General features: G+C 44.4%; 2 protein-coding genes across 2 annotated transcripts; both read left to right on the plus strand.

Annotated features, from left to right (window-relative positions):
* The first annotated feature begins 15,439 nt into the window (after window positions 1-15,439).
* On the plus strand, window positions 15,440-22,842 carry LOC136158925 (cationic amino acid transporter 3-like). The gene is made up of 11 exons (XM_065920772.1): window positions 15,440-15,812; window positions 16,427-16,585; window positions 19,578-19,764; window positions 19,966-20,078; window positions 20,245-20,467; window positions 20,639-20,778; window positions 20,886-20,988; window positions 21,188-21,384; window positions 21,586-21,752; window positions 22,025-22,133; window positions 22,297-22,842. Exons 1-11 carry the CDS (start codon window positions 15,440-15,442, stop codon window positions 22,380-22,382), a joined length of 1,857 nt encoding a protein of 618 aa, XP_065776844.1. The 3' UTR covers window positions 22,383-22,842.
* A 10,058-nt stretch (window positions 22,843-32,900) lies between these two features.
* LOC136157648 (cationic amino acid transporter 3-like) lies at window positions 32,901-38,860 on the plus strand. The gene is made up of 11 exons (XM_065919466.1): window positions 32,901-33,270; window positions 33,828-33,986; window positions 35,863-36,040; window positions 36,246-36,358; window positions 36,726-36,944; window positions 37,114-37,245; window positions 37,340-37,442; window positions 37,630-37,826; window positions 38,025-38,191; window positions 38,465-38,573; window positions 38,739-38,860. The coding sequence occupies exons 1-11, from the start codon at window positions 32,901-32,903 to the stop codon at window positions 38,858-38,860; spliced, it is 1,869 nt and encodes a 622-aa protein (XP_065775538.1).
* Window positions 38,861-65,864: the final 27,004 nt, after the last annotated feature.

The following is a 65,864-nucleotide window of genomic DNA, read 5'->3' on the forward strand; positions in this document are numbered from 1 at the left end:
TGCGATATTTGTATTTTTGTGACTGGCTTAGGTCACTCAGCATAATGTCTTCAAATTACCTCCACATGGTATCATGGGTCAGAAGTTCCTGCCTTTTTAAGGCTTAGTAATATTCCACTGTGGGTATAGACCACCTTGTGTTTATGCAGTCCTTCCTGGATGAATGTTTATGTTGCTTCCAGCGTTCAACTTTCCAACTTGCCAGAAGAATCCTGTGGTTAGAGGAGTCTGGCAGGCAACAGTCATTGTGGTCGCAAAGAGTCGGATACAATATGAGCGACTCTAATTTTCAACTTTCAGCTCCTATGAATAATGCTTCTGTGACCCTGGGTATACAAATATCTCTTTTGAGAATCTATTTTCATTTCTTTTGGGTGTACTTGCTGAAGTGGAATTGCTGGATTGTTGCAAATTATTTTTAATATTGGAGCAACCACCATATGTTATTCAGAGCAGGTGCACCATTTGACATGCACAAGGGCTCATCAGAAGAATTTAAACAAGAAGAAAACACGGGTCCAGAGAACTAAATGACTTCCTCAAGGGCACAAGTTGTTGGCAGAACCAAGACTCTAATCAGAGCTTCCTGGATCTTTGAATGCTTGCTCTGAACCAAAGTGCTAACCTTGGACTTTGGAGTAACACTGGTGGAAACCACCTGGCAGGTGACTTCTGTTCATTGGGTCAGTCGAGCCTTGCGGAGCCCTGTGGTGAGGTGTATTTCATGCCTCAAAGAGCAGGAAACAGGGTCCTGCCATTGCTGATTCAGAAGGAGACTAGACCTCTCTCCCTCCAGGCAGGTTTTTATGGAGGGGAATATAATTGCTTTACAAGGTTGTGTTGGTTTCTGCTGCACAACCACGTGAATTAGCCGTGTGTACACACACATCCCCTCCCTCCTGGACCGCCCCCTCCCTCCCACCCCCTCCCACCCTCTCGGTCCGCACAGAGCCCCCAGCCGAGCCCCCTTTGCTAACAGCAGCTTCCCACCAGCTGTCTGTGTTGCACGTGGTCGTGTGTATGTTGTTGCTATGATTGCAGTTTGTTCCCTGCCCTACCCGCCCTGTGTCCACAAGTCCATTTTCTATATTTGCTCCTCCATTCCTAACCTGTAAAAGGATTCATCAATACCGTTTTTTCTAAGATTCAATATACTTGCATTAATATACACTCGGTCCTGTCACACAGAGTGAAGTAAATCAGAGACAGGCTGCTCTGGTTTGTGTGTGTGGGCATTGGGGGAGAATGGATACATGAATTATGTATGGCTCAGTCCCTTCCCTTTTCACCTGAAACTGTCACAACATTCTTAATCGGCTCTACCCCAATACAAAATAAAAAGAGAAAAGAAAAAAAAGAGGTCACTCTGGTTTGATGATTTGACTGAGCCGGGCTAGAGTCTGTCGCTCCCTACAAATTCCATTTCATTCTGCCCCAAAGCAGAGTTCCCATTTCATGTCAGTCTGCAAACAATGCAACAGAAAGCTACCAGGTTTCGGGATCCTTGGTGAAGATTGTGTGGAGTGTGAGTTCTCTGATCATCAAGCCCCTTAAAGACACTTCGTCCCTATCCAAGAAGGCAGGGAATAATGACAATAATAAACTCCCCTGAATTACACAGGACAGCAGGACAGAGACGGTAGGCATTTTGTGCAAAATCAGACCAGCTGAGAGGTGTGGGAGTTTGGATGGGAACCAGCAGAGCAGGTTGATTTCAACGAAAAAAATCATCATTCTTATCTACCCAGCTTTTACCGATTAAGCAGCTGCTGCGTGGGGACTGGGACTGTGCTGGAATCTTTTGCTTCTGAAGAAGCAGAAAGCTTTGCCTTCTAGGTTCTTTTGCTGATCTAATAATTAATTTCACATGGCACAAATTAACAAATTTGATTAGTTAAGTGTGAGAGTCCCATAGAACGCTTTCTGCTTAGTTTATTTTTTAATTGGAGGATAGTTTCTTTACACTGTTGTGCTACTTCTGCCACACAACAACTCAATTTAGCCATAATTATACATATATCGGAGAAGGCTATGGCACCCCACTGCAGTACTCTTGCCTGGAAAGTCCCATGGACGGAGGAGCCTGGAAGGCTGCAGTCCATGGGGTCGCTGAGTCGGACACGACTGAGAGACTTCACTTTCACTTTTTACTTACATGCATTGGAGAAGGAAATGGCAGCCCACTCCAGTATTCTTGCCTGGAGAATCCCAGGGACAGGGGAGGCTGGTGGGCTGCTGTCTATGGGGTGGCACAGAGTCAGACACTGAAGCGACTGAGCAGCATACATATATCCTCCCTCTTGAGCCTCCCTCCCCTCCCCCAACCCACCCTTTAGGTCTCCACAGAGACGGGGCTGAGCCCCTGTTACACACCAATTTCCCGTTAGCTCTGAATTACACGTGGAGGTGTATGAATGTCAGGGCGACTCTCAGTTCACCCCACCCTCGCCTTCCCCACGCGTCTGTTCTCTGCGTCTGCCCCGGGGGGCTCCCAGGCACAGAGGCCCTTCTGTCCCCCATTTCTTGCAGGCAAGACTCCAGCTGTGATGACCTTCCATGCGTTCCAAAGGGCAGATTCACACAGTTGCTGATCAAGGGAGGAGCAGCCCCAGAACCAGCTGAGATTAAAGGGACCAGAGAAGGTCATCAAGACTGGGAGAGCCGACCACCACAGACCCTGGGTCCCCTGAGATGAGATGAAGGGAGTGCAAGCCTGCTCAACCTGCAGTCTTGTCAGGGACCCCGCCTTGGACCCACAGTTGTAAAAGCCCTGATTAAATTCCCTGGGGTTGAGACGCATCACTCTTTTCAGGCAGAAGCCTGGTGTGTCTCCCTTTGCCCAGTAAATAAGGAAGCTGTCCTCTTCTACTTCCCCCAGAATTGGCTTGGGGGTTGATTCAGCATCTGTGTAGAGAATCTGAGTCTTTGGTAACCCTGGAACAGTCAAGTGTGGAGACAGAAACCAGAAAACCGGCCAAAGGCTAACAGAGACCCGGAAGGACGGCCCCGTATGAATGATTTACCTGCGTGTTCATGGAACTCGTCCTCATGGGGTGGGGGACCCCACACCCTTTCCCTCTGGGTGTGTAACGGCCTTGCTTCTGTCTTAGCTGAACAAACTGTGCTCGTCTGCTTGTTGGGCTGAGTCTCTATAATACACATTCTACCTGCTCTTGTTTTTGATTTTTACAATTTCTGCCTCCTTGAGAAATGCATTTTTCAATGAAAGCAAAAGCTGGGGGAACCCGGTTTTGAGCCTCTAGCCCCTGGTGGACGAGCAGCTAGGATTCCTGGTTTTCATCCAGGCCCCCCAACATCACCCCAGGTCCAACTCCTGGGCAGAGAACGAGGCTCTGGCTTCAAACCACTGCTCACGGCTGACTCTCTCCGAGATCATTGGTGCTGAAACCCGGGATTTCAAGGTAAAGCCGGTCTCCCCAGACTGTTGGCTGGACACTTCTGAGTCTCTCTCTCTCTCCATGAGAACTTGCTCTCACTCTCTGCTTTGTTCTCTTTCCAAGACCCACAGGTTTTGATTGAGATCCGCTCAGCGAAGGAGCCCAAGTTTCGGTTTTTCTCTCTCCCCTCTCCCTCTCTCTTACTCTGCTAAACTACACCCCCAGCATGTCCCCGCCTTCATCAATGTCGCGAGCAAGGTGCTGGGAGCCGTAGCTCACCTCCCATCACCTCCAACAAATCGTTCCCTGCTACACCCACACTTTATCCCATGGGCCCACTGTCTTCTAATGCATTTCTCCCCGAGCAGCCCGCCACCACATACACTGCCTTTCTCTAATTTTTTTTTCCTGTGATTTCCTTTCCTACTTTACTCGAGAAGCAAGATTTCTTTCTCACCTAAACTTTGTGTCCCCTTCAGTTTTACCCCAGACGCCAGACAAACAGGTGACAGACTTGGGGTGTGCCTGTTGTTTAATCTCCCACCGTGGCTGATGCCCACAAATCCTCTGGGAATCCTCCTGCCTCCAGGCCCTCAGGCCCTCCAGCAAGTCCCCCCACACTCCGGGCAAGGGACAGCCTGCTGGGCGGGCCACGTTCCAGCAGACCTCATTGCTGCAAAAGACGCCTCTCAGGAAAGCCTTGGCAATGCCTCCCAGGAGGGACTGGCCCACCAGAGATGTCTGGTCAGGGATCAAAGGTAGAGCAGAGGACGCTCAAAATCCCGCCAAGCACAGGATTCGAGGGAAATCCAGAAAACACTCTGAGCCACCATCAGGTGCCCCCTAGGAATGCTTCTGGCTTCCCTGGTAGCTGGGACAGTAAAGAATCTCCCTGCAATGCAGAAGACCCGCGTTTGATCCCTGGATTGGGAAGATCCCCTGGAGAAGGGAATTGCAACCCCTGCATTATTCTTGCCTGGGAAGTCCTATGGACAGAGCGGCCTGGGGGCTACAGTCCATGGGGCTGCAGAGAGTCAGACACGACTGAGCGACTAACACCAACACTCCTTCTACTACCAGGAATGCTTCTGGGATGCAGGACTTTACTTCCAAGAGTGCAGTTCTTGGTTGCAGTCTGCTCACCATGGAGAATCCCTTTCTAATCCAGAGAGGCTGAGAAAAGGAAAACTAGGCTTTGCTGTAATGTTGCCTGGCCTTTATTTAAGTTGGGCATGAAAAAATTTGGTCTCTCACTTATAATGCTGCTGCTAAGTCACTTCAGTCGTGGCTGACTCTGTGAGACCCCATAGACGGCAGCCCACCAGGCTCCCCTGTCCCTGGGATTCTCCAGGCAAGAACACTGGAGTGGGTTGCCATTTCCTTCTCCAGTGCATGAAAGTGAAAAGTGAAAGTGAAAGTGAAGCCATGTCCGATTCTTTGTGACCTCATGGACTGCAGCCTACCAGGCTCCTCTGTCCATGGGATTTTCCAGGCAAGAGTACTAGAGTGGGTTGCCTTTGCCTTCTCCGCTCACTTATAATACTATCCTACAATTAGATATGCATTGCCAAAGTATGGGAACATGGATGGAGGTTAACCACCCTACATTCCAAATGATCCCCTTCAATCTTCCTCCAAATCTCAGGGGGGAAATCAAGCTTTCCCCACTCTTGCAAGTTCTCTTACTTCTTCAGACTGTTCTGATCAGCCAAATGAAAACAATGGAATACACACACACAGACATATACACCCATAAACAAAACCAAAACAGTCAAAAAGTAAATAAAGCACAAGAGATAGACCCGGCAAGCAAAGGGAACCAAAACTGATAGCCAACAGTTACAAAGAAAATTAACTAAAGCACAAGCTAGAAAACGAAACCATATCAAGGTGCCAACTGGCGAATAAAGCAACGGAAACAAACATGGTGAGAAAAAGAAAGAAAAGGAAGAAAGAATAGAAGAAACAAAGTTAAATAGAGGTAGGTAAAGATTTATGTATATTAAAGAATAACTATGACAGGAAAATAGCAGTAAGAAAAGCCAAAGAATAAATGTAGAAAAATAATAATAATAAAATTTAAAACTTTAAGAATTAAAAAGGAAAACCCCATAGAACCACAGAAGGCCAACATAGAGGCAGAAGTATAAATAGGAAATAAAAAGTGTGATTAAAAATACTCTCCCTGGAGGGTAAAAAAATTCTCAAAAGCTTAAGTAGATTTAATAGTACTAATAAAATCAACTACTACAGCAACAGAGTGGGGGGGAAAAAAAAAGGAAAAAATCCAGAAGTAACTAGAGAACAAAGTCAAAGTATAAGAATAATAAATGTTTTCCTTGGATCTCAGCTATCAGCATCCTTTCTGTTGCTGGGAGTCTCCGCGCACCTCGCCTCCCTGGGATGCCCTCCAACACTGCGCTGGTCTCTGGCCCTGCTGCGTGGGCAGCTCAAACTCTAATCTGGTCCTACTCCTGCCTGTTCTTACGTCCAAGGTCCACAGCTGCCAGAGCTGTGTGTTTTCTTCTCCGGGAGTGCTCGGTGTCATTTCATATGTTCAGAGACACAGAGTCTGCTCCTTGATCGAGTGGATTCAATCTGCAACTTGTGCAGCAGGTGGGAAGGTTCTGAGTTCTCCTCCTCAGCCGCACTGCCCCTGGGTTTCAGCTGTGGCTTGGTCTCCACCTCTGCCTGTGAGTCGTCCACAGGGCTTTGCTGCTGAGGCTGCCCTGGAGGGTGTGGGTCTGCCCCAGGGAGGACGGGGTGCGGGGGGTGCAGCTGCTGGGGTGGCAGGGCCTGGGGCACCAGATGCTCAGGGGAACTGGTGGCTAGGGCCACAGGAAAGGGCTTTTTCTAGCCTCTGGCAGCTCAGCCCAGTGGGGATCCAGCGTGGGGGTGGCACAGCTGTTTGCATCGTGGGAACTCTGGGGCCGCCGAGTGTGCAGGGACCGCAGCTGTCTCAGCCGAGGGAGCTCTGGTTCTCCCAGGGCCTCGTCCTGGCCTCTGGCAGCTGCAGTCAGAGTGCCTCTGGGGCTGGTCCTTCCCTATGCACCTGGCTCCCTCCCCAGTGAAGGCAGGGAACGGCCAACCTCTCTCTGGGGCCTTCCACTGTCCAGGGCTGACGTGTGGGGGCAGAGAGGCTACAGCGATGGTTCCACCCTTGTGAGTGATTCAGCAGGATCGCCCTGCCTCCATCAGTTCAGTTCAGTTCAGTCACTCAGTCTTATCTGACTCTTTGTGGCCCAATGAACTGCAGCACACCAGGTCTCCCTGTCCATCACCAACTCCTGGAGTCGACCCAAACCCCTGTCCATTGAGTCGGTGATGCCATCCAACCATCTCATCCTCTGTCATCCCCTTCTCCTCCCACCCTCAATCTTTCCCAGCATCAGGGTCTTTTCCAATGAGTCAGCTCTTCAAATCAGGTGGCCAAAGTATTGGAGTTTCAGCTTCAACATCAGTCCTTCCAATGAATATCCAGAACTGATTTCCTTTTGGGTGGACTGGTTGGATCTCGTTGCAGTCCAAGGAACTCTCAAGAGCTTTCTCCAACACCACAGTTCAAGAGCATCAATGCTTTGGCACTCAGCTTTCTTTATAGTCCAACTCTCACAATCATACATGGCTACTGGAAAAACCATAGCCTTGACTAGACATACCTTTGTTGGCAATGTAATGTCTCTGCTTTTTAATATGGTGTCGAGGTTGTTTGTAACAGGCATTTCCCACTGCCATCTCCTCCCCCACGTCACCTCAGGCCCTCTCCCCACAGTCAACAGCAGACCTCGTCATGCGGTCACTCCGCAATCCCTCCACTCCAACTCCCAGCCCTGCACCTTCTAGGGGACTTGCGTCCCTGTCTCCGGTAGTATGGCTGTGGCTAGGATTGCCTGCATGATTCTCATTCCATTCAGACTCTCACAGATCAGCTTCCCTTGTAGCTCAGTCAGCAAAGAATCTGCCTGCAATACAGGAGACTTGGGTTTGATTCCTGGGTCATCAGGAAGATTCCCGTGGAGAAGGAAATGGCAGCCCCCTCTAGTATTCTTGCCTGGAGAATCCCATGGAGAGAGGAGCCTGGCGGGCTACAGCAAGAGTCATGCCTTAGTGACTGTACCCCCACCACCACCATCTCAGATCAGCTGCTTCACCCTCAGCCTCGAGTGCTTCTCCTCTGTCCCCTGAACAGTTTCCTTACCCTCCAAGGGCACACACGTGGGGATCAGACCCCTGCTTCAGTCCCCCCACCCTCCGAGGGCAGGTCCAGTCCTACTAACTCTTCTCTTTTCCTCCCACTTCCTTCACCCTACCGAGTTTTGTGTGGTTCTATATATTCTTCTCTGGTGGCCAGGAGCTCCTGCCTGCTCTCAGCTGCCGTTCTGCAAGATCTCCTGTGTCTGAAGGTGTCTTCCTGATGTACCTCTGAAGAGAGAGGAACTCCACGTCCACCTGCTCCTCCGCCATCTCGTTCACCCTCATCTGATCAAACTAAGACCCCACCTCCCCAAAGGGATGATCCCTGCTGAGACAGCATTTTATCAGCCAGTCTGCCATTCTTATCTGGGCCAATTTGAACACTATCTGGTCTAAGTTTTAGCTATAAAAGTTTCACTAGAGAAGAGAAAGATGACATTTTATTATGACATGGTGTGGCCACAAAATTCTCTGGACTCCACAGAAAACTAGTTAAGATAAAACTTTTTGAAATTGGGGGGAAAAAAATCCCCAAACAACAAAAACAACCTCCCCAAACAAAAACAGATAAACAAAAACTGGTTCTTTTTGCCTGTGCAATTAGAGAAAGCTAGCTTTTAAAATACCTTTTTTTTCTCCCAGAATTCTGACACTGAGAGAACAAGTCCTGCTAGAAGAACATGACTTTGCCTGTGCCTTAAGATCAGCATTCTCAGGTACATTTCTCTTATCTAGTTTAATAATCTCCACTTCTTGAGACTGAGGGGGAAATGGAAAGGAAGTCTTTTAAACTTATCCTTATTAAAACTGTTGTCTATAAACTAGTGAGTTTTATAATACCTGATTCATGACTAAATTTAGAAAATGAACCCATAAGATCCCTATCTGGATGTATGTATGTCTCAGTATTTGTCTTTGTTATGGATTTTTGAGATTAATTTGTAAAGGAGCTCTTTAAATTGGCTTAAAGAAAAGTAAGCACTTACAAATCAAACAATTCTAAAAATAAGAGCTATCAAACTTAATGAATTTCAGGTTCACATGATCTGGGAAATATTTATTTATTTATTTATTTTTAAGCAATGTAGATCTATTTTTATTTTAAAATATTTTCCAAACATAAAGAAATACAATAGCTAATATAATGAGTGCTCACCTATTCATTACCCACAAAGAACTCTTAAAATTTTGTTTATGTAGTTCTCTGTATTTTTATTTCTATTTCTTTATCTTTCTTTAATGAGGTGTTGATATAAAATGTGCAGAAGACTTCTCCTAGGAGCCATGTGTAGATGGTTCTGAGCAGCCCTTGCAGATGGGTCCCTAGACCCACAGCATGGTCCTGGCACTGCTCCCCACCATCCCACTCACCCCTTCCCCACTCCATCCCTTGCAAAGACCTTAGCAATCATTACCCTTGCTCCTGCTTCAGGTTGAACCCAGGTTCCCATTGGCCACCCTGCTCCTTAGCTCTAGATTCCACTCACCTCTTTCAGCCTATTCTCCGTGCATCTCCCTGAGTTAGTCTCAAAAAAGTCAAAGCTGCCCTACAGCAATGCAAATCAGCCGTAATTACACATATATCATCTCACTCTTGAGCCTCCCTTCCCCCGCTCCCATCCCACCCCTCTAGGTCATCACAGAGCACCAGACTGGGCTCCCTGGGTTACAGAGCAACTCCTCACCAGCTATCTATTTTACGCCACGGCCAAAACAAACACAACATTGTAAAGCAATTTTCCTCCAATCAAAAAAAAATAAATAAATAATAAAAAATAAATTTAAAAAAAAGCAAAGCTGATGGTTTTCAATTCTCTTTCAAATTTCCATTGCCTAAAAAAGTTGCTTCTAAAATGGAGTGCAGACAAAGGGGAATCTACAGGGTTGGGAGGAGACTATCAGAGGACCTCTATCTGATTTTATTTTTTACACAATATTTTTGGGATTTGTACCTTATGTGTGCTTTAGAATGTATGTAAGTTCTACACATAGATAAATATACATATATGTAGATTATATATGAATACCAGGGGATTCGTACTAATAGAGATGCACAGTAAATGATTTAGAGACCACTTTGTTGGAGAACAAAATTCAAGCTCCTTCACAGTCTGGCCCTGATATTGTCCTCTCCACTGGGTCACCTGCTGTCTGCTTACCTTCTGGGCACTTTGAACTTTTCACCTTTGCCTGGCCCTGCCTCGGCACAGATTCCCTTGTACAGAAAATCCCTGTTACAACCTTAACTCAGTCAGTGCTGCCAGGGCGTGAATCCTCAGTAGTTCTGCAGTCACTCTCCCCTGACTGCCCATAGCCATTTTTCCAGAGATGTGGAAAATACCTAGCACAATAATTTAAATCTAGATGGCTAACAAATGCATGAAAAGATGCTCAACATCACTCATTATCAGAGAAACGCAAATCAAAACCACAATGAGGTACCATCTCATGTTGGTCAGAATGGCTACTATCAAGAAGTCTACAAGTAATGAATGCTGGAGAGGGTGTGGAGAAAAGGGAACCCTCTCACACTGTTGGTGGTAATGCAAACTAGTACAGCCACTATGGAAAACAGTGTGGAGATTCCTTAAAAAACTGGAAATAGAACTGCCATATGACCCAGCAATCCCACTCCTGGGCATACACACTGAGGAAACCAGATCTGAAAGAGACACGTGCACCCCAATCTTCATCGCAGCACTATTTATAATAACCAGGACATGGAAGCAACCTAGATGTCCATCAGCAGACGAATGGATAAGGAAGCTGTGGTACATATACACAAAAGAATATTACTCAGCCATTAAAAAGAATACATTTGATTCAGTTCTAATGATGTAGATGAAACTGGAGCCCATTATACAGAGTGAAGTAAGCCAGAAAGAAAAGTACCAATACAGTATACTGACACATAAATGGAATTTAGAAAGATGGTAATGATAACCCCACATGTAAGACAGCAAAAGAGACACAGATGTAAAGAACAGACTTTTGGACTCTGTGGGAAAAGGCGAGGGTGGGATGATCGGAGAGAATAGCACTGAAACATGTATATTATCATATGTGAAACAGATCGCCAGTCCAGGTTCGATGCATGAGACAAGTGCTAAGGGCTGGTGCACTGGGATGACCTTGAGGGATGGGATGGGGAGGGAGGTGGGAGATGGGTTTAGGATGGGGGACACATGTGCACCCATGGTGGATTCATGTTGATGTATGGCAAAAACCACTACAGTATTGTAAAGTAGTTAGCCTCCAATTAAAACAAATAAATTGAAAAAAAAAAAAATCTACGTGTATCTGCCTCCCAAATTCTACTTTGAACTCCATCAGATGGGAGTCATTTCTTATTCATCTTTGCATCTATAGTGCCTTGCAGGCCGTCTGGTACATCACAGGTGCTCAATAAATACTTTTGAATGAGCGGGTAGAACTGTGGGCATGCATTACAGATAGGTTACTGCTTATAATCAACACTAAGGCAAGTCAATATATGGCTGTAAATTTAGTCAGTGTTTGCTGACTCCAAAATGTAAATGTAAGAGGCTTCTTTGGGAAGCCTCTAGGTATCCACAGCTGTATTTTCAAGGGTCAAAAAATAAACACATGATAATTGATGACTAGCCCTGTTATTTTTAAGTCTTGAGGAATTTCTTCGATTTAGGGTGACCTGTGCTTACATTTTCTTTCTTGCCATGGATCCCGACAGACTAGACTATCATATGCACTGTGGTCACCATTATTCTTTTCTCATTCTATTCTTTAGGTCTGGTTGCAGAGTGAGAGGCTAAAGAAAAAACAAACAACCAATATAGGGACTGCCCTGGGGTATGAGTTGGACACCAGGTCTGGGAGCTAAGACCGCATTTGCCTCCGGGCCAAAAAACCAAAACGTAGAACAATACTGTAACAAATTCAATGAAGACTTTTAAAAAATGGTCCACTTCAAAAAAAAAGATCTTTTAAAAAAAGAAAGTTATTCTTGTTTAGTAGCTCAGTTGTCCAACTCTTTGCAACCCCATGGAAAATAGCCCACAAAATTCCTCTGTTCATAGGATTTCCCAGGCAAGAATATTGGAGTGGATCGCCATTTCCTCCTCCAGGGGATCTTCCCAACCCAGGGATCAAATCCATGTCTCCTGCATTGCAGGCAGATTCTTTACCACTGATCACCTGGGAAGCTATCTAACTAAATTTTATATGTGAGATATATATGAAGATATATACAGTATAAGGTTATCTATAAAATAAGACTGTATAGTTTAATTATATTTATAATAATAAAAATATATAGTGTAGTAGAGACCTTGGTTTCTTGAGTAAAACAGTAGATCAACTGGGACTCGGTCTTGCCTTTATCAATTATGTATGTTGGGAAAAATTCTTTACTTTCCTCAGCACCAGTTTTTATATCCATAAAAAAAAAGTCTGCAAAGAGTACTATGTGGATTGAGTAATGTAAGGTGTTTAAGTAACATAGATTCATTGTTGTTGCTCTTGCTAAGTTGTGTCAGACTCTTTGCAACCCCATGAACTGCAGCAGACCAGGCTTCCCTGTCCTTTACTACTGAAGGACTTCACTTCTTGAAATTTGCTCAAACTCATGTCCATTGAGTCAGTGATGCCATCTAACCATCTTATCCTCTATTGCCCTCTTCTTCTCTTGTCCTCAATCTTTCCCAGCATCAGGGTTTTTTTTTTCCCAATAAGTCAGATCTTTGCATCAGGTGGCCAAAATTTTGGAGCTTCAGCTTCTGCATCAGTCCTTCCAATGAATATTCTGGGTTGATTTTCTATCAGATTTATTGATTGGATCTCTTTGCTGTCCAGGGGACTCTCAAGAGTCTTCTCTAGAACTGCAGTTCGAAAGCATCAATTCTTCATGGTGCCAGGCTCCTCTGTCCATGAGATTCCGCAGGCAAGAATACTGGAGTGGGTTGCTGTGCCCTCCTCTAGAGCATCTTCCTGACCCCTTAACCGGAGGTCTTCTGGAATCTGAGGCTGGGCCGCATGGGCTTTCTGCTGAGTTCATTTTTCACTGCCCCGGTTTCTAGCATGACGGGCCTTCCCTTGCTCTGGGTTTTCTTCGCGTTCCGCTTCTACCACAGGAGCTTCGCCGAGTTGGGCTCCTGCTGCGCTTGGCCTCTTCCGCGTGGAGGTTGTTTCAGCCAGGTTATATCTGAGTCACGGCACCATAGATGTCACGCGAGTGTATGCTCCTTGGTTCTTTGCCTCATCACAACAAAAATTTGGAGTGACGGACATTGAAGCCCCCTCAGCGGGTCACAGCTCTCGGAGGACAGACCGTGTTGTAGCTCTCAAATAAACCAGTGTTACAGTTCAGTGTTACAGCTCTATTTATTTAAATAATAGCAGGAAAATTCGTCTTCGAAGCATAAAGGCACGAAGAGGCACGCGAAGAGAAGATCGCCCCATCGCGTGGGAGAGAGAGAGGGGATCTGGGAAATATTTAGTGTTAAATATCAGATATGAAAATTAAAGTCTCAATATGGACTTTAGAGTCCTATTAATCCCTCTTAGTATGTCTTTAGAGGCATTTATATTAAATATAATACTTTTATTGTACCTGGATGGACTGAATGTCATTAAATTAATGCCATGTATGTTACATTTGTCAGCAAAATCTAACTTGGTGTAGGATAAAAGTTTTGGAGTGAACACTTTGGATATAATTATGTCTTAGGTTTTCCAGATTTTTGGTAACTTGGAACTACAGAGTTTTACTAAATCAAGTCAAATAATAACTTATTAAATGTCTAAATTATTTTTAAGATAAAATACTGGAACATGGATCACTGAACAAATCTACATTTACCTACTTTTGTCTTCTTGGGAGAGCAAAACTAAAAATCTTGGGTTTATTGGACATGCTTTGTATTTTGTTGGGAAAAGAAATTGTGATTTGGGAAAATGCAACCTATGGAATATGCTCTTAAATTTCCCAATCAAAAATTGCTAATGTGACCAGTGGTTCACAATTGCTTTCTTCTCTGTGTTCAATATAGGTTAAGGTTTTAAGAGCTGAGGATTCTACTTGAAAGGTCCTTAAAGCTACTAGAAGCAATAAAGGGAATATTTTGGAACACAGTAGGAAAGTTGTGGTAAGGGAGATACTGCACATGTGCAGAAAGGCTCCATGGGCATCAAAAAGAGAGGGGCACCACTGCATAATATGTGATGCCAAGGACCCCCAGAGGCTGCTGGGCTGGTATCTGTCTTGGAAAAAAAGTTACACACACATGTTGGTGAGAGTCCTAGAGCAGGTCAGGACCTAATTGGGTAACGGCAAACAAAACTGGAAGAAATGCCCTGTATGAATGATTCAGCTGTCTCTTTTCAAAAACTTGTTTTATTTATCTGTTTATTTTGGCTCTGATGGATCTCGCTGCTCTGCAGACTGTCCTCTAGTTGCAGAGAGCAGCGGCGAGTCTCCAGTTGTCGCGCTCTGACTTCTCACTGCAGCGACTTCTCTTGCTGTGGACCCCGGGCTCTAGGGCTCTCTGGCCTCCCTAGGTGCTGCGGCTCCTGGGTCCGAGATCACAGGTTCGATTGTCATGACACATGAGCTTAGCTGCCACATGGCATGTGGGATCTTCCAGGACCAGGGATGGAACCTGTGTCTCCGCTATCGGCAGGTGGATATTTATCACCGAGCCACAAGGGAAGCTTTGATTTAACTGCCTCTTTAAGGGGCTCCACCACTTTAGGGAGAATGTCCACACCCTTTCTCTCCAGGTGTGTATCTCTGTCTTTCTTCTGTCTTAACAAAACAGCTTCTGTCTGTGCTTTCCTGTTTGTTGCGCTGTGTCTCTGATAATACACTTTTTTTTTTTTTTTAAACCATTTTGCCTCCTTGAGAAATGCATTTTTCAATGCAGGCAAGAGCCAGGGAAACCCTGTTTCTAGCCTCTAACCCCTGGTGAATGGGCGGCTAGGATTCCTGGTTTTCGTCCAGGCTACCCAGGTCCAGTTACTGAGCAGAGAACTAAGACTTTGCTTCCAGGCCCCACTCATGGCTCTCTCTCTCTCTCTGTCTCTCTCTCTCTGCCTCTCTCTCTGAGATCAGCCCCATTCGGTTTCAGAAGATGGGAACTGCAAATGATTGGCAAACAAATCTTTGCCATTCCATGCTGACAAGTATTTCAAAGGCAAGAAATTATGTCATAACAGCTCTTTTTTTCTGACATAGGCCCCGTAATCTAAACTATTATGAGCCATGAAGGGAGAGGCAAAAGGCTTTTCTTCAGGAGGTAGCCTCTTAATTGCATTCAGTTCAAAACAATCTACAAGACAAAGTGGCACATTTTAGAGTGGAAATTCTGCTCCCCACCACCACTTCTCTTTAAGCAATGCTTCCAGTATATAATAATAATATATTATTTGAAATATATTTAAAGATGCTGAAGCTCCAACACTTTGGGTACCTGATGTGAAGAGCTAACTCATTTGAAAAGACCCTGATGCTGGAAAGATTGAAGGCAGGAGGAGAAGAGGACAACAGAGGGTTGGATGGCATCAGCGACTCGATGGATATGAGTGTGAGCAAACTCTGGGAGATAGTGATGAACAGGAAAGCCTGGCATCCATGCAGTTCATGGAGTTGCAAAGAGTTGGACAAAAGTTAGTGACTGAACTGAATTGAACAGATGTTTAAGAAACCAAATCTCAGAGACAGGGAACTTGTCAATGTGTCTTTTTTTCACCTGTTCCCCATCACTCCCCTGCTCCCTAGAACTGGACTCCCAGTGCCAAGGGCACATGGGCTTTCTTGATGGCTTGCCGTGTCATTTTCTCAGCAGATCTGACCTTCCTCAAGTTTATCTAGGATGTTGTGTCAGGATGTTCACCAATTTGGTCAAAAGCTGGTCCGCAGGCGGCTACTGGAGCCCAGGGAGGGGTTTGAGAGGCCCGAGGCTGATCATCTGAACACTCTGGACCTGGTGGCCTTGGGTGTGGGCAGCACCCTGGGAGCTGGTGTGTACATCTTGGTTGGAGAAGTGGCTGTGTATGAGGCTGGACCAGCAACTGTCATCTGCTTCTTTGCGGCTGGAGTGTCGACTCTTTTGTCCGGGCTCTGCTACGCGGAGTTGGCGGCCTGGGTACCACGCCCCGGTTCTGCGTATCTCTACAGCTACATCACCATGGGTCAGCTGTGCGCCTTCATCATTGGCTGGAACCTCATCCTGTCCTTTGTCACGGGTGAGATGATGGGGTGGGGGAAGGTGGGGCTTAAGGTCAGAAAATTCAGAGGGGAATTGGAGTGCTGCTGGTTCATGAGGTCTTTATTATCCACCTTGTGGAGTGAAGTGGGTAATTGGAGAGACACTTCATAGCTAGACACTTTATTCTACTTGGGTCTACACTCCTTTCCTGAAATGATGGGAGCTAGAACCGAGAAGAAAAGGGACCTGTAGGGAGTGGGTGAGAGGAAGGCGTGTCCCACAGGCTCCTCCCCTCAACGGAGTGACGTCTTTGCTCAGCTGTTTCCTTTCATCTCTTCCTAACATATTAAACTGGAGAAGGAAATGGCAGCCCACTCCAGTATTCTTGCCTGGGGAATCCCATGGACAGAGGAGCCTGCCAGGCTGCAGTCCATGGGGTCACAAAGAGTCGGACACGACTGACTAACAACAACAACATATTAAATAGTTGACCTGTTCTGTGAATCATCTGGGTCTACTCTTTCCACTCCATAAAAGGAAACATTCTGAGGTTAGGGATTTTCTCTGTGTTTTCCCCCAAATACATCGCACGGTACAAGGTCGGGGTGCAATTTGTATTTGTCAATGGGTCTTCATCTTTTGCTGCTGTAGCGACTGCCTGTGAGGCCAGAGCCTGGAGCTACGCCTTTGACAGCCTGATTGGGAACCACATCTCTCAGGCGTTCCAGGAGATGTTCTCTCTGCATGTGCCCCACTTCCTGGCCACCTATGTAGACTTTTTTGCCTTCATCCTGGTGCTGCTGCTCACAGGTGAGACAGAGGTCAGCTAAAATGGGGTGTGGAAGGGGAGCTGGGTACAAAAGGCTTGGGGTTCCAGATTGTGGGAGGTTTAGGGCTGGAATGAAGTGTCTGAGATAAGAGAGACAGGAAGGCAAGGCACAGACCATTGTTTTCGACCTTTGGCAGTATTGACATTCTGGGTTGAATTATTCTTTAGTGTAGGGGCTATCCTGTTCATTGTAGGTTTTGCTTTCAGTTGTTGTCAGATTCTGAGTGGCAGCCCTGGTCTTCATTGTTTAGTTGGTAAGTCACTATCTGACTCTTTGCCACCCCATGCAGTGTAGCCCGCCAGGTCCCTCTGTCCACAGGATTTTCCAGGCAAGAATACTGGAGTGGTTGCCGTTTCCTTCTCCAGGGGACCTTCCCGACCCCAGGATCAAACCTGCATCTCCTGCATTGGCAGGTGGATTCTTTGCCACTGAGCCACCAGGGAAGCCACCGCTTGCCTTTACTCACTAGAGAAATTGATGCCCTCCACCCAAAGTATGACAACCAGAATGCCTCAAGATATTGCCAGAAGTTTCTTCAGAGACAAAGTCACCCCCACCTGATAATCATTACTTAGACTTACAAGTTTCTTCCTCGTACTGAGACTGAACATGTTTGTTTAATTCAGAGGAAGTTCACACAAAATGAAATTAACCATTTTATTGTACTCCCCCAGTTTACTGAGATATAATTGATATACAAGAGTATATAATTTTAAGATGAGGAAAGTGATGATTTGATAGACCTGTCTATGAGATGACTGCCACAATAAGAAATTAGCCATTTACAAGTGTTCAGTTCTGTGGGACTTTTATTATATTCACAGTGCTGTGTAACCATCACCTCCATCTAGTTCCAAACATTTCATCACAACAAAAGTAAATCCTTAAAGATCTAAACATAAGACCAGAAATTATAAAACTCTTAGAGGAAAACATAGGCAAAACACTCTCCGACATAAATCACAGCAGGATTCTCTATGACCCACCTCCCAGAGTAATGGAAATAAAAACAAAATAAATAAATGGGACCTGATTAAATTTAAAAGCTTTTCCAGAATGAAGGAAATGATAAACAAAGTGAAAAGACAGCCTTCAGATTGGGAGAAAATAATAACAAAGCAACTGACAAAGAATTAATTTCAAAAATATATAAACAACACCTACAGCTCAATTTCAGAAAAATAAATGACCCAATCCAAACATGGGCCAAAGAACGAAACAGACAGTTCTCCAAAGAAGACATACAGATGGCTAACAAATACATGAAAAGATGCTCAACATCACTCATTATCAGAGAAATGCAAATCAAAACCACAATGAGGTACCATCTCACACCAGTCAGAATGGGTGCTATCAAAAAGTCTACAAACAGTAAATGCTGGAGAGGGTGCAGAGAAAAGGGAACCCTCATACACTGTTGGTGGGAATGCAAGCTAGTACAGCTGCTATGGAGAACAGTGTGGAGATTCCTTAAAAAACTGGAAATAGAACTGCCATATGACCCAGAATCCCACTCCTGGGCATACACACTGAGGAAACCAGATCTGAAAGAGACACGTGCACCCCAATGTTCATTGCAGCACTGTTTATAATAGCCAGGACATGGAAGCAGCCTAGATGTCCATTGGCAGACAAATGGATAAGAAAGCTGTGGTATATATACACAATGGAATATTACTCAGCCACTAAAAAGAATGTATCTGAATCAGTTCTAATGAGGTGGATGAAACTGGAACCTATTATACAGAGTGAAGTAAGCCAGAAAGAAAAACACCAAGAGTATCAATTCAGTTCAGTTCAGTCGCTCAGTTGTGTCTGACCCTTTGCAACCCAATGAATCGCAGCACACCAGGCCTCCCTGTCCATCACCAACTCCTGGAGTTTACTCAATCTCATGTCCATCGAGTTGGCGATGCCATCCAGCTGTCTCATCCTCTCTCGTCCCCTTCTCCTCCTGCCCCCAATTCCTCCCAGCATCAGGGTCTTTTCCAATGAGTCAACTCTTCACAAGAGGTGGCCAAAGTATTGGAATTTCAACTTCAGCATTAGTCCTTCCAATCAACACCCAGGACTGATCTCCTTTAGGATAGACTGTTTGGATCTCCTTGCAGTCCAAGGGGCTCTTGAGTCTTCTCCAACACCACAGTTAAAAAGCATCAATTCTTCAGCACTCAGCTTTCTTCACAGTCCAACTCTCACATCTATACATGACCACTGGAAAAACCATAGCCTTGACTAGATGGACCTTTGTTGGCAAAGTAATGTCTCTGCTTTTTAATATGCTATCTAGGTTGGTCATAACTTTCCTTCCAAGGAGTAAGCGTCTGTTAATTTCATGGCTGCAATCACCATCTGCAGTGATTTTGTAGCCCAAAAGAATAAAGTCTAACACCATTTCCACTGTTTCCCCATCTATTTCCCATGAAGTGATGGGACCAGATGCCATGATCTTAGTTTTCTGAATGTCGAGCTTTAAGTGCATTTATATGGAATTTAGAAAGATGGTAACAATGACCCTCTATGCAAAACAGCAAAAGAGTCACAGATGTATAGAACAGTCTTTCAGACTCTGTGGGAGAAGGCTAGGGTGGGATGATTTGAGGGAATAGCATTGAAACAGGGATATTACCATATGTGAAACAGATCGCATGAGACAGAATGCTCAGGGCTGGTACACTGGGATGACCCTGGGGGATGGGATGGGGAGGGGGGTTCAGGATGGGGAACACATGTACACCCATGGCTGATTCATGTCAATGTATGGCAAAAACCACTACAATATTGTAAAGTAATTAGCCTCCAACTAAAATAAATAAATTAAAGAAACAAACAAAAGGAAATCCTGTACCTGCTGAACAGTCACTGTCCTCCTGTTACTAATGCCCAAACCCCAGCTCCTGTAACCACTAGTTTCCTTTCTCTGTCTATGGATTTGGTTATCTTGGATGTCTCATATTCTGTCTTTCCCGCAGGACTACTGGTTCTGGGAATTCATGAGTCAGTCCTAGTTAGCAAAGTGTTCACAAGCTTGAACCTTTTGGTACTCAGCTTCATCATCCTCTCTGGCTTCATTAAGGGAGACCTGCACAACTGGAAGCTCACGAATCAGGACTACTCATTGAACACATTGAACGTGTCTGGATACAGTGACATTTCTAGGTTAGGAGGGTCCTCTTGGCCAACTCTTGCATGTGGATGGTGCAGAGCTGGGAATATGGTGGAGACTAAAGGGACCTGGGCTGATGGATCCAGGGGATGGGAGTCCTGGAGCCCAGCACTTGTGGTATTGAAGGAGGAGCTCAGAAAATGTGACTGAGCTCACCTCACCCACCTTCTTCCTTGTTCCTACTCTCACCATAGCTTGGGCCCTCTGGGTTCTGGAGGGTTTGTGCCCTTTGGCTTTGAAGGGATTCTTCATGGAGCAGCGACATGTTTCTACGCCTTTGTTGGCTTTGATGTCATTGCTACTACAGGTAACGTGGTCACTGTGTGTCCTATCGAGGGTCTGGGCAGGGAGGACTGTCCTTGGGTGTAGGGGTTGGAAGAAGGTTAGACTGCTTTTGGAGGTGCAAGAAGGAAGGGCATTTTTTGCTTTCATTCCAGTGTCTTTCTGAACTTAATACTGCACCCATCTTGCAGGGGGTGAAGTCCCAAATCCTCATCGTTCCATCCCCTTGGGCATCGTGATTTCACTCTCCATCTGCTTTTTGGCATGTTTTGGTGTCTCAGCGGCACTCACCCTCATGGTGCCCTACTACCAGATTCAGCTTGAGAGCCCCTTGCCGCAAGCTTTACTCCATGTTGGGTGGGGCCCTGCCAGATACGCTGTGGCTGTTGGCTCCCTCTGTGCTCTTACATCCAGGTCAGTGTCTTTTTTTTTCTCCCCATCCACTGTCAGATGCTCGGGTATCCCAGCCCTTGGGATTGACAGACAAGAGGGAAGGGTATCTTACCCCTTGTAGACTAAGGAGCAGAAGCCATTCTCTGCCCTGTTTCTCCACGTGCTCATGTGTGATTCCATTTTCTTTTCCAGTCTCCTGGGTACCATGTTCCCCATGCCTCGGTTGATCTATGCAATGGCAGAGGATGGGCTTCTTTTCCACGGACTTGCTCGGATCTATTCACGCACAGGCACCCCCATCCTGGCCATCATATTTGCTGGAAGTCTTACAGGTTAAGGAAAAAAAAAATCCACTCTGTCCTTGATCAATTTTCTAGACTTGTATATTTCCTCTGGTTTCTCACTCTCTCCATTCATCTTGTTTGTTCCCTCATTCCAGGGGTCATGACTTTACTCTTTGAGCTCAGTGATCTTGTAGACCTCGTGTCAACTGCGATGTTGCTCGCTTACTCCCTGGTAGCATTTTCTGTCCTTGTCCTCAGGTGAGACTCCAGTATAGTTTGACTGGGATGAGGGGAGAGAGGTCTTTGATTTGTCCAAGATTGACAGGGAGATAATCCCTTTCTGCCTTCCATGCTGCCTTCCAAATGCCCTGTTATTATTAAGTTGGGAAAGATTAGACTGTCTGTTGTTGGATGAGTAGGGGCTGCTATGAATATTGACTTAATATTTCTACTTCAGGTATCAGCCAGACCAAAACTTAAGCACCAGTGAGGCAACAGAGGAGGAAATTGATATTTCTCTGCTAGAAGCTAGTCGTTTTGAACCTGGTCCTGAAGCAAGATCCTCAAACATTCTAAAGACTCTCTGGTGCCCCAGTAACACCATCCCCACTCTGAAATCTGGGCAGATTGTCTATTGGTGTGCCTTCTTCCTTGGTTAGTGGTGGGATTTCTCATTGGTTGTATTCTGAAATTAACAGAATGGGGAGGGCAGATTGTGTGGGGAAGTTGAGGAAGAATCTTCCAGATAAGATGGCCCTTCATGAGGTGGGCAGTTACAGAGATGGGTGTGACCCAAGGTCCTGACGTCTTTGTCTTCTGGATCCAGCCTGTTCTCCTCCACCTTGACCCTTGCAGTTCTCCTGCTGACCATCCTGAGCCTGATCCTGGCCCAGTGGCCCATCCAGGTGTTCTCTGGAGACCCCATGCTCACAACAGTGGCTGTGTTGCTGCTGTTGCTCATCATTGGGGTCATGGTCATCATCTGGAGGCAGCCCCAGAGCCCCTCTTCTGTTTATTTCAAGGTAAGTGACCTTATGGACTCAGAGTGTCCACCTTGAGTAAATGAAGTCAACCTCCTTTGAGGTCTAAACATCTTTTTTGGCCCAAGGAATAAGGGGAGTTGCTAAAAACCATCGACCCTTCTCTGATCCACACTCAGTGCTTCGCATACAAAATCTCAGGAGGCACTGAACTCACAGTCTTAATAGGATTGTGGTCACCCTATCCATACAGGGCAGCGTCTCCCTCTCAGACGTCTGGGCTGTGTTCAGGGTTGAACTGACTCTGCCCACAGGTCCCTGCTCTGCCTGTCCTCCCACTGGTGAGCATCTTTGTGAACGTTTACCTGATGGTGCAGATGGACACTGGGACCTGGGTCCTATTTGGCATCTGGATGGGGATTGGTAAGTGGCTTCCTTGGAAAATAAGACCTATTGAGAGACTGAATCAAATCATCTCCCTACTACTTCTCCCCTCCTGTCAGACATCATAAAAGGAGGCCTATTGGGCATTTGTAAGTGAGAAGAGTGCCAACTTTTCTTTCTCACTGTCTCATTTGCCTACTAGGATTTGCCATCTACTTTGGATATGGGATCAGACACAGCCTGGAGAACAGTGAGCCACAGCCACCAGACTCCACCTTGCAGACTTGACAAAAACATTCCTAGTGATGAATGAATGATGAATCTGTTTCCACAGGAACAGATGTTGTGTGGAATCCTTCTATGCACTGGAGGTATCTTGTGGTTCAAGGGGCATTTTGAGCCTCTATGGAGCTTGAGGTTGGAATGCATTTAGAGCCCTGTGTTCATTGGTAGTGGACAAAACGGCCTCAGAGTTGTATAATTTTAAGTTTTCAAGGCTTAGTATGCATGCAGAAAAGTGCATGCTTCATAAGTGAGTAGCATGATCAGTTTTCACAAAGAAAGTACAACAATGGAAACATCAACCTGAGAAACTAATAAAATATTAATGGGCACATGAGAAATAGCTTCTTGTGCCTCATTTCCAGTGCAAACACAGATTGTAATCTGGGAAGGAAATGCAGGTAACTATATATTGTGTCAAATGTTACACCTCAAATATTAGGACAGAAATAAGTTGAAAGTAAGAAGAAGGGAACATATACACTATGCCAATAGTAACACAAGAAAGCTAAGATAGCTATATTAATATAGGAAAAAGTAGAATTTAAGAAAAAGATAATAACAGATAAAGTAGATCATTCAGTAATGATACAGGGAAAAATTTCTCATTTTTATTTTTCTCCCAGCTTTATTGAGATATAGTGTAACATTGTGTAAATGATCATTTTTCTTTACTCTTGTTGCAAAACCTTAGAATTACACAGTAAAGTTGATGAGGAAAAGTTCTTAATTGACCAAAAAAACCAACCCACAACAGTAACACTTGCATTGCTAGAGGAAGGGAAATGGAATGAGAGATAACAGTTGGTTAATACATGCTTACAGTTGGGTGGAACTAAGAGATAGAAAGTGAACCTGGAAAGTCAAGATAAAAAGTGATCACTGCAGACAGAATGCTTGAAATTGAGATTACACACTTTGACAGTGTTGGTAATAATGAAGCATAGGATTTTTTGTGGGAATGAAAAACTGGAGAAGAGTGAAGGGGAGATAAAGGTCAAGAAACTGAACAGCAAAACTGTTAGCTGAATTAAAATATAAATGGAGGAGGATTAACAGAAATAGAAATATCACTGTCTTGCAAGTTCTAATGAAATTACAGTCTTAGGACACAGTTAAACTGGAGACTGACTTTGCTAGGTGAAACTTTGATGGAACAGGTTGGCATCACCTGATTATCATTCTACCCTTCCTGATCTGGGACAATCAGACACCAAAAAGAACACTTTCTGGAACATAGCCCTGATGAAAAGTTGAATCAGAATATAATTACAGATGTATAGAACAGACTTTAGGACTCTGTGGGAGAAGGAGAGGGTGGGATGATCTGAGAGAATAGCACTGAAACGTGTATATTATCAATTTTGAAACAGATCGCCAGTACAGGTTTGATGCATGAGACAAGTGCTCAGGGCTGGGGCGCTAGGATGAGCCAGAGGGATGGGGTGGGGAGGGAGGTGGGAGGGGGGGTTCAGGATGGGGAACACATGTACATCCATGGCTGATTCATGTCAATGTATGGCAAAAACCACTACAGTATTGTAAAGTAATTAGCCTCCAACTAATATAAATAAATGAAACATAAATAAATAAATTAATAATGTTTTTTAAAAAAGAATATAATCAAATTTTGGATGAACTACCACCTCATAGCAGACATAAGGGACAGATTCACATTTCAGCTGAAAACACAGTCAGCCAAAACTGGAATGTGGGCAGCTCTCCAGGAAATAAAATGGTGCACTCTCTGTAATATTAGTAGAGGGGGTTTCTTGGTGTTCTAGTGATGAGGACTCTATGTTCCCACTGCCGGATACTTAGGTTCTATCCCTGGTCAGGGAACTAAGATCCAGTGAACTTCAAAGTACAGCCAATAAAATAAAATAAATGGTATGACCCAAACAGGAGATTCGTTAATTAATTCAAAAAGATCACTCATACAGGCATATCTTGGAAATATTGCTGGTTGAGTCCAGACCACCTGAATAAAAAGAATTGCAATGAAAAGAGACATAATTGTTTAAGTTTCCCTGTGCATGTGTAAGTTATGTTATATTACACTCTAAGTGAGAAATCGGTTCAGTTCAGTTGCTAGGTCATGTTCAACTCTTTGTCACTCCATGAACTGCAGCACACCAGGCCTCCCTGTACATCACCAACTCCCAGAGTTTACTCAAACTCATGTCAATTGAGTGAGTGATGCTATCCAGCCATCTCATCCTTTGTTGTCCCCTTCTCCTCCACCCTCAATCTTTCCCAGTATCAGGGTCTTTCCAAATGAATCAGCTCTTCACATCAGGTGGCCAAAGGATTGGAGTTTCAACTTCAACATCAGCCCTTCCAATGAACACCCAGGACTGATCTCCTCTAGGATGGATTGATTGAATCTTCTTGCAGTCCAAGGGACTCTCAAGAGTCTTCTCCAACACCACAGTTCAAAAACATCTATTCTTTGGCGCTCAGCTTTCTTTATAGTCCAACTCTCACATCTATACATGACTACTGGAAAAACCATAGCCTTGACTAGATGGACCTTTGTTGGCAAAGTAATGCCTCTGCTTTTTAATATGCTGTCTAGTTTGGTCATAATTTTCCTTCTAAGGAGTAAGCGTCTTTTAAATTTATGGCTGCAACCATCATCTGCAGTGATTTTGGAACCCAAAACAATAAAGTCAACCACTGTTTCCACTGTTTCCCCATCTATTTGCCATGAAGTGATGGGACCGGATGCCATAATCTTAGTTTTCAGAATGTTGAGCTTTAAGCCAACTTTTCCCTCTCCTCCTTCACTTTCATCAAGAGGCTTTTTAGTTCCTCTTCACTCTCTGCCATAAGTGTGGTGCCATCTGCATATCTGAGGTTATTGATATTTCTCCCAGCAATCTTGATTCCAGCTTGTGCTTCTTCCAGTCCAGCGTTTCTCATGATGTACTCTGCTTATAAGTTAAATAAGCAGGGTGATGATATACAGCCTTGATGTACTCCTTTTCCTATTTGGATCCAGTCTGTTGTTCCATGTCCAGTTCTAACGGTTGCTTCTTGACCTGCATACAGATTTCTCAAGAGGCAGGTCGGGTGGTCTGGTATGACCATCTCTTTCAGAATTTTCCACAGTTCATTGTGATCCATACAGTCAAAGGCTTTGGCATAGTCAGTAAAGCAGAAATAGATGTTTTTCTGGAACTCTCTTGCTTTTTCAGTGATCCAGCAGATGTTGGCAATTTGATCTCTGGTTCCTCTGCCTTTTCTAAAACCAGCTTGAATATCTGGAAGTTCACAGTTCACGTATTGCTGAAGCTTGGCTTGCAGAATTTTGAGCATTACTTTGCTAGCGTGTGAGATGAGTGCAATTGTGCGATAGTTTGAGCATTCTTTGACATTGCGTTTCTTTGGGATTGGAATGAAAACTGATCTTTTCCAGTCCCATGCCCACTGCTGAGTTTTCCAAATTTGCTGGCATATTGAGTGCAGCACTTTCATAGCATCATCTTTTAGGATTTGAAATAGCTCAACTGGAATTCTCTCACCTCCACTAGCTTTGCTCATAGTGATGCTTCCTAAGGCCCACTTGACCTCACATTCCAGGATTTCTGGTTCTAGGTCACACCACCGTGATTATCTGTGTCATGAAGATCTATTTTATACAGTTCTTCTGTGTGTTCTTGCCACTTCTTCTTAATATCTTCTGATTCTGTTAGGTCTATTTCTAACACTTCTGTCCTTTATTCTACCCATCTTTGCACGAAATGTTCCCTTGGTATCTCTAATTTTTTAAAGAGATCTCTAGTCTTTCCCATTCTGTTGTTTTCTTCTATTTCTTTGCATTGATCACTGAGGAAGGCTTTCTTATTTCTCCTTGCTATTCTTTGGAACTCTGCATTCAAATGGGTATATCTTTCTTTTTCTCCTTTGCTTTTCGCTTCTCTTTTTTTCATAGCTATTTGTAAGGCCTTCTCAGACAGCCATTTTGCCTTTCTTTTTCTTGGGGATGGTCTTCATCCTTGTCTCCTGTACAATGTCATGAACCTCCATCCATAGTTCATCAGGCACTCTGTCGATCAGATCTAGTCCCTTAAATCTATTTGTCACTTCCACTGTCTAATAATAAGGGATTTGATTTAGGTCATACCTGAATGGTCTAGTGGTTTTCCCTACTTTCTTCAACTTCAGTCTGAATTTGGCAATAAAGAGTTCATTATCTGAGCCACAGTCAGCTCCCGGTCTTGTTTTTGCTGACTGTATAGAGCTTCTCCATCTTTGGCTGCAAAGAATGTAATCAATCTGATTTCAGTGTGAGAAATAACAATCTGTAAAAAAAAAAAAAAAAATACTGTGCATACCTTGATTTAAAAATATTCCTTTCTAAGATATGGTGAACATTAACTGACAACACAGTGGCCACAAATCCTCAATTTGTAAAAAATGCAACATTGGTAAATAGTGAAGTATGTCTATACATGTATAATCAATATGCATAAAATATGTACCCGTATAAGATACATGGATTAAATGTACACTTTACTTGTTTCACTACAAAAAAAGTTAAGACCTACTTAGTTAAAGGAGACAACTGGAGTCTCTCCAAATCACCAGGTCCAGACCAGGTGTCAGGCAAATTCTCCTGAGAAGAAATGAGGTCTAGGGGACTTCCCCGGTGGTTCAGTGGATAAGAATCCACCTGCCCATCCAGAAGACACAGGTTCAGTCCCTGGTTCAGGAAGATTCCACATGCCTCAGAGCAGCTGAGACTGCGTCCACAACTACTGAGCCTGCACTCGAGAGCCCAGAAGCCACTGCCATCAGCAGCCCCTGCACCCCAACTGGAGAGTAGCCCCCGCTGCCCGCAAATAGAGAGAACTCGCACGCAGCAGTGAAGACCCAGCACAGCAAAAAGAAATTAATAAATAAAGGAATGATAGAAATGAGGTCTCCTGTGTCTACTAATGATCAGGTTGTCACCCCTCCAACTCCTTCTATCTGGGTCGGTTACACCTGCATTAACAGGAAGTGATGCTGAAAGCTCAGCCTCTCTGAAGACCAGTGTGGAGTCCAACCTCAGAGGCAGAGTTTTGGGTGGAGGAGGAAAGAACAGCTTTATTACTTTGTCAGGCCCAGGGGACAGAGCAGGCTCCTGCCATTGAAACTGAGCCCCAGCCCAGGTGAGTTCAGTGAGGAGTTTTATGGCAACCGTCAAGGGAGGAGTTGCTGACAGATCAGGGTGTGTGCAGGATCCCAGGCAGTCGGTCTCCTAATCCTCAGGAACATTAAACTTTAAAGGGTCTCTGGTCCCTTTAATTTTGCCTCAGGTAGTTTCTAAGCTGCTCCTTCCATGATTCAGTTCAGTTCAGTGCAGTCACTCAGTCATGTCTGACTCTTTGCAACCCCATGGCCTGCAGCACGCCACGCCTCCCTGTCCATCACCAAATCCCAGAGATTACCCAAACTCATGTCCTTTGAGTTGGTGATGCCATCCAACCATCTCATCCTCTGTTGTCCCCTTCTCCTCCCGCCTTCAATATTTCCCAGCATCAGGGTCTTTTCAAATGAGTCAGCTCTTCACATCAGGTGGCCAAAGTATTGGAGTTTCAGATTCTGTGAGTAGCAACTGCTTGAAGCTGGCCTTTGCAACTCAGGGCAGGTCATGGAGGCTGAGTCTGGATACAAGAAACAAGGGACAGAGATGAACTTACTTACAAATCAGAAAGAAACTCAGACTTAGGAAATGAATGTATGGTTGCCAGGGTAGGGGATAGTTAGGGACTTTGGGAGGTCATGTACACACTGCTGTATTTAAAATGGAGAAGCAACCAGGACCTACTGTAGACACAGGGATCCTCAGTGTTGGGTGCAGCCTGGATGGGAGGGCAGTTTGCGGGAAATGGGCACTTATATGTGTATGACTGAGTCCCTTCACTGTTGACCTGAAACTACCACAACATTATTTCTTGGCTACACCCCAATACAAAATGTTTTTGGTATTAAAAAAAAAATACTTTTAAAAAAGGAACAGGGAACAGAAAAAAAGCCTTCATTCCCAGGAGCCCCATATGGTCCTGAAGTAGGAGCTAGTGGGCTCCAGGCTGGGCATTTACAATTAGACTTCTTTTTACATTTCCTGAGGAAGGAGGCAGGTGGGCTCTAGGCTAGACATTTACAACCAGCCTCCTGTTGGCACTTCAAGATGGAAATGGCAAGAACAGAGTGAGTAGCTGGACTTTGTCTCCTGGACACTTTGAGGCAACAATTATGGCAGGGCTAAACCCTCTTTGATTTAAAGGTCAAGAGTGACAGATTTCCCAGCCCTGTGGCCAGGGAGACAGGGGCACATGTTGAGGGTCAGAGAGGAGGAGGGCATCCCCCCCATAATAGGAGCTGCTGGGATCCCACCCCATCACATGGCCTCCCAGCTGGAACCCATCTTGAAAATGAGGATTCAAGGGCAGGGCAGCTGTGGAAAAAGAAACCAGATAATTCGCCAAAGGCTAACAAACGCAGAAGAACTGCCCTGTATGAATGGTTTTACTGACTTTTGTGGGCTATGGGGCTCCTCCTCCTGGGAGGAGGCCCACACTCTTTCTCTCCAGGTGTGTATCTCTGCCTCGCTTCTGTGCTAACTGAACAAACTTCCTCTGTGTGCTCACTCACTTGTGCTGAGTCTCCAATAATACACTTTGTACCTATTTTTGATTTTTAAAAAAAATTTTTTCCCCCTTGAGAAATGCATTTTTCAATGGAGGCAAGAGTCAGGGGAACTTTGTCTCTAGCCTCTGGCCGCTGGAGGACGAGCAGTTAGGAGTCCTGGTTTTCCCCCAGGCCACCCGGGTTCAATACCTGCACACAGAGCCAAGCCACCCCTCACGGCTGACTCTCCAAGAACACCTGATGCTGAAACCCAGGATTTTAAGGTAAACTCCAAACTGCTGGCTACAGACCTCTGAGTTTCTCTCTCTTTCCCACGAGAACTTGCTTGCTCTCACTCTCTGCTTCCAAGATCCACAGGTTTCAATCTAGGTCTGCTCAGTGAAGGAGCCCAAATTCTGTTTTCCTCTGTCCTCTCTCCCTCTGTCTCTTGCTCTCCTTGAACTGCAACCCCTGCGGGTCCTCAGCCCAGCAGTGCTTCCTCATCAACACTGCAAGCCATGTGCAGGGACTCATCATTGGCACCATCAGCAAATCGCTCCCTGCTACACACCACACTTTATTTCCTAGGGGTGGTAGAAAAATTACATCCCGGAGTCCTCCAGTATATTCCTTCTCAAGCAGCCCACCAGCATACACACTGCGCTTTTCTCTTTTTATCCTGTGATTTTCTTTCCTACTTTACTTGAGAAGACCCAGGTTCGATCCCTGGGTTGGAAGATCCCTGGAAAAGGGAATGGCAACTCACTCTAGTCTTCTTGCCTGAAAAATTCCATGAATAGAGGAGCCTAGCAGGCTACAGTCCATGGCGTCACGAAGAGTTGGACAGAACTGAGCAATTAACTTTTTCACTTTCAAAGCTTCTTTTTCATCTAAGCTTTATGTCCCCTTCAACTTTACCTTAGATGCAACACAAACAAGTGCAATGTTATCAGACATAATTCCAGTTATTTTCTGAGAGTGTTTTAAGTCACAGCAGTAACCCAGCTACTTTGTCAATTGCATTGCAATCACATTTTTAATGTGAAAGCCCCTAGAGACTATTTTATTAATTTATTTAATATTTGGCTGTGTCTGGTCTTTGTCACCGCAAGCTGGCTTTCTCTAGTTGTCTGAGTGGGAGCGGCTCTCCAGGTACGACGTACAGGCTTCCCATTGTGGTCGCATCTCTTTCTGCGGAACCCGGGCTCCAGGGTGCGGGCTTCCGTGGTTGTGGTACATGGGCTTCGTTGCATGACAGCATGTGGAATCTTCTGGTTCAGGGATCCAACTGCATCCCCTGCATTGGCAGGTTGATTTTTTGCCACCGGACTCAGCAGGGAAGTCCACAGTCAGACTTTAAACATGCCTTCTTATATCTTTTCTTTACATATATGCAGTTATGATTTCATTTGGATGCCTTTGCAAAAGTGCTACCTCTTCAAGATCTATAGAGAGGGCTTTCCAAAATTGAATCAAAATTAATTAGGTAAATAAATGTTGTTATTAACAGTAAGCTGTTGCCAGACTGGAATATGATTTTCTCTGTCTGTTAAGAGAACAATGTTTTCTTGGAGCACTGCTTTTGATAACAGACTGTGTGAACTCTTTGGGTCTAAGTGATTTGTTATTCCTTTTGAGATCTCTCGTTACTTTGGTTGAGAAAATAAGGAGCATTTCACAATCTCTGAAGATTATGGCACATGTAGATAAAGTTCATTCTTCTACAAAACTTAACCTTTATTGTCAGACTTTGGACACCCTGATATCCTTGTGGCATAGCAACTGAAAGTGAAAGTGTTAGTCACTCAGTAGTGTCTGACTCTTTGCAACGCTATGACTGTAGCCCACCAGGCTCCTCTGTCTATGGAATTCTGCAGGCAAGAATCCTGGAGTGGGTTGCCATTTCCTTCTCCAGGGGATCTTCTCAACCCAGGGATCAAATCCGTGTCTCCTGCATTGCAGGCAGATTCTTTATCATCTGGGCCACCACAGAAGAGCATGGCAGAGGTCTACTCCTAACTGAGGGAATTTAAAATGGGTAAACAATAGCTGCTGATTAAATAGTCAGGGCTCTGTGACACCCAAGACGACTGCCCGACTTTTCCTGGCTCCCTGAGAAATCTCATTTTTATTTGATGGGTTAAAGACTTTCCTGGCTGCAAGATTGATGCCCTTACAATGAATAGAAAATTGTAAAAAATAAATATGCATTCCACTTGGAGTATGCCTTCCACAATCTCCAGTGATCAAGGTACTCACCTCACTGGACAAATCACACCAGCCTTAACAAAAACCTCACAGACTTCTTGAAACTATCCCTGTCACTGGCATCCTTAATCATCAGGCCAGGTCAACAGAACTAATAGAAAAACTGGACTCAAATGGAGCAGAAGTGAGTTACATGGCATTAAATGAACTGCTGGGCTTCCCTGGTGGCTCAGACGGTAAGAACCTGCCTGCAAAGCAGGAGACTTGAGCTTGATCCCTGGGTCTGGAATATGCCCTGGAGAGGAAATGGCAACTCATTCCAGTATTCTTGCCTGGGAAATCCCACGGACAGAGGAGCCTGGTGGGCTGCAGTCCATGGGGTTGCAAAAATTTGGACACAACTGAGTGACTAATACCCACAAATGAAATGCTAAATATGATTATAATCTTTATGACTTTTGTATGGCAAATTGTTGGCTTCTAATTATTGTTTTTTCAAACATAAGACTGTTCTCCTCAAGCTACTTATGATGTACAGCAATCTGTTAATTTACACTTGTGGGCAAAATAAAACCTGTTTCTTCTGTCTCTGGCTGGTCGCTCCAGAAATTGGAGACCCTTCGGTCATGAATAGCTTTAACAGGTGCATAGAAAGCACTATCGGTTGGCATTTCAAAAACTTTTGGGAGATCTCTAGTAGAAAGAAATCTAGGGCACGGGGAGGATCGTAGGGCAGGTCAAGTGTGGAAAGAGAAACCAGATAGTTGGCCAAAGGCAAACACACCGAGAAGAACTGCCCTGCATGAATAATTTAGCTGCATCTTTATGGGGATCCTACTCGTTAATGGGATGCCCACATCTTTTCTCTACAGGCATAAACTCTGCCTTGCTTCTGTCTTAAAAAAACAAAAAACTATTTCTCTGTGTGTTCTCCTGCTTGTTGTGTTGTGTCTCTAGTAATAAGCTGCTTTCTTAATTTTAATTTTTTTACAGTTTTTCCTCCCATTTTTCAGTGGGGGCAATAGCCAGGGAAACCTTGTTTCTAGCCTCTAGCCCATGTTGGACAAGGAGGAGGATTCCTGGTTTTCATCCAGGCCGCCCAGGTACAGTTCCTGGTTAGAGAACTAAGACCTTGCTTCAAGCTGCCGCTCACAGCTATCTCTCTCTCTCTGAGATCAGCCCCGCTTGGTTACAGAAGATGAGAAGAGCAAATCATTGGTTAACAAATGTTTGCCCCTCCATGGTGACAAGCCTTTCTAAGACAAGAAGTTCTCTCTGATAATAGCTCTCTGGGGACATGGAGCTGTTAGGGGTTCCCTAATCTAAATTACTTTCAGCCACGAAGGGACAGGCAAAAGGCTTTTCTTTAGGCTGCAGTATCTTGATTGACTTCATCTCAAAACAGCCCAAAAACCAAAGTGGCACCCTCGGGAAGACGTATTCTGTGCCCCCATCCCCCACTTCTCTTTAAGCAACCTTTCCAGCAAGTTTGAAGCATATTATATGTCTCATTTATGTTTGAGGAAACCAAGGCGCAGAGGTGGAGAACTTGCCCGTGTGTCCTTGTACCGCCTGCCCCTCATCACCCCATTGCTCCGTGGAATTGGACGCCCAGGGCCAAGGGCGGATGGACCTGCTCGATGACTTTGTGTCTTGTTTTCTCAGCAGACCGTAACCTCCTCAACTCCGTCTAGGATGCTGCGTCAGTATGCTCGCCAGTTTGTTCAGAAGCTGGTTCGCAGGCGGCCACTGGAGCCCCGGGAGGAGTCTGAGAGTCGCAGAGCTCCACTGAGCATCCTCAGGCTGGTGCTCTTGGGTGTGGGCAGGACTCTGGGCGCTGGTGTGTACGTCCTGGCCGGCGTCACGGTCATGTTCATCACTGGGCCGGCGATCATCATCTCCTTTTTGGTGGTCGCCCTGTCTTCTGTGTTGTCTGGACTCTGCTATGCCGAACTTTGGGCTTGGGTACCATGCTCCGGTTCTGCGTATCTCTACAGCTACGTCACCATGGGAGAACTCTGCGCCTTTGTCATTGGCTGGGACCTCTTGCTGTATTTAGTGGCTGGTGAGATGATGGGGAGGGGGACGAAGTGGGGCTTTAGAGTCAGTAAACTAGGAGGGTAACTGGGGTCTTCACTCATTCATAAAGACTTTGTTATGGAGCTTGTAGAGGGAAAGCTCTAGAAAGCCCCACAGCTTCACTGTACTGAGCTATCCTGTTTTCTTTAAACATAGGCCAAGAACCCAGAGGAAAGGGAACTGTAGGCGGTGGGTGAGAGGGAGGCAGTTCCCACATGCTCCTCCCCTCATCATATGGAAGTCTTTGCTTAGCTGTTGCCTTCAAGGGATTTTCCTTTACTATTTGATTTAAAATTTCAACACTCATCTCCCAGCCATCCCAGGTCCCACTTCACTGTGTTCTTTTCTTGCATAACATTGATCTCCTCACATATTAAATAGTGAATTAAATTTTGTGAATCATCTGATTCTTCTCTCCCCAATCCCATGAAAAGAAACTAGTTGGGAGTGAGAATTTTGTCTCTTTTCCCCCTAAATATATCCCAAGGTGTATTGTATGGGTTTAATTAATGTCTATTAATCTCCCTTCTTCTGCCACTGCAGCCGCTTCCTGTGTGACCAGGGCTTGGAGCTACACCTTTGACAGCCTCATTGGGAACCACATCTCTCAGGCATTAGAGAGAACTTTCTCTCCACATACGCCCTCTTTCCTGGCCCCGTACCCAGACTTTATTTCCCTGGGCCTGGTGCTGCTGATGACTGGTGAGAAGGGGTCAGACATTGGGTGGAAAGAGTGGGGTTTGGGGGGGAATTGGTGTGGGAAAGGCTTGAGGTGGCAGAAGGTAGAATTAGGACTGGAAAGAAGGATCAGAGTTATGAGTAAGGGAGGCAAGACATAGAGAATTGTTTCCCACCCTGGGTCTGTCCTGTGCTCCATATTGTAGGGTGGTTTTTTTTTTTGTTTTTGTTTTTGTTTTAATCATAGTCAGATGTTGCATAGCATCCCCAGCCTTGCTCACTAGGTACTGGTGCTAAACTGTGATCATCAGAATGCCTCTGGGCATTGGCAACTGTTCCTTCAGTGATAAAATCATCCCAGCTCAGAAACATTTACTTAGCATGACAAGTTTCTTCCTCTGTATTGAGACCAAAGATTTTCTTTTAATTGAGAGGAAATTCTCATAGAATAAAACTAACACATTGTTTTCCCCAATTTTATTGAGATGTAATTGATATACAATATTGTGTATGTTTAAGATGTACAGCCATGAAATTAAAAGACGCTTACTCCTTGGAAGGAAACTTATGACCAACCTAGATAGCATATTAAAAAGCAGAGACATTACTTTTCCAACAAAGGTCCATCTGGTCAAGGCTATGGTTTTTCCAGTGGTCATGTATGGATGTGAGAGTTGGACTGTGAAGAAAGCTGAGGGCCGAAAAATTGATGCTTTTGAACTGTGGTGTTGGAGAACACTCTTGAGAGTCCCTTGGACTGCAAGGAGTTCCAACCTGTTCATCCTAAAGGAAATCAGTCCTGGGTGTTCACTGGAAGGACTGATGCTGAAGCTGAAACTCCAGTACTTTGGCTACCTCATGCAAAGACCTGACTCACTGGAAAAGACCCTGATTCTGGGAGGAATTGGGGGCAGGAGGAGAAGGGGACGACAGAGGATGAAATGGCTGGATGGCATTACCGACTTGATGGGCATGAGTTTGAGCAAACTCCAGGAGTTGATGATGGACAGGGAAGCCTGGCATGCCGCAATTCATGGGGTCACAAAGAGTTGGACACGACTGAGCAACTGAACTGAACTGAACTAAAGGTGTACAAATTGATGATTTGATAGATATACCTTGTGAGATGATGGCCACAGTAAGAAATTAACCATCTTAAAGTGCACATGTGTGTCTGGGCACTAAGTCGATTCAGTCATGTAAACTCTTTGCAACCATGTGGACTGCAGCCTGTCAAGCTCCTCTGTCCTTGTGATTCTCCAGGCAAGAATGCTGGAGTGGGTCACCATGCCTTCCTCCAGGGGATCTTCCTAACCCAGGGATTGAACCTGTGTCTCCTGTGACTCCTGCATTGCAGGCAAATTCTTTACCACTGAGCCACCAGGAAAGTGCCTCAAAGTGTGCAACTCACTGATACTTAGTCCATTCACAGTGTTGTACCCATCACTCCATCTAGTTCCAAACATGGTCATCTCCCCAAAAGGAAACCGTATACCCACTGAACTGCTGCTACTGCTGCTGTTGAGTTGCTTTAGTCGTGTCCGACTCTGTGCGAGCCCATAGACGGCAGCCCACTAGGCTCCCCCGTCCCTGGGATTCTGCAGGCAAGAACACTGGAGTGGGTTGCCGTTTCCTTCTCCACTGCATGAAAGTGAAAAGTGAGAGTGAAGTCGCCCAGTTGTGTCCAACTCTTAGTGACCCCACTGACTGCAGCCTACCAGGCTCCTCTGCCCATGGGATTTTCCAGGCAAGAGTACTGGAGTGGGCTGCCATTGCCTTCTCCACCCACTGAGCAGTCATGGTCTATCCCAAACCACGGTCTGCCCCAAACCACCCCAACTCTCAAGCCCTGGCAACCACTGGTCTGCTTTTTGTGTCTCATATTCCATCTTTCCCACAGGACTACTGGTTCGGGGTGCTCGTGTGACAACCCTGATTTTCAAAGTGTCCACAGGCTTGAACCTTTTTGTTCCCATCTTCATGATCCTCTCTGGCGTCATTAAGGGAGATCTGCACAACTGGCAGCTCACAGAACAGGACTACAGTTTGAACACATCTGGATCCAGCAGCACCTTTAGGTCAGGAGGGTCCTCTTGGTAATGCATGGGTGGTGTTGGTGCAGAGCTGGGAACATGGTGGGGACTAAAGACATCTGGGCTGGTGGATCCAGGTGATGGGGGTCCTGGGGCCCAGGACTTGTGATGTGAAGGGAGGAGCCCAGTAGAAATGGCTGAACTCACTTCACTTCACCCATGTTCTTCCTCTTTCCTTCTCTCACCATAGCTTGGGCCCTCTGGGTTCTGGAGGGTTTGTGCCCTTTGGCTTTGAAGGGATTCTCCAAGGAGCAGCTATACTTTTCACCTCATATTTTGATGTTCATGCTATTGTCACTGCAGGTAACGTGGTCATTGTGTATCCCACCAGGGATGTGGGCACTGACTGAGTTGCCCCTGGGCACAGGGGTTGGTAGGTTAGACCCTGATCCTGAGAAATATTGAGGACATAGGAGAAGGGGGCAACAGAGGATGAGATGGTTGGATGGCTTCACCGACTCAATGGAAATGAGTCTGAGCAAACTCAGGGAGATGACGAGGACAGGGACATCTGGCGCACTGCAGTCCATGGGGTCACAAAGAGTTAGACACAGCTGAGTGACTGAACAGCAGCAACAAAATCCTGCTTTTGGATGTGCAACAGAGAAGGGGATTTTCTGTTTTCACAGCAGCATGCTTTCCTGACCCAGTACTTCCTCCTGTCCTGCAGGGAAACAAGCCCCAAATCCTCAGCGTTCCATCCCCTTGGGCATGGTGATCTCCATCTTCATCTGCTTTCTGGCGTACTCTGGAGTCTCAGCGGCGCTCACCCTCATGGTGCCCTACTACCAGATTCACCCTTACAGCCCCTTACCGCAGGCTTTTCTCCATGTAGGATGGGCTTCTGCCAAATATGCCATCGCTGTTGTCTTCCTGTGTACCCTTTTATACAGGTCAGTGTCCTGGTTTTCTCCTCATTTACTGTCAGATTCTCAGATATCCCAGCCCTTGGGATTGAGAGACAAGAAGGAAGGACACCTTACTCCATGTAGACTAGGGAGCAGATGCTCTGGTCGCTCCTGCATCTCCACATCCTCACTGTGTTTCCATTTTCTCTCCCAACCTCCTGGGCTCCATGTTCCCCATGTTTCAGTTGATCTGCATAATGGCAGATGATGGGCTCCTTTTCCGGAGCCTTACTCAGATCAACCCCCCCATCATGGCCATCATGGCTTCTGGAATTCTTACAGGTGAATAAAGGAAGTTCATTCTTTCCTATGACCAATTTCTTTAACATGAACGTTTCCAGGGACATCTCACTCCCTCCCCCCACCCTCATTCTAGGGTTCATGGCATCACTCCTCAGGATCCTCGATCTGGTGAAACTCATGTCAGCCGGGGTCCTGCCTGCTTACACCCTTATGGCTGTTTCCATACTTGTCCTCAGGTGAGACCCACTAACCTTGTCTGAGAGCCTTGGACTCTAGGGTGATGGGGAGGTGATCCTCTGCTGTCTTCTTGCTGCCTTCTATATGTCTCACTAGGCTTAAGGTAAGAAAGAGGTGGATTATACTGTCTGATGTTTGAATGAGTAGAGGGCTGCTGTGAATACGGCTTTGATATCTCTCCTTCAGGTACCAACCAGACAAAAATTTAAGCAAGAATGAGAAAATAGAGGAGGAAATTGAGATTTCTGATCGTGAAGCAAGTCCTTCAGAACCTGTACCTGAAGCTGGAACCTCAAGCATTCTGAAGACTCTCTGGTACCCTACCAGTCCCATCCCCACCCGGAAATCTGGCCAGATTGTCTATGGATGTGCCTTCCTGCTCGGTGAGCAGTGGGGTTTCTTTTTGGTGGTATTTTGAAATTGACAAGGTAGGTTGGCAGCCTGTGTCTTTGGCTGTTGAGAAGGAGTCTTGGAGATATGATGGTTCTTCCTGATGTGGGCTATTTCAGGGGTGTGACCCAAGGTCCTGACATCTTTGTCTTCTGGGTCCAGCCTGTTCTCCTCCACCTTGACCCTTGCAGTTCTCCTGCTGACCATCCTGAGCCTGATTCTGGCCCAGCGGCCCAGCCAGGTGTTCTCTGGAGACCCCGTGCTCACAACAGTGGCTGTGCTGCTGCTGCTGCTCATCACTGGGGCCACGGTCATCATCTGGAGGCAGCCCCAGGACACCTCTCCTCTTTACTTCAGGGTAGGTGACCTTATGTGCCCAGAGTGTCCACCTTGAATGAATTAATTCTGTGTGCTTTGAGGTCTACACATCTTTGTTGGGCCAGGGAGTAAAGGGAACTGCTAAAACCAATGGACCCTTCCCAGATTCACACTCAGTGATTCACAAACCCAGTCTCAGTAGCCACTGAACACACAGCCTGAGTAGAAATGGAGTCTTCCTGCTCTTCCTGGGGTGGAGTCTCTAATTCAGATGTCTGGGTTGTGTTCATGGATGAACTGACTTTGCCCACAGGTCCCTGCTTTGCCTGTCTTCCCACTGGTGAGCATCTTTGTGAATATTTACCTGATAATGAAGTTGGACACTGGGACCTGGGTTCAATTTGGCATCTGGATGGGGATTGGTGAGTGGCTTTTTGGGGTGAAGAGTCCTCTTGAGTGACAGAAGCGAGTCCTCTTCCTGGAAGCCCTCCCCAAATATGTCAGATGCCATAATAAGAGACCTATTGGGCATTTGTAAGTAGGGAGAGCACCTGCTTTCCCTTCTCACTGTCTCATCTCCCTACTAGGATCCATCATATACTTTGGATATGGGATCCGACACAGCTTCAAGGGGAAAAATGAACAACAGCCACCAGCCTCCACCTCCCAAATGCTGGACAAAAACGTCCCCAGTGATGAATCGTCTTAACCATGAGAAATAGATGCTGTGTGGAATCCCTCCATACACGAGGGATCTTCTGCTTCAAGAGACAATTTTAGCCTCAGTGGGCTGTGACTGTGGAATGCACTTAGAACCCTGTATTTATTGTTAGTGGGAAAAGTGACTAATACTGTACAGTTTTTGCATACACTTTTCAAAGCATAATATGCATACAGAAAATTGCATGGTTCATAAGTAAACACCAAGATCAATTTTCACAGAAAAGTACAACAATGTGACTATCATTTAAAGGGAGTAATGAAAGATTAATGAGCATATAAGAAATACCTTCTCATGCCTATTTCCGGTGGAAACACAGAGACTATGACCTCGGAAGGAAATGCAGGTAACCATATTTCATGTCTAGTGTTAAATTTCAAATATTAGGACACAAATAGATAGAAAGGGAAAAGGAAGGAACAAATACATAGTGCAAACAGTAACTCAAGAAAGATAGGGTAGCTATATCAGAGAACAACAGAAAAACTGCATTATTGAAGAATGACAAAGAGAAATATACATTTTAATCTCTTCCCTCAGCTTACTGAGATATATTGTAACATCGTGTAAGTGATCATTTTCCCTACATTTCTGTCACCAAAACATTGATACACAATAAATAAAAGTGTGTAATGAGGGAACGGTCTTAACTGAAAAAAAAAAAAAAAAAAAAAAAAACCACAGTAACAACAAGTGCATTGCTAGAGAAAGGGGAATGGAATGGGAAGTAAAGGTCAATAAATGCTTACAGTTGGGTAGAATGGGAAGAAAGTGAAACTGAAAAGTCAGGATAAAAAGTGGTTACTGAAGAAGAGAAGGCTGGAAATGGAGATCATGAACTTTCACGATGTTGGTAAAAATGAAGTTAAAGATTGTGGGAATGAACAACTGAAGAAGAAGACTGAAGCGGGGATAGAGGTCAAGAAACTAACAGCAAAATTATTGGATGAATTAAAAAATAAATGGAAAAGGATTAACTGAATTAGAAATATCACCAGGCTGTGAGTTCTTTTCTTTTCTTTTTTTTTTTTTTATTAGTTGGAGGCCAATTACTTCACAACATTTCAGTGGGTTTTGTCATACATTGACACGAATCAGCCATAGAGTTACACGTATTCCCCATCCCGATCCCCCCTCCCACCTCCCTCTCCACCCGACTCCTCTGGGTCCTCCCAGTGCACCAGGCCCGAGCACTCGTCTCATGCATCTCACCTGGGCTGGTCATCTGTTTCACTATAGATAATATACATGCTGTTCTTTGGAAACATCCCACCCTCACCTTCTCCCACAGAATTCAAAAGTCTGTTCTGTACTTCTGTATCTCTTTTTCTGTTTTGCATATAGGGTTATCGTTACCATCTTTCTAAATTCCATCTATATGTGTTAGTATGTTGTAATGTTCTTTATCTTTCTGGCTTACTTCACTCTGTATAATGGGCTCCAGTTTCATCCATCTCATTAGAATTGATTCAAATGAATTCTTTTTAACGGCTGAGTAATATTCCATGGTGTATATGTACCACAGCTTCCTTATCCATTCATCTGCTGATGGGCATCTAGGTTGCTTCCATGTCCTGGCTATTATAAACAGTGCTGCGATGAACATTGGGGTGCACATGCCTCTTTCAGATCTGGTTTCCTCGGTGTGTATGACCACAAGTGGCATTGCTGGGTCATATGGCAGTTCTATTTCCAGTTTTTTAAGAAATCTCCACACTGTTCTCCATAGTGACTGTACTAGTTTGCATTCCCACCAACAGTGTAAGAGGGTTCCCTTTTCCCCACACCCTCTCCAGCATTTATTGCTTGTAGACTTTTGGATAGCAGCCATCCTGACTGGCGTGTAATTGTACCTCATTGTGGTTTTGATTTGCATTTCTCTAATAATGAGTGATGTTGAGCATCTGTTCATGTGTTTGTTCAGGCTGTGAGTTCTAATGAAATTACAGACTTATGACACAATTATGGAGACTGACAATGCCAAACAAAACATGTTGAAACTACCACACAATTGCACTCATCTCACATGCTAGCAAAGTAATGCTCAAAATTCTCCAAGTTAGGCTTCAACAGTATGTGAACTGAGAAATTCCATATGTTCAAGCTGGATTTAGAAAAGGCAGAGGAACCAGAGATCAAAATACCAACATCTGTTGGATTATAGAAAAAGCAAGAGAGTTCCAGAAAAACTTCTACATCTGCTTTATTGACTACCCCAAAGCCTTTGATTGTGTGGATCACAAAAACTGGAAAATTCTTCAAGAGATGTGAATACCAGACCACCGAACCTGTCTCCTGAGAAATCTGTATGCAAGTCAGGAAGCAACAGTTAGAACTGGACATGGAACAACAGACTGGTTCCAAATTGGGAAAGGAGTTCGTCAAGGCTGTATATTGTCACCCTACTTATTTAACTTATATACAGAGTACATCATGCTAGGCTGATGAAGCACAAACTGGAATCAAGACTGCCAGGAGAAAAATCAATAACCTCAGATATGCAGATGATACCACCCTTGTGGCAGAAAGAAAAAGAGAACTAAACAGCCTCTTGATGAAAGTGAAAGGTAAGAGTAAAATAGCTGGGTTATAATTCAACATTTGAAAAAGGAACATCGTGGCATCCAGTCCCATCACTGCATGGCAAATAGATGGGGAAAAAATGAAAATAGTGACAGACTTTATTTTCTTGGACTCCAAAATCACTGCAGATGGTGACTGCAGACATGAAATTAAAAGATGCTTGCTCCTTGGAAGAATAGGTATGACAAACGTAGACAGCATAATAAAAAGCAGAGACATTACTTAGCTGAAAGGTCTGTCTACAAAGCTATGGTCTTTCCAGTAATCATGGATGGGTGTGAGAGTTGGACCATAAACAAAGCTAAGCACCAAAGAATTGATGTTTTTGAACTGTGGTGTTGGAGAAGACTCTTGAGAGTCCCTTGGGCTGCAAGGAGATCCAACCAGTCCATCATAAAGGAAATCGGTCCTGAAGATTCATTGGAAGGGCTGATGCTGAAGTTGAAACTCCAATCCTTCGGCCACCTGATGCGAAGAGCTGAGTTCTTTGGAAAGACCCTGATACTGGGAAAGATGGAAAGCAGGAAGAGAAGGGGCCGACAGAGGATGAGATGGTTGGATGGCATCAGGAGTTTGAGGAGTTTGAGTAAACTCTGGGAGTTGGTGATGGACAGGGAAGCCTGGCGTGCTGCAGTCCATGGGGTCGGAAAGAACTGGACACAACTGAGTGACTGAACTGAACTGAACTGACACTGCTAGGTGAAACTTTGATGGAATAGGTTGACATCGCCTAATTAACACTCTAGCCTTCCTGATGTGGGACAACCAGACACCAATAAGGAACACTTCCTGGAGCATAGCCTTGATGAAAAGTTGAATCAGAATACAATCAAGCTTTTGGATCAACTACCACCTCATAGCAGACATAAGGGACATATTCACATTTCAACTGAAAACACAATCAGCCAAATCTGGAGTGTGGGCAGTTCTCCAGGAAAGAAAATGTTGCACTCTCTCTGATATTAGTAGAGGGAATTCCTTGGTGGTCCAGTGATGAGGACTCCGTGCTTCTACTGCCGGGGGCTCAGGTTCCATCCCTGGTCAGGGAACTAGGATCCAGTGAGCTTCAAACTGCAGCCTATAAAATAAAATAAATGGTATGACCCAAACAGGAGATTTATTATTTAATTCAAAAAGATCACACATATAGTCATGCCTTGGAAATATTGCTGGCTGGGTCCAGACCACCTGAATAAAAGGAATTGGCAATGAAAGGAGACATAATAGTCTTAGTTTCTTTATTTATTTTAATTGGAGGCTAATTACTTTACAATATTATGGTGCTTTTTGCCATACATTGACATGAATCAGCCATGGGTGTACATGTGTTCCCCATCCTGAACCCCCCTCCTACCTCCCTCCCCATCCCATCCCTCAGGGTCATTCCAGTGCACCAGCCCTGAGCACCCTGTTTCATGCATCGAATCTGGGCTGGTGATCTATTTCACATATGATAATATACATGTTTCAATGCTATTCTCTCAAATCATCCCACCCTCGCCTTTTCCCACAGAGTTCAAAAGTCTGTTCTTTCCATCTGTGTCTCTCTCTCTTTTTTTTTTTTCATTTATTTTTATTAGTTGGAGGCTTATTACTCCACAACATTGCAGTGGGTTTTGTCATACATTGACATGAATCAGCCATGGAGTTACATGTATTCCCCATCCCGATCCCCCCTCCCACCTCCCTCTACACCCAATTCCTCTGGGTCTTCCAGTGCACCAGGCCGAGTACTTGTCTCATGCATCCCACCTGGGCTGGTGATCTGTTTCACTATAGATAATATACATGCTGTTCTCTCGAAACATCCCACCCTCGCCTTCTCCCACAGAGTCCAAAAGTCTGTACTGTACATCTGTGTCTCTTTTTCTGAAACTGGAGCCCATTATACAGAGTAAAGTAAGCCAGAAAGATAAAGAACATTACAGCATACTAACCCATCTGTGTCTCTTTTGCTGTCTTGCATATAGGGTCATCGTTACCATCTTTCTAAATTCCATATATATGTGTGTGTTAATATACTGTATTGGTGTTTTTCTTTCTGACTTACTTCATTCTGTATGATAGCCTCCAGTTTCATCCACCTCATTAAAACTGATTCAAATGCATTCTTTTTAATGGCTGAATAATATTCCATTGTGTATATGTACCATGGCTTTCTTATCCATTCGTCTGCCAGTGGACATCTAGGTTGCTTCTATGTCCTGGCTATTGAAAACAGTGTTGTGATGAACATTGCAGTACAAGTGTCTCTTTCGATTCTGGTTTCCTTGGTGTGTATGCCCAGCAGTGGGATTGCTGGGTTGTATGCCAATCCTACTTCCAGTTTTTAAATGAAGCTCCACACTGTTCTCCATAGTGTCTGTACTAGTTTGCATCCCCACCAACAGTGTAAGAGGGTTCCTTTTTCTCTACACCCTCTCCGGCATTTATTGTTTAGACTATTTGATAGCAGCCATTCTGAAAAGCATGAGGTGATACTTCATTGTGGTTTTGATTTGCTTTTCTCTGATAATGAGTGATGTTGAGCATCTTTTCATGTGTCTGTTAGCCATCTGTATGTCTTCTTTGGAGAAATGTCTGCTTAGTTATTTGGCCCATTTTTTGATTGGGTCGTTTATTTTTCTAGAATTGAGCTGCAGGTGTTGCTTGTATATTTTTGAGACTATTTCTTTGTCAGTTGCTTTATTTGCTACTCTTTTCTCCCATTCTGAAGGCTGTCTTATCACCTTGTTTACAGTTGCCTTCATTGTGCAAAAGCTTTTAAGTTTAAGTAGGTCCCATTTGTTTATTTTTGCTTTTATTTCCATTACTCTGGGAGGTGGGTCACAGAGGATCCTGCTATGATTTATGTCAGAGAGTGTTTTGCTTATGTTTCCCTCTAGAAGTTTTATAGTTTCTGGTCTTACATTTAGATCTTTAATCCATTTTTAGTTTATTTTTGTGTGTGGTGTTAGAAAGTGTTCCAGTTTCATTCTTATACATGTGGCTGGCCAGTTTTCCCAGCATCACTTGTTAAAGAGATTGTCTTTTCTCCATTGTATATTCTTGCCTCCTTTGTCAAAGAGAAAGTGTCCATAGGTGTGTGGATTTATCTCTAGACTTTCTATTTTGTTCCACTGATCTATATCTCTATCTTTGTGTCAGTACCATACTGTCTTGATGACTGAAGCTTTGTCTGAAGACAGGCAGATTGATTCCTCCAAGTCCATTGTTCTTTCTCAAGATTGCTTTGGCTATTCGAGGTTTTTTGTATTTCCATACAAATTGTGAAATTATTTGTTCTAGTTCTCTGAAAAATACCGTTGGCAGCTCAATGATTGCATTGAATATAGGTTGCTTTGGGTAGTATACTCACTTTCACTATATTGACTCTTCCAACCCATGAACATGGTATATTTCTCCATTTCTTTGTGACCTCTTTGATTTCCTTCATCAGTGTTTTATAGTTTTCTATATAGAGATCTTTTGTTTCTTTAGGTAGATTTATTCCTGAGTATTTTCTTTTCGTTGCAATGGTGAATGGAATTATTTCCTTAATTTCTCTTTCAGTTTTCTCATTGTTCATGTATAGAAATGCAAGGGATTTCTGTGTGTTAGTTTTATATCCTGCAACTTTACTATATTTGTTGATTAACTCTAGTAATTTTCTGGTGGAGTCTTTAGGGTTTTCTATGTAGAGGCTATGTCATCTGCAAACAGTGAGAGTTTTACTTCTTCTTTTCCAATCTGGATTCCTTGTTTCACTTTCTTGTCTGATTGCTGTGGCTAAAACTTCTGAAACTATGTTGAACAGTAGTGGTGAGAGTGGGCACCCTGGTCTTATTACTGACTTTAAGGGAAATGCTTTCAATTTTTCACCATTGAGGATAATGTTTGCTGTGGGTTTATCACGTATGGCTTTTATTATGTTGAGTTATGTTCCTTCTATACCTGTTTTCTAGAGAGTTTGTATCATAAATGGATGTTGAATTTTGTCAAAGGCTTTCTATGCATCTGCTGAGATAATCATATGGCTTTAATCATTCCATTTGGTAATGTGGTGTATCACATTGACTGATTTGCAGTTATTAAAGAATCATTGCATCCCTAGGATAAAGCCCACTTGGTCATGATGTATGATCTTTTTAATATGTTGTTGGATTCTGTTTCATAGAATTTTGTTAAGGATTTTTGCCTTTATGTTCATCAGTGATATTGGCCTGTGGTTTTCTTTTTCTGTGGCATCTTTGTCTGGTTTTGGTGTTAGGGTGATGGTGGCCTCATAGAATGAGTTTGGAAGTTTACCTTCCTCTGCAATTTTCTGGAAGAGTTTGAGTAGGATAGGTGTTATCTCTTCTTTAAATTTTTCAGCTGTGAAGAAAGAATTCAGCTGTGAAGCCATCTGGTCCTGGGCTTTTGTTTGCTGGAAGATTTCTGATTACAGTTTCGATTTCCACACTTGTGATGGGTCTGTAAGATTTTCTATTTCTTCCTGGTTCAGTTTTGGAAAATTGTACTTTTCTAGGAATTTGTCCATTTCTTCAAAGTTGTCCATTTAATTGTCATATAGTTGCTGATAGTAGTCTCTTATGATCCTTCATATTTCTGTGTTGTCTGTTGTGATTTCTCCATTTTCATTTTTAATTTTGTAGATTTTATTCTTCTCCCTTTGTTTCTTGATGAGTCTGGCTAATGGTTTGTCTATTTTATTTATCTTCTCAAAGAACCAGATTTTAGCTTTGTTGATTTTTGCTATGGTCTCTGTTGTTTCTTTCTCACTTATTTCTGCCCTAATTTTTAAGATTTCTTTGTCGGGAGCCGCCAGGACGTGCCCGGGCCATGACAAGGTCACGGGACGAGAGAAGAGCCTGCAAGGCAGTTCTTCCCCTAGAGGCTGTCCCAGGGACAAGGTCACGGGACGAGAAAGGATCTGCAAGGCAGCTCTTCCCCTCGAGGTTGTCCTGGGGGCCCGGTATGTCCCTTACTTCTTTCTGTCTTACTGTTGTTGGGCTTTCTATTAATTTTTGGAAATATAATATATAGTAATAAGGCCTCCCTGGAAAAGCCCAAGCCTTTTTGGAAATGCTCGTGATTGCTCTGGCTCAGGACACGACCATAAACATCAAGTCAAAAAAAAAAAAGAAAAGAAAAAGAAAAAAGAAAAGGCCACAGGTATAGTTTGGCTGCTTGCTTAAAAGATTATAATGTTCTAGAATAGAAAAGAGTAGAGACATTTAGATTTATAAGTAGATATACTGCTTTAGTTTACTTGCTTCTTGGTTGAGAGGGTTTTCATTATTGCTATTTCCTTGCTGCTATTTGTTCATTGTTTCCCTTTCTTTAAACAACATGGGATATTATGGGTATTTTTGTAGAATTAGAAAATGGGGTACATAGGATTTCAATAGAAGATTTATATTAACCAGCTTCATTGCCATTATCTCACTATTAATAGAGGTGTTTTGCTGCTTCACAGGTGTTTTTGCTGTTTAATAGTTAATCATTGTAAATTGAGGTTTTGTGGTTTCAGGTAAAGAAAAATATCAATGTTTTTCTCATGGTACTACTCTCAGAAATGTCAAACATGCTACTGTGACCCTTCCCATGTATTGTTTTATTGTCCAAAGAATTTACACTATACCTGAGATTTGTAGAACATTGTTTTGTTAGGATGAAAAGGTTAGGCCATTGAGGCAAGAAGATTAATGTATGGGACATTTAAGAAAAAAAAAAACCCTGTAGTCAGAAATGTTCCAGATGAATACATAAGGGGAAAACATGGGAAAGAAAAATATTGACGGAAGCATAAAACCAATATCTGATGTAATATGTGGTGGCTTAAGGAGGAGGTAACGTTCATTCTATAAAAACTGAGCTGTCCTAAAAATAAAAAACACTACCTCTTCTACGCAAACTTCTGTGTGTGTCTGTCTTCTTCCTTGCCAACGCCACTCATCCCTTGGGTATTCCTGGGCCTGCTGGGGCTAGACCTCGCCATTTCTTTCCTTCTACTAACCCTGGGGTTCTTCATTTCTTCTTTTTGTAGTTGCTTTAAGTGTAGAATTAGGTTATTTATTTGACTTTTCTCTTGTTTCTTGAGGTAAGCTTGTACTGCTATGAACCTTACCCTTAGCACTGCTTTTACTGAATCCCACAGGTTTTGGGTTGTTGTGTTTTCATTTTCATTCATTTCTATGTATATTTTGATTTTTTTTATTTCTTCTGTGATTTGTTGGTTATTCAGAAGCGTGTTGTTTAGCCTCCATATGTTTGTATTTTTCATAGCTGTTTTCTCCCCCTGCAGTTGACATCTAATCTTACCACATTATGTTCAGAAAAGATGCTTAGAATAATTTCAATTTTTTTTTAATTTACCAAGGCTAGATTTATGGCCTAGGATGTGATCTATCCTGGAGAAGTTTCCGTATGCACTTGAGAAAAAGGGGAAATTCATTGTTTTGAGGTGAAATGTCCTATAAATATCAATTAGCTCTAACTGGTTCATTTAAAGTTTGTGTTTCCTTGCTAATTTTCTTTTAGATGATATATCCATAGGTATGAATGGGGTATTAAACTCTCCCACTATTATTGTGTTATTGTTAATTTCCCCTTGCATACTTGCTAGCATTTGTCTTACATATTGAGGTGCTTCTGTGTTGGTGCATATATACTTATAATTGTTATATCTTCTTCTTGGATTGATCCTTTGATCATTAATGTAGTCTCCTTCTTTGTCTCTTTTCACAGCTTTTATTTCAAAGTCAGTTTTATCTGATATGAGTATTGCTACTCCTGCTTTCTTTTGGTCTCCATTTATGTGAAACATCTTTTTCTAGCCCTTCACTTTCAGTGTGTATATGTCCCTCGTTTTGAGGTGGGTCTCTTGTAGACAGAATATATATGGGTCTTGTTTTTGTATCCATTCAGCCAGTTTTTGTCTTTTGGTTGGGGCATTCAACCCATTTACATTTAAGGTAATTATTGATAAGTATGATCCCATTGCCATTTACTCTGCTGTTTTGGGTTCGAGTTTATACACCTTTTCTGTGTTTCCTGTCTAGAGAAGATCCTTTAGCATTTGTTGAAGAGCTGGTTTGGTGGTGCTGAATTCTCTCAGCTTTTGCTTGTCTATAAAGCTTTTGAATTCTCCTTCATATTTGAATGAGATCCTTGCTGGGTACAGTCATCTGGGTTGTAGGTTTTTCTCTTTCATCACTTTAAGTATGTCCTGCCATTCCCTTCTGGTCTGAAGAGTTTCTATGGAATGATAAGCTGTTATCCTTATGTGAATCCCCTTGTGTGTTATTTGTTGTTTTCCCTTGATGCTTTTAATATTTGTTCTTTGTGTTTGATCTTCATTAATTTGATTAATATCTGTCTTGGGGTGTTTCACCTTGGGTTTATCCTGTTTGGGACTCTCTGGGTTTCTTGGACTTGGGTGGCTATTTCCTACCCCATTTTAGGGAAATTTTCAACTACTTCCTGGCCACATATGCAGACTTTTTTGCACTGGGCCTGGTGTTGCTTCTTACAGGTGAGACAGGGTTCAGTGATGGAGCGGGCAGAGTAGAGTATGGAAGAGGGGAGCTGGGGTGCAGAAGGCTAGGGGCTCCAGAATGGTGGGCGGATTAAGCCTGGAATGAAGTGTCTGGGACAACAGAGACAAGAAGGCAAGACAGACATAGAACATGGTTTTCCACCCTTGGCACTATTGACATTCTGCATAAAATCATTCTTTGCTGTGTGTGTGTAGTACTGCCCTATTCATTGTAGGTTTTGTTTTTGATCATTGTAAAATATTGAGTAGCAACCCTGGTTTCTCCCTCGTAGCTCAGAGAGTAAAGAATCTGCCTGTAGTGCAGAAGACTCGGTTCGATCCCTGGTTTGGGAAGATCTCCTGGAGAAGGAAATGGCAACCCCCTCCAGTATTTTTGCCTGGAGAATCCCATGGATAGAAGAGCCTGGCAGGCTACAGTCCACGGGGTCGCAAGAGTTGGACACAATTTGCGACTAAACCACCACAACCCTGGTTTTTACTCATTAGAAGATAGTGAAGCCCACCTCCTGAATTACAGCAATCAGAATGTCTCCAGACTTTACCAAGAGTCTCTTGAGAGATAAAAATCACCCCCACCTGATAATTGTTTACTTAGACTTATAAGTTTCTTCCGTGTACTGAGACTGAAGATGTTTGAGAGGAAATTCACACAAAATTAACCTTTTTTTTTTCTTTTTACTATATCACCCCAGATTTATTGGGATATAATTGAGATTGCAATATTGTATAATTTTAAGATGTGCACAGTGTGATTTAATCAATTGGCTTATTGTGGGATGGTTGCCACAGTAAGAAATTAACCATCTTCAAAGAAGACAATTCACACTGTTTATAATAGCCAGGACATGGAAGCAACCTAGATGCCCAACAGCAGACGAATGGATAAGGAAGCTGTGGTACATATACACCATGGAATATTACTCAGCCATTAAAAAGAATTCATTTGAGTCAGTTCTAATGAGATGAATGAAACTGGAGCCCATTATACAGAGTGAAGTAAGCCAGAAAGATAAAGAACATTACAGCATACTAACACATATATATGGAATTTACAAAGCTGGTAATGATAACCCTATATGCAAAATAGAAAAAGAGATACAGAAGTACAGAACAGACTTTTGAACTCTGTGGGAGAAGGTGAGGGTGGGATGTTTCGAAAGAACAGCATGTATATTATCTATAGTGAAATAGATCGCCAGCCCAGGTGAGATGCATGAGACAAGTGCTCGGGCCTGGTGCACTGGGAAGACCCAGAGGAATCGGGTGGAGAGGGAGATGGGAGGGGGGATCGGGATGGGGAATACGTGTAACTCCATGGCTGATTCATGTCAATGTATGACAAAACCCACTGAAATGTTGTGAAGTAATTCGCCTCCAACTAATAAAAAAAAAAAAAAATTAAAAAAATAAAATGCAAAAAATAAAAAAAGAAGAAGAAGACAATTCAGTGGCACTGAGTACCTTCAAGACCCCATTTCAATGCTTTGTCAGGAAGATCCACTGGAGAAGAGATAGGCTACCTACTCCAGTATTCTTGGGCTTTCCTTGTGGCTCAGCTGGTAAAGAATCTGCCTGCAATGCAGGAGATCTGGGTTTGATCTCTCGGTTGGGAAAATCCCCTGGAGAAGGGAAAGGCTACCCACTCCAGTATTGTGTCCTGGAGAATTCCACGGACTAAGTCCATGGGATCGCAAAGAGTCGGACACGACTGAGCGAATTTCACTTTCAGTACTTTCACATTGTTGTAAGACCATTACCTGTTTCTAGTTCCAAATTTTTTCATTGAAAGAAAAGGGAAACCTGTACACACTTAGCGATCACTGTCCACCTTCCACTCACCTGTAAACACCAGCCTTTGACAACCGCTCGTCTGTTCTCTGTCTCTGTGGATTTAGTTATTTTGGATGCCTCTTATTCCATGTTCCCATACAGGACTACTGTTTCTGAGTCGACCCTGGTTAACAAAGTGTTCACTGGCTTGAACATTTTGGTTCTCAGCTTCACCATCCTCTCTGGCTTCATTAAGGGAGACCCACACAACTGGAAGCTCACGGAAGAAGACTACAGATTAGCCACATCTAGATCCAGTGACACCTATAGGTTAGGATGGTGCTCTTGGTCACAGTAACACCTGTGTGTTTGATGCAGAGCTGGGAATACAGTGGGGACTAACGACTTTGGGGCTGACGGATCTAGATGATATGAATCTTGGGGCCCAGGACTTGTGAAGTTTCTTGCTCCTCTCAACACAGCTTAGGCCCTCTGGGTTCTGGAGGATTTCTGCCTTTTTGGCTTTGAAGGGATTCTCCAGGGAGCAGCAACGTGTGTCTATGTCTTTGTTGGCTCTGATGTCATTGCTACTACAGGTAACACGGTTGCTGGGTGTCTTATCGAGGGTCTGGGCAGGTTGGGCTGCCCTTGGGCGCAGGGGTTGGGAGAAGGTTAGACTGCGTTTGGAGGTGCAAGGGGAAATTGGGTTTTGTGCTTTCATTCTAGTGTGTTTACTGACCCTTTACGCCACCCATCTTGCAGGGAAAGAGGCCCAAGATCCACGTCGCTCCATCCCCTTGGGCATCGTGATCACGATTTTATCAGCTTTTTGGCATATTTTGGTGTCTTGGCGGCCCTCACCCTCATGGGCCCTACTACTGCAGGCTTTCCTCTATGTCGGGTGGAACCCTGCCCGATACGTCGTGGCTGTTGGCACCCTCTGTGCTCTTACATCCAGGTCAGTGTCACAGTTTTTAATCCACCCACTGTGGGATTATCAGGGATCGTAGCCCTTGGATTGAGAGACAACAGGAAAAGACATCTGACCCCAGGAAGACAGGGAACAGAAGCCCTGGTCTCTCCTGCTTCTCCACATCTTCACACATTTCCATTTCCTCTCCCAGCCTCCTGGGTACCATGTTCACCATGCCTCGGTTATTCTACGCAATGGCAGAGGATGGCCTCCTTTTCCCGGGACTTGCCCAACTCCATGGCCACAGAGGAACCCCCATCTGGGCCATCTTGGTTTCTAGAATGCTTGCAGGTGTATAAACAAAATCCACTCCTTCATTGATCAATTTTCTTAACTTGTTTGTATCCACAGTCTCACTCTCTTCTCCCACCTCGGTTGTGCCCTGATTTTAGCAGTCTTGGCTCTACTCTTTAAGCTGATCGATCTTGTGTACGTTGTGTCAATTGGGACCCTGCTTGCTTACTCCTGGTTGTCTTTTCAGTCTTTGTCCTCAGGTAAGGCTTCTCTCCACCTTGGCTGTGGGTCTTTGACTCATGGGGATTGATTCTGAGATAATTCTCTTCTTCCTTCCTGCTATCTTCTAAAGGTCCTGCTATCATTAAATTGAGAAATGATGGATTAGTCTGGATGATGTTGGATGAGTAGGGGCTACCATTATTACTGCCTTGATATTTCTAATTCAGGTATCAATCAGAACAGAATTTCAGCAAGAATGAGAAAAAAGATGATGAAATTGATATTTCACAATGGGAAGCAAGTCCTTGGGAACCATCATCAGAAGCAGGAACTTCAAGGACTCTAAAGACTCTGTGGTTCCGTACCAGCACCATCCCCACTCTGAAATCTGGCCAGATTGTCTATGGATGTGCCTCCCTGCTTGGTGAGCAGTGGGACTTTTCTTTGGCTGTATTCTGCAATTGGCACCATGGAGGAGGCAGTGTGTTTTGAGCAATTGAGGAGGAGTCTTGGAGATACAATGGCCCTTCCTGATGTGGGCAGCCAGGAGGAAGGGGGTGTGGTCTGAGATCCTGACATCTGTCTTCTGGAGTCCAGCCTGTTCTCCACCTTGACCCCTGCAGTTCTCCTGCTGATAATCCTGACCCTGAGCCTGGCCCAGTGGCCCAGCCAGGTGTTCTCTGGAGACCCTGTGCTCACAACAGTGACTGTGCTGCTGTTGCTGCTCATCACTGGGGTCATGGTCATCATCTGGAGGCAGCCTCAGGGCCCCACTGCTCTTCACTTCAAGGTAGGTGACCTCATGTGCCCACAGTGTCCACCTTAAGTGAAGGAGGTCTGCATGCTTTGAGGTCTAAACATCCTTTGCTGGACCAGGAATGACAGGAGTTTCTAAAACCATTGGTCTCTTCTCTGATCCACACTCAGTGCTTTATGTACACAATCTCAGTAGTCACTGAACACTCTGCCTGAGTAGAATGGGAGTCTTCTGACACATATGGGTTGGGGTCTCCTTCTCAAACATCTGGGCTGTGTCCAGGGATGCACTGACTCTGCCCACAGGTCCCTGCTCTGCCTGTCGTCCCACTGGTGAGCATCTTTGTGAATGTCTACTTGTTGATGCAGATGAACACTGGTACCTGGGTCCTACTTGGCATCTGGACGGCGATTGGTAAGTGCCTTCCTTGGAAAAGGAGTGACTGAACCCAAGTGTCTTCCTTCTACCTCTCCCAGAAACTGTGTCAGACACTGTAATAGGAGGGCTAATGGGATTTTTAAGTGAGGAGAGCACCTATTTTTCCTTCTCATCATCTCATTTCCCTACTAGGATTTGCCATATACTTTGGCTACGGGATCCAACACAGCTTGTAGGAGATCAATAATCAACTGTCACCAGCCTCCACCTCCCAAATGCTGGACCAAAACATGCCCAATGATGAATCAGGTTAACCATAAGAAACTGATACTGCGTGGAATACTTTACACACTGGAGGCATCTTCCCGTTCAAGGGTGACTTTGAGTCTCTGTGGAGCCTGAAGGTGAAATGCAGTGACAGCCATGTGCTTATTGCCAGCAGATAAAATGACTTTACTGTTGAATAATTTTTAAGTAAACTTTTCAAAACATGATATGTATACAGAAAAGCACATGCTTCGTAAGTGGGTAGCAAGATCAATTTTCACAAAGAAAGTACTAACTATTAAAAGTGAAAGTGAAGTCACTCAGTCATGTCTGACTCTTTGAGATTTTCCAGGCAAGAATATTGGAGTGGGTTGCCATTTCCATCTCCAGGAGATCTTCCCGACCCAGGGCTTGAACCCGGGTCTCCCACATTGTAGGCAGACACTTTATCATCTGAGCCACCAGAGCTCAGTTAATAGTTCCTATTAGCTAAAGGAAGTAATAAAATATCAATGGGCATTTAAGAAGCACCTTCTTAGGCATATTCCCAGTGAAAACACAGAGATTGTGACCTGGAAAGAAATTCAGGTAACCATACTTTGTGTCTAGAGTTGTGGGAATGACAGGCTAAAGTAGAGTGAAGTATCTGAAATAACATATGTTCAGTTATAGGAGATGAGACATATAATCAAAGAATCACATGTATATGTAATGTTTTATGTGCCCCAAGAGGGAGAAAATTTTATTTAGCAGATGTTATCACCGTCAATGTACAGTATTTATATGGGAAAAAAAAGTTTTTTGCTCAACTAATTAAAATGGAAAATTGGACTTTAAAGCCATGTCTGATCTATGAGTGGTGCATACTGTATCATGTTGCAGGAGATGATAAATACAGAGAGAAATTGGGAAGAGGGGAGAGAAGAGGGGAGGTGGTGAAAGGGTTATGTGAGATGAGAAGGGGTTCCCTTGATCGGATCTCACTTTCATATGAAAATCATGAAGTGATGGATGTAGGTGGGCATCTCATGGAAAGCTGTGAAGGGTTTTTAAAATTATTATTCTTGGCGTAGATTGGCTAGGAGGATAAAACAGTTGGCTGAAACAGGGCAGGAGACAGAGCAAATAATTAACAGGTTATTCCCCTAATATTCATAAAATGGGAGGGTCCCCCAGGGAGTCAGTGAGTGGTTGTGAGTAGGGCAGCTAGGTGAGGAAGGGTTTTGGGGAGATGACTGAGGGTCTGCTGTCTTTCCAGGGACAGGGGTACAATCTGGACACCCTCCAGTTTCACACATTCCTCTTCCCCCAACCCATGTCTCCCCACTTTACTGGCCGTGTGAGCCTGGAAAAGTCACCTAACTTTCCCTCTAACCCTCTAAAGGCTTGGCAAAGAAGTGGAGAAATAAAACACAGGATGAGTCCTAACATAACCTATGTAAGATGGCAATTTCAGAGCTAAGGTGTTTGGCTCTGTTGATGGAAAATTAAATAACAACCATGGTAAGAAAAAAGAAAAGATAATTTTGGTTATTTCCGTAACACAGAATTTTAAGATAATATATTAAATTTTAAGACAACTTATGACTGATAACAATTTACTAGGATATATCAAATCACTGTGGGCTGTGACTGCAGCCATGAAATTAAAAGATGCTTGCTCCTTGGAAGAAAGGCTATGACAAACCTAGACAGTGTATTAAAAAACAGAAATATTACTTTGCTGACAAAGGTCCATCTCGTCAAAGCTATGCTTGGCAAAGAAGTAGAGAAACAAAACACAGGATGAGTCCTTACATAATCTATGTAAGATGGGAATTCCAGGGGTGAGGTGTTTGACTATGTTGACGGAAAATTAAACAGCAATTGAGGTAAGAAAAAGGAGGAGATTTTGGCTATTTCTATAACATTTAAAATAATTAGAATTATGACTGATAACAATATGCTGGGACATATTAGGCTTTTTACAATTTCATATAGTTTTTTAGAAAAAATATTGATAACATTTATCCTTCCAATATCACCTTAGAAGGTTCATCATCACTTATTTGACCATGATAGCTACATAATGACATTTGCCAATTGTCCTAATTATAGTGAGTTCAATATCTTTCTCTGAGATGTTGCAGGGGCTCACTGAAAAAGCCCCAAATTAGCTAGAGGTCAAAAAAATACTTCACTTATACTATTATTTGGGGGTGACTTCCCTGGTGGCCCAATGCCTAAGACTTCATGCTCCCAAAGCACGGTGTTCAAGTTTGATCCCTGGTCAGGAAATTAGATCCCACATCATAATGCAACTAAGATTTGCCATGGCAAATAATTTGTGTGTGTGGTACAGGAATTTGATTTAGGGAAGATTTTCAAAGATAGCACAACTTCTTCTTCTTTTTTTTTTTTTTTTTTTTTAACCTTGTCTGCAGCTTGCAGAATCTTAGTTCCCAGACCAGGGATATATAACCCAGGTCCCCTGCCATGAACCCCTGGACCACCAGGGAAATCCTCCACAAGTTTTCTATAACTTCCTTTATCACACTCAGATTTTCAGTGTTCTGCTTCTCCCCTCCCCCACTTTAATGTCACTTTAGGACAAAATTACTTCCTTTCCCTTTAACAAAATACACGTTCATCCTTATAACTTTAAAAAAATTTCCTTGAACACAAAGATATTTTCCTTATTAATTTCAGTAGTTTTAATGATACATATTTATCAGACTTCTTAACATTTGTGCTTAGTTGCTCAGTTGGGTGCGACTCTTTGCAACCCCATGGACGGTAGCCCACCAGGCTCCTCTGTCTCTGGGATTCCCAGGCAAGAATACTGGAGTGGGTTTCCTGACCCAGAGGATCATTCTCAACCCAGGGATCAAACCCTCACCTCCAGTGTCTCCTGCATTGCAGGTGGATTCCTTATTCAGTGAACCATTAGTGAAATCCCATAGCAATTCTAATTACTAATGAAAACTAAGTAAGCAATTGTGAACTGTTGGCTATACCAGTACTTTTTTTAGTTGAATTAGACTTGTTTTACAGTATTATATTATTAATTGTTTCAGGTGTACACCATAGCTACTGCGTAGTGTCACTGATTATACTCCATCAAAAGTTATTACACAGTACAGGTGACAATTCCGTGTACTCTACAATCTATCCTTGCTGCCTATCTATTGTATACATGGTATAATAGTTTGTATCTCTGAATCCCATATCCCTAATTTGATGCTGCCTCCTTTCCTCTCTTTGGCCACCTGATGTGAAGGGCCGACTCATTGGAAAAGACCCTGATGCTGGGAGAGATTGATGGCAAAAGGAGAAGGGAGTGACAGAAGATGAGACGGTTAGCATCACCAACTCAAAAGACACGAATTGGGAGCAAACTCCAGGAAATAGTGGAGAACAGGGATAGTGCTGCAGTCCATGGGGTCGCAAAGAGTCAGACACGACTCAGGGACTGAACAAAAACAACCTTCCCTCGCACCACCGTTAACCACTAATTTGTCTTCTGGATCTGTGAGTCTGTTTCTCCTTTGATACATTTACTTGTATTTTTTTTTTATATTCCACGTACAAATGATATCATACAGTAACTGTAAGAATATTGAATCACCATGCTATACACCTGAAACTAATATTATAAACCAACTGTATTTCAATAAACAAAGAACAAATAGATATCCATTCAGGAGGAAAAGCACCTTTTTAAAAAGCTGTGGTAATTTTTCTGCCATACAAAGAAGTGAACCAGCTACGTGTATACATATGTCCCCTCCATCTTGAACTTCCCTCCCTCACCATCCCACCCTCTAGGTCATCACAGAGCACGGAGCTGAGCTCCCTGAGCTAGACAGCCGCTTCCCATTAGCTATCAGCTTTACACACACTAGTGTATATATGTCAATGCTACGCTCTCAGTTCGTCTCACCCTCCCCTTCCCCAACCTGGTTCACATGTCTGTCCTCTCGCCCTAATTCTCTGTTCCTGCCCTGCATACAGGCTCATCTGTACCGTTTTTCTTGATTCCATCCATATACATTAATGTATGATATGTGTCTTTCTCGTCTCACTTCACTCTGTATGACAGACTCTAGGTCCATCCATATCACTACCAATAACCCAGTCTCTTTTCTTTTTGTGGCTGTGATAGCCCTTTGTACACATGTACCAAATCTTCTCTACCCATCACAGTTAAGTAGCTTCCATGTGCTGGTGACCGCAAACAGTGCTGCAGTAAACATTGGGGTACTTGTGTCTTTCTGAATTATTTTTCTCATGTCATACACTCAGTAGTGGGATTGCTGGATCATATGGTAGTTTTGTTTTTTAAGGAATTTCCATGCTGTTCTCTGCCATGGCTGTATCAGTTTAGATTCCTACCAACAGTGAGAGAGGATTCCCTTTTCTCCACATCCTCTCCAGCATTCATTGTTTGCAGACTTATGATGATGGCCATTCTGTTTGGTGTGAGGTGATATCTCGTTGTAGTTTTGATTTCCATTTCTCTGATAATGAGAGATGTTGAGCATCTTTTGTGTCATGTCTTTGTTGGCCATCTGTGTGTCTTCTTTGGAGAAATGTCTGTTTAGGTCTTCTGAACATTTTCTGGATTGGGTTGGAAAAGCACCTCTGTGAGTGTGGTAGGACCAACTCCATGTACGCAAGAAGCCCTGGAGGAGTCTTGTCCATCTGTGTTTCTGGGTCACAGGCTGGCAGACCTTGCTATGGGTTGCAGAACCTGCAGAGCCAGGGAACCTGCCCAGACCCCTCTGGGGGTGGAGGTGTAACCTGGAGAATAGTAACCTGGGAAGATTCACATCACAAGAGAAAATTCACAGAAGGTCAGCCTTCACTATGGAAGAGTCTGGCACTGCAAAAAAAGGATCAAAGCAAAGGTAGCAGAAACTTCCCCCAGCCCCCCAAATACACACACAAGGAAACATCTCACGGGGCTGATCTCCCACCACAGAAAAGGAAAGAGCCCAGTGAGTGTCCAGTTAGCCTAATTCTGCAGGACACCACTGGTGACATCTGTGTCTCTACAGCAGCCTCCACAGTGCCGAGACAGGACCTCCACGAGGAGGGAGAGGAAGGATATTGGCAAAGAGGCCGATCAACATTTCAAAGGGCGGGAAAGGGATTGCTCTCAACAGGGAACCCAACCACATGCCTCCTTGAGCACCACAGCTGGGAATCTACCTCCTGCAGCCATGGGCACCTTCAGTGCTCCGAGTGTTGGACCCACACCTCCCCCTGCTCTCCAGGGGTTCCTTGTGGGACCCTCCCCCTGCAGTGCCCAGGAGAGCTCGGGTAGACAAGGAGCCGGCTCAGAAAACCGGCCCCCACTCTGGGCGAGGGTGCCTGCAGACTGGAGCCCTAGAGCCACCTTCTGAAATTCCAGAGACAGGTTTCCAGGAGGCAGCCTGGTGGGTTGTCAAAGTAGAGAGACAGAAAAGCTTAAGAATTCTCCCACAAGAGGGAGCAAGAAAAGTGTAGCAGTTGTAGGGATAGAAAGACAGAGAAAGTCCCAGATAATAGCACCACCATCCTTAAAAAGAATACCCCAGCTGAAGGTAACTAGCGAAGATTGACGATGTCTGCTGCTTCAAATGGGAGAGTGCCAATGGAAAACTACAAAAAAAGCATGAAACATTAAAGAAGCACATTAAATATAACCTGTTTCAAATAAGCTACAACATGGATGAAACTGTGGACATTTTACTAGGTGAAACAAGCCTGATAAAAAATGACAAATACTGAAGGATTCCCCTGAAGTACCTAGAGAGGTCAGACTGATAGAGACAGAAAGTAGAATGGCCGTTGCCAATAACTGTGGAGGAGAAAGGGGGAATTTTTGTTGAATGTGTACAGTTTCTGTTTTGCAAGATGAAAAAAAGTTCTGGAGTTTAGTTGCCCAAAATGTGAATGATCTTAACACTTCTGACCTGGACACTTGGAGTGGTTAAAATGGTACATTATACATTATGTGTATTTTTACTACAATAAACACTATCTCAGAACCACCTCCTGGGGGTAACCACAGAAGAGTCAGGGCTGATAACAACACTGCAGGTGTTTCCCACCCCACCAACCCAGGGGTTCAAGGACTGCCTTCTGTGCTCAGGACTCCCGGCTTCAGTTTTTACAGATGTCTCAACTCCAGCCCCACACGGCTTAACCTCAGCCTCCCTGACTGACCCAGTGCTCCAGGCTCTGCTCCAAGGATCCAGTAAGTCTCAGGTCACCCTGTTCTGTGGGAGATTGGGTGCTGAGTTCACATCCTCCCAGAGAGACCTCTGCAACCCCAGAGTGCAGGGGTGTCAGTCCAGCTCCTGACTGAGGCTGGAGGGACCCGTTTTACAGATGAAAATGAGCTGGTGTCTGTGCTATGTGTGTGTGTGTGTGTGTGTGTGTGTGTGTGTGTGTAAGGAAGGGTGGGGGGAGATTGGATCAGTGCCTTGAGGCTCTAAGACAACTTTTACTGTTGTTCATATAATATTAGAGATCACCCTTATACAAGGTTTATGATGTAGGTTTGGTGATCATGCCCTAGTATAGGTTTTATGATTTCAATCTCTTTTTACTGTGGGCCCTTCAAATCAATGGGTTCCTCCTCTTCTGCAGCTACTGGGGTAACTGTAAGGGACTAGAATACCCACAGATTTAAGTATGTGTGGAGAACAAACACATGATAACTTACATTCAGTTGCTTTTGGGTTTGCTACACCTGGATTCTATTATTTATCATGGGCAGTAATTTTTTTTTTTTTTTTGGTGGTAAAATACACAGAAGTCTTCCCAGGAGGCTCAGTGCTAAAGAATCTGCCTGCCAATGTAGGGGAGGAGGGTTCAAGATCCTTGGTCTGGGAACTAAGGTCCTACATGCCCGGGGCTCCTGAGCCCACAGGGCCTGGAGCCTCCAGGCCACCACTGGAGGGAAGCCCACAGGAAGCCTGCTTCAAACAGTCCGCACGCTGCAACTAGGATCAGGGCCTGCATGCTAGCTCTCTGCAGTAGTGTCCAACTCTTTGTGACCCTCTGGACTCTAACTCTCCAGGCTCCTCTGTCCATGAGATTCTCCAGGCAAGAATACTGGAGTGGGTAGCCATTCCCTTCTCGAGGGGATCTTCGCCACCCAGGGGTCGAACCCAGGTCTCCTGCATTGCAGGCGGGTTCTTTACTGACTCTGCCAGCAGGGAAACCCCTAGGCTCAGATAGAGTCTGGCAATTGAGGCTCACATGCTCCCCTGAGTTAAGGAGAAGGGGGTAGGGATCTGAGGCCTCAAGGGGGAGGAAGACAACTTACAAGAGGTGAGAAGAGCAAGTGGTCCGTGAACAGCTGCTTGCTCCTCCAGGCAGGCAAGTCCTTTAGAGATTAAGAGCTGTCCTCTGGCAATAACTCTCTTCCTGGCATAGGTTCCCTAATATAATCATTCTGAGCTGTTAAAGGAGAGACAGAGAACTTCTCCTGAGTCCACTGGGTCTGAATCGCCTTCAGCTCAAAACAACCCATATCCAAAGTGGGACATTTTGGGGAGATGTATTCTCCTCCTCCTCACATCTCTTCAAGTAACTCTCCCAGTAACTTTGAAATACCTTTAAAGTGTTATTTATGTGTGAAGAAACCAAAGTTCAGAGACGGACAACTTGCCCAATGTGTCCTTATATCACCTGCTTCCCCTCATTCTGGGTTTCCCTCGTGGCTCAGCTGGCAAAGAATCCGCCTGCAATGTGGGAGACCTGGGTTCAATCCCTGGGTTGAGAAGATACTCCAGTATTCTGGCCTGGAGAATTCCATGGACTTTATGGTCCATGGAATCACAAAGAGTCGGACATGACTGAGCGACTTTCACTCACTCCCCTCATTCCATTGCTTCATGGAATTGGACTCCCAAGGCCAAGGGCAGATGGATTTTTTTTTTTCTTTTATTGAAGTAAAGTTGATTTCTAATGTTGCATTAATTTCAGCTGTACAGCAAAGTGATTCAGTTATGTTTACAGTTTTCATATTTTTAAAAAATATTTATTTGTCTGAGCCAACTCTTGTTGTGGTGTGTGGAATCTAGCTCCCTGACCAGGAATGGGACCTGGGCCCCTTGATTTGGGGCATGGAGTCTTAGCTACTGGACCACCAGGAAAGTCCCTCTTTTTCATATTCTTTTCCTATGATTTATCACAAGATATTGAGTATAGTTTCCTGGGCTCCACAGTAGGACCATGTTGTTTAGGATGGACATTCCTGATGACTTTGTGTCTCGCTTTCTTAGCAGATCGTACCCTCCTCAACTGTGTCTAGGATGCTGCATCTGTATGCTCACCAGTTTGGTCAGAAGCTGGTCGCAGGCGGCTGCTGGAGCCCATAGAGAAATCTGACAGTCCCTTGGCTCATCAGAACACTCCATATTTTCAATATAGGATCCTACACAGCTTGGAGAACAATCAGAGGGCTGGTGCCTTATGGATGGTGCCAATAAATAGTTTCTCTGAGAGATAAGGACTGATACAGAATGGATTGAGTCAGACGACCTGAAATCTACTGGGCCACACCTAATGGAAGTTCTCGTTAATTCTCACTTATGACCTTACGAATACTGCCAGCTTTGTTATTTGTGTTTCTCCTGTTTCGCAAAACTGTTCCATCTTCCACTACTGTTGCTGCTGCTGCTAAGTCGCTTCAGCCATGTCCGACTCTGTGTGACCCCATAGATGGCAGCCCATCAGGCTCTGCCATCCCTGGGATTCTCCAGGCAAGAACACTGGAGTGGGGTGCCATTGCCTTCTCCGTACTGAGCCTCTGATAAAATGATGACCTATAGTTTCATATGAGATCAGTGCCAGTAACCGTGTAACTCTAACTGTTGGGAGACGCAACAAGAGAGAGTATTTTCCTGGACCATAATGGTCATGAATTGCCTCCCAAACCGTGGTTGAACTTATGACCATACAGGAGCTCTGCTGACTGGAAACTGGCACTTGCCATCTACCTCTACAAGGATTAAATCAGGAGCTGTTGCAGCTGCTGACTTTCAACACTGCCCTGAGAGGAGTTTAGGGTGATCAGGAATGAAGCACTCTGTGCACTGGCGGAAACTGGCAGAACAGGTGGTTAGAGAGTTAGACACTCTCAGAAGATTTTGTAAAATTTATTTTTAATCAGAGGATAATTTCTTTACAATGTTCTGTTGGTTTCTGCCATACAACAACATGAATCAGCCATAGATATACATGTGTTCCCTCCCTCTTGAACCTCCGTCTCACCCACCCCCCATCCCACCCCTCTAGGTTGTCACAGAGCGCCGGGTTGAGCTCCCTGTGTTACAAAGCAACTTCCCATTAGCTGTCTATTTTGCACATGGTAATGTGTATGTTTTGGGGGCTTCCCTGGTGGCTCAGATGGTAAAAATCTGCCTGCAATGCAGGAAACCGGATACCATCTCTGGGTCGGGAAGGTCCCCTGGAGAAGAGAATGGCAGTCCAGTATCCTTGCCTGGAGAATTCCATGGACAGAGGAGCCTGGAGGGCTACAGTCCATGGGGTCACAAAGATTTGGACATGACTGAAGTGACTTAGCACACACAGTGTATATACTTCAATGTTACTCTATCAATTTGTCCCACCCTCTCCTTCCACTGTGTCCACAAGTCAGGAGGAGATCTTCTGAGCCCCAGTTCTTTCATCTTCGCATACATAGACAAACACTGACATCACTAATGGTAGCACCTGCTTTGGCTCTTAGGGAGTAAACTACAGTTAAAAGTCAAAATGAAGTAGCTGTGGTGCAGATATCCAAGGAAATAGCTAGGTGACGCTGGGTGTGATCTCAGACAAGTCCTTGCATTGGCAAAAATGAGTTTTCTGAGTTCCATCAGACTTGGACGCCACATCCATTCACAGAACAATGTTTGCTGGTAGCTAGTAACTACAACCTTACTTTTTAAAGCTTTCTTCTTATAGGTAGAACATTTTTAGACAGTGAAGTTGCTTTGGCCCCTTTAATATTGTCTCAGGTGGTTTCTTGGCAGGTCCATGATTAGCAACTGCTTGAAGCTGCCCTTTGGAACTCAGGGAAGGTCATGGAGGCTGGCGTCTGCCTACAAGAAACAGGGGACAGAAATAACACCTTGGAGCCCCATACGGCCCTGAGGTAGGATCTAGGTAAGCTCCAGGCTGGGCGTTCACAGTTAGGTTCCTGTTTACATTTCTTGAGGAAGGAGCCAGGTGGGCTCTAGGCTAGACATTTACAACCAGCCTCCTGTTAGCAACTTCGAGATGGAAATGACAAGAACAGCGTAAATAGCTGGACTTTGCTCCTGTGGACACTTAAGATAACAATCACGGCAGGGCTAAACTCCATTTGCTTAAAAGATCAAGAGGTCACATATTTCCCACCCCTGGGACTGGGGAGATGCTGCACATGCCCAGAAAGGCTCCTTGGAGGTCAAAAAGAAGGGGGTGCCATCCCATAATAGGTGATGCCAAGGACCCCCTCACAGGGCTCTGGACTAGAATCCATCTTGGAAAGAAGTTGCACATGTGTTTTGGGGAGGATCCTAGGGCAGGGCAGGTGTGGAAAAAGAAACCAGACAATTGGCCAAAGGTGAACAAATCTGAAAGAAGTGCCCTGTGTGAATGACTTAACTGCCATTTTATGGGGCTCCTCCTCCTCAGGGGAAGGCCCACATCTCTTCTCTCCAGGTGTGTTATTCTGCCTCACTTTGGTCTGAACTGAACAAGCAGTTTCTCCGTGCCTCTGGTTTGTTGGGTTGTATCTGTACGTCGTATACTTTTTTTTTTTTTTTTTTTTACAGGTTTTGACTTCTTGAGAAATGAATTTATCAACGGGGATGAGAGCCAGAGGAACCTTGTCTCTAGCCTCTAGCCCCTGGTAGACAAGCAGCTAGGATTGCTGGTTTTCACCCAGGCCACCCAGGTCCAATTCCTGGGCAGAGAACCAAGCCACTGTTCACGGCTGACTCTCTCCGAGAACGTCTGATGCTGAGACCCAGGATTTCAAGGTAAACTGCAGGTGTCCCCAGACTGCTGGCTGGAGACCTCTGAGTTTCTCCCTCTCCCGTGAAATTGGTTGCTCTCACTCTCTGCTTTGTTCTCCTTCCAAGATCCGCAGGGCTACAGGTCCGCTCAGTGAAAGAGGCCAAGTCATGTTCTTCTCTCTCCTCTCTGTCTTTCGCTGGCTCTGCAGGAACTACAACTCCCAGCATGCCCTGGGCCCATCACGTCAACACTGAGAGCAACTCACCCGGGATCACAGCTTGGCACCTGCCACTGCCTCCAACAAATTGTTCCCTGCTACACACTGCACTTTTATTTCCCAGGAGTAGAAAAATGACAACTCCCAGGCCCCACAGTCAGTCTTCCATGTCTTTCTCCCCAAGCAACCCACCAGCAGGCAAATTCTTCTTGTCCTGTGGTTTTCTTTACTTGAGAAGTACAGAATTTACTTGCTTTTACTAATTTACTAATTAGAATTTACTAATCTACCTGAGAAGCAAGGTTTCGCCTAAGCCTCGTGTCCCCTTCAGTTTTACCTTAGACACCAAACAAATGGGGTGGTAGACCTGGGGCTACTTCTGCTGCTTTATCTCCTGCTGTAGTCTGTGTCCACAAATCCCCTGTGAGACTATTCCCACCACCCGGCCCTCAGGTCCTGACCCCCGTGGCCTTCTCCCCTGTGGCCAACGCCAGTTCCTCCAGCAGTTCTCCGCCACTCTAGGCTGCGACAGCAAGGGGCACAGCCTACTGGGCTGGCCTCGATCACGCAGACCTCACAGCTATGACAAACCCTCCTCGAGGGGAACCCCGGTGACACCTGCACTGGTTCAGATGTTTCCTCAACCCCCCACCCCATCCCCGCGCCTGGGCACCCCTCATGGGAGGCCCTGGGTCAACTACAGACTCCTGGTCAGTGAGCAGTGGGAGATTAGAGGACTCTCAAAATTCCACCATGCACAGGATTCGAAGGAAATTCAGAGGACAGTCTGGGTCTCCCTCAGGGGCCCCCGACTCCTGTTTCTGGGAGGCTGGACTTCATTTCTAGGAGTGCTGTTCCTGGTTGCAGGTTGTTCAACCTGGGACATTGCCCTTTTTAAGTGAGATGGGCCAAGAAAGAGAAAACAGATTTGCTTTAATGATCGCTGGTGTTTATTTACATTGAGGGGTGGAAAATGACTAAAAAATTGGGTCTCTGGATTGTAATACTATACTGTTTTATAATATTATAGTGTCTTGCAATTAAATCTTTATTGCCATGGATGGG

The sequence above is a fragment of the Muntiacus reevesi genome, chromosome 2, assembly GCF_963930625.1.
Source record: "Muntiacus reevesi chromosome 2, mMunRee1.1, whole genome shotgun sequence".
NCBI lineage: Eukaryota > Metazoa > Chordata > Mammalia > Artiodactyla > Cervidae > Muntiacus > Muntiacus reevesi.

Excerpts from the sequence above, each read along its gene's own strand:
- LOC136158925 (XM_065920772.1), top strand. The coding sequence starts at position 15,440 with ATGTTGTGTCAGGATGTTCACCAATTTGGTCAAAAGCTGGTCCGCAGG. Across the intron at positions 20,468-20,638 it reads CTCTGTGCTCTTACATCCAG|TCTCCTGGGTACCATGTTCC; the intron begins GTCAGTGTCTTT and ends TTTCTTTTCCAG. Across the intron at positions 21,753-22,024 it reads CCTCTTCTGTTTATTTCAAG|GTCCCTGCTCTGCCTGTCCT; the intron begins GTAAGTGACCTT and ends CTCTGCCCACAG.
- LOC136157648 (XM_065919466.1), top strand. The coding sequence starts at position 32,901 with ATGCTGCGTCAGTATGCTCGCCAGTTTGTTCAGAAGCTGGTTCGCAGG. Across the intron at positions 33,271-33,827 it reads CTTGCTGTATTTAGTGGCTG|CCGCTTCCTGTGTGACCAGG; the intron begins GTGAGATGATGG and ends CTGCCACTGCAG. Across the intron at positions 33,987-35,862 it reads CCTGGTGCTGCTGATGACTG|GACTACTGGTTCGGGGTGCT; the intron begins GTGAGAAGGGGT and ends TCTTTCCCACAG.